This window comes from Lissotriton helveticus, chromosome 3_2 (genome assembly GCF_964261635.1).
Source record: "Lissotriton helveticus chromosome 3_2, aLisHel1.1, whole genome shotgun sequence".
NCBI lineage: Eukaryota > Metazoa > Chordata > Amphibia > Caudata > Salamandridae > Lissotriton > Lissotriton helveticus.
This window is the reverse complement of record NC_136062.1, coordinates 348,153,906-348,225,994: the sequence shown is the minus strand read 5'-3', so window position 1 is coordinate 348,225,994 and position 72,089 is coordinate 348,153,906.

Here is a 72,089-nt window from a genome sequence, read left to right as displayed (position 1 = left end):
TGTATGTTTTTTAATTTGTGATTGGAGAAAATGTAGTTGTGTGCACTGTGGGTGTTATGCAGAGAAACATAAACGTGCTAGCTTCGTGTTGCTCATTCTGAACCTGGCATTTCATTGCAACTGCCTATTAAGACAACATTTCACGCTTTGCTCTCAAATAATAACAGAATGATCATCGCAATTAATAAATCTGATACCAGTTTAGACTATTTTGTCTGGCTGACAACACAACTGAGACAGAACTAAAAGTCATATGAATATATTCCTCTTTTAATAACGAAAACATTTGATTGTTTTTAGAAATATAATAAACGTGTATTGAATTGAAAATACACACACCTCCACTTATATGATCATATACAGGATCACCTTTGTGACTGGGTTGAAGTCCCTTCTGGTACAACTGCATTTGCATAAATATCAGAAACTTTATCACCTAAAATAACTTTTGGATTAAACAGACATAACATACAATAAAGACTAATAAGATTTATTTTCAGCATGCTGTGTGGCTTCCTAAACTCGTTGGCAAGCCAATACAAATACACAGTGGCAAGTTTACAGCGGCGATGTGTGACAAGTTTACAGCAGTGAGGTGTGGTAGGTTTACAGCAGTGAGGTTCGGCAAGTTTACAGCAATGAGGTGTGGCAAGTTTACAGCAATGAGGTGTGGCAAGTTTACCGCAGTGATTTGTGACAAGTTTACAACGGTAAGGTGTGGCGAGTCACAAGTGCTATGAACACGAATGATTCTAAGATGAGTCCTCATGTAATGCAACTTGTGCAATGTAAAGCGCTCTGATACCCGACTCGGGTCAAGATTGCGCTATATAAAACTCTGTAAAAAAAAAAGAAAAAAGGATACACCTCAAAAAATAAGGACTGTTATAAGGCAGACCCGGGCACAGAGAGATGAAGATTATCCATAATAGGTCAGAAGGACATAATCTAACATTTTCTCTGTAGAGTGCTGCTTTCCCACAGCTCCGTCCCTGATACCGTATTTGTCAGTGGCTATGCTCATACCTTCAGAAGGCAGCTATGCTCTCGAGGCATCTATTGCACTATGCAGGTAACTAGAAGCTCCTAAAGAAGGAGATATGAAACTTCTCTGAAATCTTTCTGTATTGATATTCAAATATCAGCAGCTCTACAGTGAACTAATATTTCGTACGGTATAGAAATGTCAATAACACGAAGCTACTCAGCACCTGTAAATACCCCTGCCCAATGGCGTTCCCTGGGTGTCATGGACCTAGTCCAAGGCAGGAAGTGCCCCCCGGGCCGTTGTTAAATTGTGAAATACAGCAATAATCATGGTTCTTATCTCGTAAATAATTATGTCATTCTGGGGGCAAGTCAGCTCTTTCTGAGAAGTCTCTGCTGTAACAATAAGTTAGAATGTGTTTGTATTATGTTCTATGAAATGCACGCTAATAACCACATATATAGTAATAAACCAAATAACTATTAATCAAATATATATGTTGCCTTATATTTGCCTGAAACTTCCTGTGACATTAAATTGTCCGCAAGACCTTCACAGCCTTACTATGCCCAGAAATCCAAGTCTAGTACTTTGCACATTTTCTAAGACCATAACCTTGTTTTCATTCCTCACAAGGGAAGTGGGATTATGTGAGAATCTTGGTGGAAATACTGGAAACATGAACGATACAGCCTGCTTGAGGGGAAGGGAGTGACACCTGCACATGAAATGAGTAAGAGAGAGTAAACATTTTACTGTCACTTGATCATAGTATACTGACTTGTGTTGATATACATTGAGTTAAGTTTACATATATTTTAGCACTTAGCTCCAACTAACTGTTTTCTAGTGAAGGCCCTAGCTAGAGGAAATGACATTTGTCTTTGATCTTTTGCTCTACTCCCTGGAATTTTGCATTAATGGCTAGCTGGAATTTAGGCTTCCTGACGTGTTGTGCTTAATTTTTAACACCAGAAAGCCATGCTGTAATCTTTTGCAACAATAATTGTTTTGAACCTGATTGCACTACAAGTCTTTGATACTAAACTTATGGACACCTTTGTCTTAATTTCTCAAGTTGTTTTATACTTTTCTTTGCTGCATTACTGGGTGGCTGAGGCCAGACCTTCTGATCTACCAAGATGATTGCTGTTATGTCATGTACTTCCTTAGTCAAGTAAGTCTTTCTCCTCTGGAACCACAAATTCCTAGCACACTTCAGCAGTTGTAGCACCCCTCATCAAACCTTGAGTTGCAGCCACAACACACAATTAAAGCCAATAGGGTCACAGTAATTGCACTGTTGTAGAGCCAGTGATCTTGCATGGAACCATTAGGAGAGTATTAGAGCGGCCCTTGGTCATCTAGTGTTACTCTCCAGCAGACTCCTCCTCTGGTCACTCCGCAGCCACCAGGGATGTGCTGTACCTCAGTCCTTCCTAAAGTCCTTCCTACTGAAGGGTAGGCCGACTTCTTCGCTCTCATAGTAGGCAGGCTTCTAAATGCCTCAGAACAAGTGCAAAGCTTCTCCAGGAAAGAATCCAGACTTCAGATGATATCCGATCATCTATGGGAGTGGCTGTCAAACTGGCAAAAGTCCTAGTTTCACAGCAGCAATATGAGTACTCTGTGGAGAACTTGCTTCCTTTTCTAAAGAGGACTTTGAATTTAAGCAAGAAGTGGGATGGAGGTCCCACATTTAAGCACAACTGTAAGACAAGAGGTGTGCATCCACTGTCTGACACGGTAAACCAGTGTTAGAGCTGACATCCTTAGGGTGGTCTGATCGCAAATGTTTTGCCTGCTTACCTGCTATATTTGCTGATTCTTTGTGTTGTCCTTAGGACTTTGAGGACTTTACCCCTGCCAACCGATGATAACGTGCATGTGCTTTTACCCTCAAACATGGTTTGATTGATGGTTTGATTGACATATCCACACCTGGCACACCTAATTTACTTCTAGTGGCCCTGCAGCACTGATTGTGTCACCCACATAAGTAGTACTTTAAGCAAGTCTGAGGCCTGCCAATGCCTGTGGGTGTAGTCTACACTGCCAATTCTACTTGCCATTTAAAACCCCTTGCCAAGCCTTTAACTTCCCCTTTTATTACATATAAGTCACCCCTAACGTAGGCCCTAGGAATCTCGTTGCTGTGTAATCAAAAGGTAGGACATGTACTTTTAAGTTTTGCATGCCCTGGTAGTGAAAAACTGCCAAACTCGTATTTCACTACGGAGAGGCCTACCTACCACTCTCATAGGTAAACATTAGGGATTCCTTATTATATTTAATAAGCTGTAATTCCTAATTGAGAGACGGTAGAGTTGTCATGCTTAGTACCTCTGGCACGGTAATGAAAATTCCTCTATAATGGTAAAGTTTGAAAAGTTGGATTTGAAGTTACAATTCTGAGAATACCCCTTTTCAGTTGAATGGTTTCCTGCTCTTAGTCATTTGGTGCCTGCTGTCTGTCTCTGATTAGTCGTTGGGCTGAGTGACAGTTCATTTTGTATATTCCTTCTAGACAGTCACACACAAAGGAAGTCTGGGTGTAACTTAGCGCATTATCCTGCGAGAAATACAGGGAGGAGCTGGGGAGAGCTCACACTTACACCTGAATAGGCTGGAACCTGTTCACATACCACAAACTACTGCATACCAACCTGTAATGAGTCTGGAGCCAGGGAAGAAAAAATTACTTTTTTGAAGTCACCCCAACTTCACAGGCACAACTGGATATAAGTAATGAACCTCAGATCCTAACAACTTAGTACACTTCAGGACCCAAAACCAACTTGTCAAGACAAGGACTGCTGTGCTGTGGACTGCTACATTGCTGCCTGCTGCTCCCTCTGACGGACCCACATCACATGATTCAGAGTGACTCCAAGGGCTAGCTGATTAGCCTACTGTTCTTCAAAAACCCAGGTGCTTGATCAAGTGGAAATAATGTATCTTCAGCTGTGAAGAGCAGAACTGATGCATTTCTGCTGTTGGGGAACAGAACCTGCGCATCACACTTGGAACCAGAGTATCGCCACCAGAACCACACGATCAGAACTGGTGCACTGCCGCCACTATTGAAGGATGATCAAACCATCCTTTCTTCTGCCTGAAAAAGCCCAGCACATCAACTTTAGAAACAACGTATCGTCATCCTTGTGTGAAGAAAATCAACGCATCTAGCGTTGCAACTAAAATTAAGGTACTTTGTTCAGCGGTGCCTGTGTGGATCCTGTATCCGACTAGAGCTCCATTGCGCTCAGCAGGAACTCTTGACTTTGTCCAGGTATAGCGTGCACTATTGCCTCTTTAAGCACAATTTGCATCTAAGGGCTATTTTTCCATTTAATCTTTTAAAATGCATTTCTAAACTTCTACAGAGTGGAATTTTGTTGCCTTGGCCTTGTTTCATTTATAAAATCATAATCTATTTTTCTAAACTGGTGTGGGGTCTTTTTGTGGTGTTTTCACTGCGTTACTGTTTGAAGTGTTGCACAAATACTGTACACATTGCCTCTTAAGTTAAGCCTGACAGCTCTGTGCCAAGCTACCAGAGGATGAACACAGGTTCATTCATGGTGTGTATCTGACTTACCACTTTTACTACGATTGTGGTTTCTGCTTGGAGAGAGTGTATACCTCTGCCAACCAGAAACCCATTCTCTATCAAACAATTTTGGTTGGTTCTCCATTCAAGTGTCCTTACAGACTACATGAAGGAGCCCTGTCTCCTCTCCCTCACTTCCATGTATAGGCCTCCTCCATTAAGCTACAGGAATATGAGCAATACAGTTTCACTGTCTGGGAGTACAGTGCTTACATCCATTTTGTGGAAGACTGCTCAGGGGGCTCCAAAGTGGGTTATGCTGCTTCTGTTACCCTGACTCACTCACACACCCTATGATACTACCATGCAGGCTACACACATCAACGTGGTTAACACATGAGGGGCACTAGAAAATCCCACTGCAAGATGGCTGCACCCTAGTGCAGCTCAGCAGGCCATAAGCTTGCAAACATGGAAAAAGTGATAGCGGTAATTCAAGCTAAAAATGAGGAGCTAGAAGCAAGGTTGAGACGCAATAATATACGCATAGTAGGCCAGTGGCGTAATGAAATTTGAATGGGCCCCTCTGTAAGTTACAAAGAGGGGCCCCGCTTCATAATTATTCCAGAGCTATCAGGCCTGAGAACTGTGCTGAAGGGGCCCGCTGGAGCTCGGGGACCCCCCCACACCGCAGGGTCTGCGGGGGCCTGTGTTACGCACCTGTAGTACGCGTACCAGAATCAACCAACAATGGAAAGATGAAGGCTTCTGTTGCATGCTGGTTGAAAGACATCTTTGGAGCAGAAGCGCTATTGCCCATGTTGATCATGGAAGGAGCACATCGCTACTTGGCGACCAGACCATCACCTGGGGCACAGCCACGCCCTATTGTTGCAAGTCTCTTAAGTTATAGGGACAGAGTTGCAATGTTATGGCTGGCTAGAGAAAAAAGAGATATCAATCATCAGGGAAACACTTTGCTTTTCTTTCCAGATTGTAAACAATGGCAGTGCAGGAGGCTTGAAAGAGTATCTACTAGTCAAAAAGCATCTGCAAATAGCAGAAATATCCTACACAATGCTCTACCCTGCTCGATTAAAGATAATGCATAATGGCAAAGAAAAAGTTTTTGAAACACCAAAAGCAGCCATTGACTACGCAGGTACACTAATAGCTGGCAACAAGCAAAAAAGACAGCACACTGAAGAGGATTAAAAGAATGGTGCGGAATTGTTAAATCACAAGGAATGGAAAGTGCTGCATTGGAAGAGACGACACGCAGGGGATGGAAGACAAAATGGTGAAGCGCAACTGATGCTACTAACTGGACTAGACATAAGTTCAACAGAAACATGATGGCTGATAACACGGAACGGCCCGCCCCTCCCCAAGTAAGGGCGTGAGATGGGACTCTGGCATGCCCCCACAGTTGGTAAGCCCCAAACTGTTGTATACCAGATGATACGAAACTTTAAAGATGCAGTACCGTTTGATATATGGATAAGTGATGTTTTGTTCTGTGGGAACTTCTCCAGCATGATTGTGATGCAGGAATGGGAAGGGGGGACTGTTTATTCTGTTAGAAACCTATCTCCACATTTCTGAATTACACGGCAGAAAAGCACCCATTTAGACTGGGTTATACGCATGCATAAGCATGTACACTGAAATGGAATGTGAGAGGCATGAACGACCCAAAAAAAAAAAGGCAGCTATTAGCATACCTGGACAGGCACCAGGTAGAGATAGCTATGTTACAGGAAACCCATTTAACCAAGCAAACTGAAAAAGGAGTAGGGACACAGTGGGCGGGAGTAGCAATAGCCTCTTCCTACTCCTCTTACTCTAGAGGTGTCATGATTCTTTTTAATAAGGGAGTGCAATTCGGAGTAGAGCATGTGATTACGGATGATCAAGGCAGGTACATAATTCTTATTGGAATACAGCGTGGTACTAGGATAGGGATGATAAACACATATGGGCCTTTTACAGATGACTCGGGGTTCTACATGAATATATGGGACGAACTGCAAGCAACTAAGGCGATACTTAATGGTATGGAAGAATTCAACATAGTAGACAGATGGCGGCTGCTAAACCCACAAAAAAAGGAAGGCACATATACCTCAACAGTACACGCAAGTTGGTCCAGGATTGATTACTGGCTAGCATCGAGGGCAGCAATTGGATGACTGCTATTCAGCATCTCCCTAAGACACTCTCGGATCACAAACCAGTGCTGCTGGCCTTAGATGTGCCGACATACACACCACCAAAGTACATATGGAAATTCAATGCTGCATCACTGTTAGACCCAGTATACAATAAAGCTATTAAGTATGCAGCAGAAGAAAACTTTTAGTTAAATGTAGGCTTAGTGACTAATGTGAGTATGTTATGGAAGGCCTTTAAAGCCATCATTCGAAGGGGCCGGGATTGGCACAAGTGCAGGAATACTGTAGGACATATGCACACAACTGCAGAAATTGAAAAAATCACTCAAAAACTAGAAGAGGATTATGACCGAACGCACCGTGCAAATATACTAGGAACTATGAGGGAGAAGTTCAGACCTTACAATGAATTTGTAGAAAAAAATCAAATACATGGTAAAACGCCAGATGGCGAGGGGATATGGTGTGGGGGGCAGGCCTAGTCACACACTGGCGAAAACATGTGGACCGAAAGCGTGATACAGACAATCATAAAAATAACAGAGACGTATGGTAAATTGTGTGCATCCTGTAAGGAGTGACTGAGATCGCAGAATACCTTGAGGATACTGAAATAGCATGGCTATCAAATGGCCAAAGAGAATACCTAGCACAACCAATTACAGTACAAGACGTAAGTGCGGGATGTACGTTGTTACAATGCATGCTTTTAGGACGCATGCTGTAACAACGCGGTTTTTATAACGCATTCTTTTACAATGCATAACAGAAAGGGGTGTTGGATAGTGAATATTTTACTTTACTATTCCAACACCAGTCCCCGTTGACATTAGGGAAGGTGTTGGATAGTAAATCAAAAGTATTCCCTATCCTTGAGCGCCCCCAGAGTCATGCGTTGTAATAGAATGCGATTTAAAAACCGCGTTGTAATAGCACTGCGTGCTAAAAGTTGCGTCGTAAATGACGTTCCCCGTAAGTGAGGCCAGTAAGGAAGTGCCAAATGGCAAAGTACCCGGGCCAGACGGGTTAACTAGCAAATTCTACAAAGAGTATGTCGACTTACTAAGCCTGCATTTAGTGAGTAGGATGCACACAAAAAGACATTACCATTCATCCTCGGAGAAGCCATGATAGCAGTGCTACTAAAACCTGACAAAGCACCAGACAGCGGCGATTCATATCGCCCAATGTCACTTATTAATACTGATGCTAAAATACTAGCTAAAATCATAGCTGCGATACTTCAACCATTAATGCATAACCATATATTACTGGACCAATCTAGGTTCATACCAGCGCGGTCTACATCACATCACATATGATCTATATTTACGATTCAGCACCAACTGAACACAGAGCTGAGGGTGGCGGCTGTATTACTAGATGCAGCCAAATGCTTCAACTCAATAGAGTGGACCTATTTATTCACAATCCTGCATGCCAGAATTGTTGACGCAATGAATAAAGCTTCTATAAACCGAACTGTTAGTGTGTGTCTAGGTAAATGGAGAGGCATTGGAACAAATACAAATACAGTATGGAACAAGATTAGGATGTACACTTTCCCCACTGCTGTTTACAATTGCGCTTGAACCCCTTGCATTCAAATTGAGACAGCAATATGCAGATACAGCGCTAAAATTCCGCCTTCACCCAATAGGAATATCCCTATATGCGAATGACATGGTGCACTATGTTCGCGATCCTAAAAACAATTTATCATCCCTATTGAGGGAATATAGTAAATTTGAGGGATAATCCGGACTAAGCATAAATTTGAGCAAGTCCACTGTAATCTCATTAACGGAAGACACTGACCCATGTACACTGGAATTCCCCTATTATGGCAGAATAGTCTGGTTAAATATCTGGGTATATGGATCCACAGGGATCCAACAAAAGTGATTGGAGCAAGTCATTAGAGCAAACTATGGGACAGTGATAGAACAGCTGGACGCACAAGTCAGCAGATGGATTCAAATGCCACTATCTTTAGCTGACAAAATTATCCATTGCAAAGATGTTGTACTGCCCAAATATTTATATTTGTTTAATAATATTCCAATAACTCTACCAAACCAAATCTTTAAAATGTTGAAGGCATACATGGTCAAGCTGGTCTGGGCTGGAAAGCAACCGAGAATCGATTGGAAAACATTAACACTGCCATACGGGCAAGGGGGTGAAGTGCCCGACCTGTTGCTTTATTATTTATGCAAGCACAGTACGCACATTATTGGTACCAGCCAGTGCAATATATGCCACATTTGGCGGTGGAGGCAGGGGACGTGCACCCCACCCAGTAGCATTTTGACACACAACCGTGCAGAAGTGACCTGATAAATAAATAAACACAATACAAGCGACAGCCAAAGCATGGCATGGCACCGAATGGAGGTTATGGCGCATAAATTGCCATTATCTGCGCCAGAATTGCCACTAGAGAAAGACCTATCCGTATCTGTGACACAAGAGAAAGGAAGTATGGAAATGCTGCCCCAAGTGTTGCTGAGAACCATGGGAGACTTTTATAAAGATGGTACATTTGTAGAAACTGCTGATTTGTACTATGTAAATAATCAAACGCTATTATCCAATTCACATATCACAGGCTATGGGCGTCAATTAAAGTACTGTATCCAACTTTTCCAAAGGAGCCGCCCATACTGACACCGCTTCAAATGATAATAAGTGACACCATAAATACACATATGGGCACAGAGTTGTATAGAACAATGCAGGTGTAAATAGCGCAGGACACCAACAAAGCACAAGAGCGATGGAACCATACCCTATATACAGCCCTGAACAAGGACGAATGAAAATTCTGCTGTAAGTTTCGGACACCCCGGCGCATACTCACGGGCGCCATCTTGGGTGGAGGCTGAGGTTGGCGGGCTAGTGCTGCGCTCGACCCGGGCCTGGCACTATAAGTTTGACACAGGTTGCAAGTGCTCTCCTTAGAGTTAGAGACTCCTGAGGCGGAAGCCGGGAGTCAGGGTATCCTCACTGTTAACAATATTACATTTATTGCTCTGTGTATTGCTCTGTGCTTTTTAAATTCACGCACTGTTCGTGCTATTTTCTGTTCATTTTAAAATTTACTTTTCCTCCCCACTCACCTCACTTGATCCCTCAGGGGTTCTTCCCGCTTCCAGGGGCCGATTTTGGGCTCTCTCTGGTCGCGGGTTCAGACCCCCCGGCGCATATTCACGGGCGCCATCTTGGGTGGATGCTGAGGTTGGCGGGCTAGTGCTGCGCTCGTGATTGGACCTCTACAATAAAATGAAAAATGCCTCTCATCCGCGCAGCGGGTGGGCACAGCGGGCGCGCCTGAGGTGCGCCAGAGGCAAGCCCGTCTGCGCCCGTCCGCGCCAGCACGGGCCCAGGGCCAGAAACGCTGCCCATTTTCCCCACCCGCCCTATTACCTATTCCTGCGATGCCCTCCTTCTATTGAGACTAAAGAAAAACCCCGCATGCCACTTCTTGCACAGGCCGGACAGCCCCTACGTCCATTGCAGTTGCTGCCCTCCTCTCATTCCGGAAAAAAAGATTTGTTGAACAAGCCTCGATTCATCTACGCATGGCCTTACTGAATTGCAGGTCACTGCCTAAACATTCCATTGAGATTAATTTACTGATCCAGGAGCATAAACTCAACATACTGTTCCTAACGGAGACATGGTTGTTTCCAAATTCGGAATCAGACATTGTCAGTGAGCTCCCCCACGGCTATCTCATTCAATCACAGAATAGGCCTAAGGGAAAAGGGGGCGGGCTAGCCATAGTCTTTAGAAATCATCTCACCTGTAGGATGGCAGACAGCGGCATTGCCGACTGTGAGAGATCCCAATTTTTCATACAAATCTCACCCATCAAATCCATATCAGGTCTCCTGGTATACCGTCCCCCGGGCAGCCCAGGTCAATTTGGCAGTGCGTTACTGGAAACAATTATTGCCTCAGCATCCACCGCATCTAATTTCATCCTATTAGGGGATTTAAATTTCCACTTTAACGACCCTCGTGATAAAGTGGCAGCGGAACTACAGCTGGATCTAAAATCTCATGAGCTGGAACTTAAAAACATAGACGCCATGCATAATAAAGTTCACCTTTTGGACCCCATATTTTCTAACATTTTACACCTGGAATCCGACACCCCTCTTCGCCTTCCCTGGTCTGATCATTTTCTGATCCCGTTTACATGGCGAATTTCCTTTGACACATTCCGTGCTCCGGTCGTCTGCACGCTAGAGAGAGCATGGTCCAAGTTCTCTTTCGAGAACCTGACTCACAGAATGGAGCAGACGGCTCCCCGCCACGATCCAGATCCCTTGGTGGCTGACAAAAACTTTGCGAACTGGCTTGTAAGCTCTCTTGATTTCGTCCTTCCCAGGAAAAGAGTCGAAAAAAAGAGTAGCGTCTTTAAATCCCCGTGGTATACGCTAGAACTTAGAGATCAAAGGAAAGGATGTAAAAAATTAGAACGCGTATGGCGGAAAGATCAGTCCAGCCACAACAAAGCTGCATATAGATCAGCCATTAGATCTTACAAATCATCGCTTAAAATTGCCCAGGCTGCTTTTTTCGAAGAGAAAATTAGAACCTCTTCTAACTCTTCTAGAGAAACCTTCCGAATAGTGAGCGAACTCCTGAAGGTCCCTAATCCTCCGCCCGTTCTGGATATTTCAGAGGCCAAATGTAATCAGCTTGCAGGTTTTTTTGATAGTAATATTCAAAATATCTTTAAAACTCTTCCGCTAAGCGACTGTCTTCTCGATCTCAATAATCTCAGGGCCTCTACATCCGTCCCCATTTGGATTCCTTTGCCCTAGTCTCCAGGGAAGAATTTCAGAGAGTGCTGGCATCCATGAAAAGTGGTTCCCCCAGCGACCCCGCACCTATCCACATTTTAAAACACATTGCATCCACCATCTCCCCCTTGGCCACTGACTTAATAAATGCCTCCTTCTCTCAAGGCATTGTCCCTCCCACCTGGAAGGAAGCCATCGTAAAAGCTCTAATAAAAAAGCCACAGCTGGACCCGGTCGAATTGGCCAACTTCCGGCCTATCTTGCTGTTACCGGGTCTCAGCAAGATTGCGGAGAAAATGGTCAACCAGCAATTGTCATCTTTCCTGGAAACCAATGAGCTATTGCGTAACTCTCAAACTGGCTTCCGCCCAGGCCAGGGCACAGACACCGCCCTTATAGCGGTGGTCGAAGAGGCAAGGTGCGTCTTGGATTCAGGAAGATCAGCTGTCGTGATCCTTCTGGATCTAACTTCAGCTTTTGATATGGTGGACCACCGTATCCTAATTCAGCGCCTCATGAATATGGGAATTTCGGGCTCAGCCCTGTCTTGGCTGACATCTTTTTTTAAGCAACCGAACGTTCCAGGTTTGGGAAGGCAACGCTCGGTCCAATTCTATCCCTCTCCAGTGTGGTGTGCCGCAGGGCTCCTCGTTGAGCCCTACCTTGTTCAACGTATATATGTCCCCACTGGAAGATGCGGTTATTCCTTTTGGGATCAAAGTAGTCACCTATGCGGATGACACCCAACTAGTCGTCTCGCTCACCCAAGTGGATCAGTGTCCCAAAAATCTCCACGCTTGTCTTTCCGAAATACATGCCTGGATGAGTAAATCTCTACTTAAATTGAACGGAGCCAAGACTGAGCTTATGCTCTTAGGACATAAGGGGCCATCTCTAGCCGATTCCATCTGGCCTGCCTGTCTGGGGGCTCTTCCCTCCCAAAAAATGAAATTAAAATTGTAGGGGTCTGGCTCGAACAGGACCTCTCATTCAGAGATCAAGCCAAAAAAACGGCCGGCATATGCTTTTGCCTACTTCGCTCAGCTCGAAAAATTCTCCCCCTACTACCGCCCCACTCGAGAAAGCTTCTCATCCAACGGTTGACTACAGTAACGCCCTTCTCTTGGGCGCTCCAGAAGCTACCATTAACATTCTCCAATGCGTCCAAAACTCTGCAGCCAGGCTGCTCACTGGCTCGTCTGCCAGGTCTTCAGCCAGACCTGCTCTGAGATCCCTCTACTGGTTGCCAATACGTGAGAGGATAAAGTTCAAATGCTTGTGCATTGCCCACAAGTCCTTACAGGGCAACGGACCCCCCATCCTGAGGAGTCTAGTTCATCCCTACAAAGCCAATAGGGCCCTCCGCTCCGATCACGGTCACCTAGCCAATGTTCCCAGAGTAAAGAGGGCTCGAACAGGAGGACGTCGATTCTCTGTTAATACGGCAATTCTGTGGAATGCACTTCTTTTCACGATTCGAACCGAACCCAGCTACCTGAGGTTTCGTACGCTTCTCAAAACCCTCCTATTTCCCCGGGATTCCTAAATTTGTATTCCTCTCTCAGGAAGCTCTGCTCTATAGCGCTAGGACGCTCTAGGGTATCCATGCGCTTTATAAATCTGTTTTCATTTCATTTCATTTAATAAGTTAACAGGAATGTTGACCCCGAATTGAAATCTGCACATTATACACTATAAATACTTACATCAGATGCATCAAACACCTGTAAGGCTATGTAGGTATGTATAGCAGGCAGAGGCAATTTGTCGTAGGTGTGGGGTGCCAGATGCCAACTTTATGCACTTACAAGGGAATTGTAAGAGGGTTGGTGAGTACTGAGAACAAGTCAGTACGATGTTAAGATGTATTACAAATTGTGATTTAGAATGTCCAGTAGGAAAATTTTTGCTGGGTCTATTAAATCAAATACCACCGGAAAAGCGGGAATGAATGGGGATCGCACTGCTACTAAGAAAACGAGGGTGTCAATACACTGGGACAGCAAGGTAAGCCCTACCTGCCAGAAATGGATAAAGGACATGATATACTGTAGGGACACACTAAAACCATATAAAGAAAAACTTCCCAAAATGTCACGACCCAAAGACTTTTGGAAACCACTTGCAGTATGTGTGATTGGACACCCAAATGCTCCGGACGTGGTTGGTGTACAGACGCAAATGGCTGAGACGGAAATGAATGTGCAGACACTTAAGAATGAAACATTAAAGAGAACATTATATTTGTGATTTTTATTATAATTGAGAAATATGGTATAACTTTGTTATGTAGTTAAATGTTACCAATGAAAAATCTATAAAAACAAAATTAAGAAAACTGTGGTTAACAAATACTCTGGATGTTAGCACCAAGGAATGGGTAAGAACAAGAACTCTAAGTGAGGGGGCAGTGGGCCTTCACTCCATGTACTCAGAAAAAAAAATGGTTTCATTATTATTTCTCGAAAAGTTGCATCCTGCCGCCACAGCTCTATGGGGCATATTAGCAAGAAGTTGCGATATTTATCGCAAAACGCGCTTAGCGGGTCTATTGTTATCGCTGCCTATCGCTGGATATTTTAGCGTAGAAAACATGCTATTAGCAACGTTTATCTACACTGTGATAAAATATTCAGCGATTGCAGCGAAATGCCTGAATATCGCTGGAAATCCAGTGATATTCACGCATTAATGCTATGGTGGACTTGCCTGAGAATCCACCTCCCATTGAGGAATACAGGCCAGTCAGGTTTCCAGTAGGTGTTAAATACTCACAATAATCGCACTAAGCGTGACTTTCTTTATCGCTACGCCTGCCTTGGTAATAGGGGGAAGTAGTGTTAGCGACTGTTTGCAGTCGCTTCTAGTTGGGAACGCCCACCTTGCATTTCATTAGCTATGAACTGGCATGCAAGGCGATAGGAAAACCGGCCGCTATCGCAAGAAAGTTGTCGCTAATGCCTGTTAGTGGCAGCTTGCTGATAGGGCGATAAAAAATTGCCACTTCAGCGGCAAAAAGTGCCGCTAAAGCGGCGATAAAGCCTATGCTAATATGCCCCTATGTTCTAAACCCTTAACAGGAACAGTCCACTGTCAGCAAATGCCCATTCACGTCACAAGACAATTCTAGGATTTTCTCATATCAGAAACACTTCTATGCTGCTGTGTACAAGTTAGATTAATGTAACACCAGGGCTAAAAATGCGTTGTCAGAATACTAGCTGCACACATTCACTCAGTCAGGGAATTAGAATATGTCCTTATACCATGCAGTATGAATTCCCATCCCAACAGCCCTGTAAAATGAAAGATTGCTATCCTATACAAACACTATTTTACACACCTTTTAATACATTGTTTCTTTTAAATTTTCAGCACAGAAAACAGAGTTTTTGCAAACCTATTAAAACATGAATTTGTGGAATTTAGACAGAGCATGTAAAGTGCTGTAATCTATACCATGAACATAACTCTAAGACTGTCTACTTAGACACAGCGTGTCAACATAATTTGTCAGGCAATGTTGCAGCACTGAAATCCGATAAACGACGTTGATTGTTGTTTGTAAAAATGTTGCACAGAATGTTTATGATGTGCTTTCTCTCCATCGTTATAGAGACGGTTACTAGCAGAACTATGACTGCTAAATCAGACTGGAATCAATCATTACTGGAAAGTCACCTTCAAGTGGAAGACCTTCTATGAAGCTTTCACACGTCCTTTTAGCACATAGGAAAAACACTCTAGGGTGGAATTAGAAATTCAAAGCGAATGTGTGGTTCAAATTCACCTCTGAAGGTCTTAAAGCCCAAATCGTTTTCCTCTTGGTGATTTGATGATTTGCCTGGCCTAATTGCGTGGCAAGGCTTTCTGCAACCTCTCCGAGCTTGAACTTCGCGTGAAGAAGTCATTTCCTAGTTTACCTCCAGGAGGCCAGAGCTCTTTGATTCATTTCTAAGCAGTCAAACGGTGTTGAAACCATTGAAATGCAGCGTTTCTATAGATAACCAGGGATCTTATGAAACACAGTGGGTCATTATGTTTTATTCTCTGTTAACAAGGGGACTAGCTGGTCTCTTCAAATTCTCCATGAAACAGCCCTGATAATTCTTGCAGATTATTCAAATTAGCTTCAATCCATCAAGAAAGGCAATCAATTACTGCCCACTGACATCGTTTAAATAATCAAAAGACAATGAAGCAGAAACAGTATTTTTCCACTTTAAGCCTGCAAAGGGCTGCTTGCATAGTATTAGCCTCACTCAATCCCATTCACACTGCACACCAAACTCTGCTGATTTCTCCTCTAGGTACTTGGGTGTAGCCACAGTCATAAGAGTTAGGCATACAGAAATTGGTTTTTCAATGGAGCGGGAATAGCAAATGCATGGAACTTAGTATGTACATATTTTTCCAATACGTTTTTTACCCAATACATTTCCCACATTAAATGCACTTTGGACTAACGCATGGATGAAGGGGGTGTATTTACCTGAAAACAGATTTTCTATGTCAAGAAAAAAAATACTTTGCAAATTGTCCTTAATCCTGAATCTGTTCAGCTAAGTAGACAGTCTGCAGGAGTGAGATAAGGGAAAATAGAGAATGACTTGTAATTCTGAAAAAGTCACCAATACATGTTCCTTCTCTGTCTATGCATGCAACATTTATGCATATATGATACAAATTCACTGTCATACTCTTTTTCTGAGAGACCACCTAGCACCCCTTGGACGCTAGATACATGCTGATAGATGGAAAGGTTGGACTTTAACGCAGTCTCAACTTCTGGGGGTAAATTGACTATGAGGTCAAAACCTGTGTCATGGGAGTTAGTGTGAAGTTTGAGAGTAGTAACAGAATAACATAGTTATTTGACCTGTCAGCCGTAGAGTGGTCTTCCCTTAATCATTTTGCCTTGATTGGCATATTTAATTTACTGATAAGTCCCTTGTAGAATAATATACCATACTCCCAGGTCATGTACATTAAATGCTACCAGTGGGCCCGCAGCACCTATTATGCCACCCTCTTATGTAGCCCCTTGCAACTTGTCCCATGCCTACCTTTGCAGCCTGAATGTAGTTTTAAACTGCAATGCGAATTAGCAATATAACCCCCTGGGCAAGCCTTAAACCTCCCTTATATTGAATATAGGTCAACCCTTAGGTAAGCGATAGGTAGGCCCTGGGGCAGGGCGCATTGTAATTAAATGTAGTACATTTATATATATTTTTAGATGGACAGGCAGGGAAAACGTTCTAATTTCATTTCTAACTACTGGGATGCCTACATGTCCCAACACTCAACACTGGGTGTCCTATTATATTTAATAAGTGCTAATGTTTGATTGAGAACAGGTAGCATTTCATGTTTGATGTCTGAAAAAGTTGCAATTAGCATACTCTTTAATGGTAATGTCGGATGTGCATTTTCCTGCCCTAAACTATTGGGTGCACGCAGCCTCTCCTGGATCACATGAATGGGTGTAGTTGGCAGTTGGACTCTGTTTATTCCTCCCAGCCAGCCACACAATTGACTGATTAGGTGTGCTTGATGGGCCATCAACTATAAGGATTGGGAGTGGAGCTGGGCACAGCCCCACTTGCAACAAAATAGGCAGTGTTCTGCCATCACACAAAGGACTTGTCACTCCTGCAATGTTCATGCAGCCACTGGAAGCAGGGCATTAGAGTCAGGAAACCTCATGCACTTCAAAGAGAATTTCATATCAAGACCCGTGGCTAGCATTATGCATGTCTTTTATTGCCACTCAACTACAGTACTTCAATGTAAAACTTTAACCATTCTTAAAATTTCACACCCAGAATGACACCAAAATCTATATAAATCTCAACCCAGCAGCCATCTTTCTCTTTTATATGCTGCTCCTAGACAGCTAAGCATCTTGTGTGAATGGATTTACATGTTTAGTCATAGAGCTGTATTTAAGAGTGTTAGTCTGTAGCATTTATAAGTAAGTGTTTACTATCGTATTTTGTGTTCATTTCTTCTCATATATGTTTATTTTATCCTTTTAAGTGAAATTGTGTTAGAGCGTAATTTTAGTTTTCTATTGCTTTGATCCCAATTTACGGGATTCATTAACAAAATGCGGGCAAAATGTATAGGTGAGTCTTCATGTTTTAAAAACTTTAGGGCACATCTTACTGATTTAATTGGGATGACGGGGGCACGGCAGTAATGGATTCAGCATGGGGCATTTGTTATCCGCGCTCGCGTTGAGGAGGCAAGCATGCAGAGGCTTCATATGGAGCTTCTGGTTGTGGAGTGTTTGGTTGCTGCAGGCCTTTGTAGAAACCAATTGTGACATTATCACACTTATTTCGTGTCTAATGTGGGTCTACTGTCCTATTGATTTACAGCAACATGAAGCCAATTTCGGTAATTTCTAAACAGTTTTAACTCGGTTCACACAATGAACGATAAAAATGGCTAACAGTTCGTCCTTCACAGCGCTCATAGTGCCCACACCATCAGGCTTACTTCGCCCTGCATGCATAACTTACATGCCAAGAAAACCATGAGACATATTTGTGGGAAAGCAGTGGTGCAGGTTTATTTCGTACAACACAGGTACTGGTAGGTGGGTCATCTTACAGGCGATCCAAAGCGGCAGCCTCTCGCTGACCCGCATGCCCAAGGAGCCATCTTGCACGGCGAGTCGATGCTCAGACGGTGCAGTACATTCACTTTATTTTGTTAGACTCCCGCCCCCCCTGTCAGGGCGGAAGATGAGGCACACCCCCGGTCGGTTCAGGCCCCCCGACCGCCCGAAGGACTAACGGGGCGCCGACGCTGCTGGAACCCCCTCGGCTCCAGGTTCTTGGCTCGGGCACCCTACTGTGCCGGGCAGAGGTATTTAGACTGTATCCTTCTGTCGCAGAGGTACCCCTACTGTCCATCTGCTTCCAGATCGCCCTGTGACTCCGCCTGCAACATAAAACATGATCATTAAAATATCCAACAGTGCCAACCGCTCTGCAGCTGGGTCAGGGTTCAGGGTGGGTACAGCGCAGAGCAGCCACGCGGGAGAGAAGGCCGAGCCACGCTGCTGGCCAGGATATACTTGCGAAACGCCCTCCCCCGTCCACAATGAGCCCTCCCTATTGGCTGTTGTCCGGGGGGGGCGGAAACGAGGGCGCGCTGCTGGCTGCGCTCGCCAGCTGGGTGGTACTAGGGCGCTGTCCCCCCATACTCCCCTTCGTGTCGTGGTGCCAGCGGCATAGTGCCCACACCATCAGGCTTACTTCGCCCTGCATGCATAACTTACATGCCAAGAAAACCATGAGACATATTTGTGGGAAAGCAGTGGTGCAGGTTTATTTCGTACAACACAGGTACTGGTAGGTGGGTCATCTTACAGGCGATCCAAAGCGGCAGCCTCTCGCTGACCCGCATGCCCAAGGAGCCATCTTGCACGGCGAGTCGATGCTCAGACGGTGCAGTACATTCACTTTATTTTGTTAGACTCCCGCCCCCCCTGTCAGGGCGGAAGATGAGGCACACCCCCGGTCGGTTCAGGCCCCCCGACCGCCCGAAGGACTAACGGGGCGCCGACGCTGCTGGAACCCCCTCGGCTCCAGGTTCTTGGCTCGGGCACCCTACTGTGCCGGGCAGAGGTATTTAGACTGTATCCTTCTGCCGCAGAGGTACCCCTACTGTCCATCTGCTTCCAGATCGCCCTGTAATCCGCCACAGCTCTGAAAGAGGCCCCCGTCGATGACAGAGCCCCCCCACCTACCCAGCTACCGACACCCTGCAGCCGACAGTTCTTCAAGTAGGGACATGCTTGCAGTTGGCAATTCCTTTCATGCCAATGTTTCAGCATGTAGCTAATAGGGGCATCAACTGCTGGGTCTTGCTGTAGGTACTTTTAATATCGACATTTGTGTTGACGGCATATGTGCGTGAAATTACAACCGGATACCAGCCATGGTCTTCGGCAAATATCTCGTATCTATTCTGTAACTAAACACAATCGCAACAGCAGATTGTTGAAGGACAACACAGGATAAGGTGCTTGTATCAGTTCAATAAGTGCTATTTTGTATTCCCCTAGGTCTTAAATATGGGGATTCCTTAGATACCGTTCTTAGGCCACGCCCTTAGTTACATACCCCGCACCTCTAATGAGGACTGCGTAGACACGCCCTTAGCCACACAACCCGCGCCTCTAATGGGTCGTTGCGTAGATACTGTTCTTCGGCCAGGTCTCACTCTCGCAGGACTGGTTACCACTACATTGGTCTTGCCACCTTGGGACCTGAATAACCCATAATTCACTGCTCGGGGCGCCCTGCCCTCTTACTAGTGTACCTGGCCCCGGGCCCTCCACCTCTTGTGAATCCTGTTGTCTTTTCATTAGGCTGTTTACCTGCCAATATCTACAAGAGGAGCCGCACATCCTTGCTTAGCCCCGCTTCTCTGTTGCATTCTGCATGTTATTTGCAATGTTTCATGGATGCTACTGGAAGACCGGTGATATTGGTCCCTGGAACCAAAGGGATGGGTATGGCAGGTATAACGTTAATGCCTGCAGTGAAAAGCCCTCATCATCATGTAGAAAACTGATCAGTAATTGTTGTAGCTTTTTACTTGCAGCTCATAACTAGAATCCTTCTAACGCCCCACCGTGGACTGTGAAGGATATGGGACTCCTGTACCTTGTGACCCTCTCCATCCCCTGAAACACCATGTCTACCGCTGTCATACCCACTTATGCGGCACACCAAACTGGAATCCTTTCTAATATCGCACTGTGGACTCAGAAGGATGTGGGACTCTTGTACCTGTAACCCTCGCTGTCTCATGTGATACATATCATCTGTTTCCTTCACCACTCCACAATGTATTGTCCCTGTATGACGCGCATGTTACCCAACCGTGCTCTGCCATCCTGCATACGGATGCGTGTTGCTGTTAAGCATAAAATAGTGCTATTTAAATTGTTATTTGGGTAAGTACCGGGACAGGTAAAGACGACTGGCATTCTTATGGTGCCTGCACTTATTTAAATTGTTATTCGGGTAGTACCGGACAGACAAAGACTGGCAGAGCCACCATCGCCTATCTTACGTTTGTTCTAGGCCTGTGTGTCTAGCACATATTGCAGTATTTCACCACCCATTGCATCCTGACGCTCTTGTAATCTGCGCACTTATCACTTGTCCCTTCTGTATGCACTGTTTGCTACCTCATGTATTTTGTTTGCCTCACCATCGCTTTACCTCATATAACTTAACGTCTGCTTTTGTACAATATCACCGGTCATTTCTTGTACTTATCGTGAAGAGCCCGCGCCTTCGGGTACTTTCGTGCTAATAAATGCATCCTAACATAAATGACAAAAGTTGACCTTGCATTGCATACTCCATTTTTATAGTTGGAGCCAGGCAAGGGGCTGTGCCGCCTGCTAGAGCACTCGGGTTCAGACTCTTTACTGTCAGCTCGAATATATGTTGATAAAACAAATTCTTTCTCTGTGAGGGGCTGCTGCTAGCTAGACAGCCAGAAGGTGGCGGCAGTGACTGTATAGTTGTACACCCGAAGCCTGTCGGGCATGTATCGCTTTCTTGATGGAAACAAGTTCGGGGCTGTTTCCGTTGGGGCCCTTAACGACATTTTTAATCTGGCCCAATTCAAACTTTGTCTGAGCCTGTCTGTGCACTGCTAGTACAACCAGATATATTAACTAATCCCCTGTTACAAAGCGTATACAGTCACCGTGCACTTCCGTCCTTCTCCGCACACTCTGCCAGTATGTACCACCCGGGCACACCCTCCAAGTGGATGCATTCTCACGTAAACATTAACTCGCTCCAACATAACGATGGAACTGTTAATTTGAACTACAGCAGATAGTAAAAACCTTAGCAATTGTGTTACTGACATTAGTATGGATCATACTAACTTAACTTTAAACTGCCATTAAAACATGATACACTTTTCATCATAATGGTTACCTGGTGGATGTTGTGATGCTTTCAGTGGCAGACTAAATGTAATATCACTTAGTTATTTCTTTTACGCACTGTAATCCTTCTAATGTCGCCTGTGGCCTAGAATGGTAGGGAACTCTAGTACCTTGGGACCTGCTATCCCATGCCACTCGTTTCGGTAATTTGCGCTATGTGCTCACTTTCATAGAGTGTTGTATAGCTTCAGCGAACATATGGTTGTGCCAGTTTGTAAAAGCACATTAGAAGGAATATCGTTCTAGTCACACACGGCGTTCTGGTGTGTAGCATGTTCTGTTATGTGAACCCCCAGAGCATTTATAGTGGCGCGTGTCCGGTAGCAATTTCCCCGTTATTCTTGACGCAATATGTCAACCCACACTGCCCGAGTTACATCCCTGTGACTTGTGCTCTGCCGGACCAATCAAGGTTTGTGGAAGGGACCAAACAAGCTTTGTGGGAGTGAAGCTCCGGTTACTAATGGCGTCGGCTCACAAGGCTGGCCTTGTGCGTCCGCTGTGTACGCTTGTCTTATCTGCATCGTTAGAACCGCTTCATTGTTACTGGGTGCTTAGGAATGCTGCGTGGCGAGTCGAGACTTGAGCAGGCGTCTGTAACACGTTACCGCATGCACAAACAATGCCCGGCAGGAACACCGTTCTAATGGATATCTGCCAGAGACAGGCAGACAGGTACTGCAGGCCCCGACTGGAACAATAAAAGACCGCAGCAGTGCAGAGCAAGACACAGCGCCTCTAACTGCTCTTTTCATATCCCGTGTCTAACCTGCTCCATGTTTAGGCAACTCCCCGCTTATCCTGTTCTAGCAGTGCCCAAAACCAGAAATCAATAAGTACTACTTATGGCATATTGCCTCATGCTACAATGACTGATAAATGTACTCATCCTTGTAATAAGTATAAGTCTGAGCTGTGTTCTCAGGGCCGTTAACAACTGTTATGCCATTGACTGTGGCAGTGCTCTATCATCCCTAATTATGAAATACGTTGCACCACTGACGTAGCTAGGGAGACGTGGGTCCCAGTGCAAGCAATAAACAAGAGGCCCTCATTATTGGCCGGGAGTAAATAGAGCAGCAATCGGAGTGCAATGGGCCCCTCAAGCCGATGGCCCTGGTGCTACTGCACCTGTCAAACAACTGGTAGCTACGACCCTGTGTTTTACTCAACTACTGTTGGTTGTTTTGCCCCGCCGCCCTCAGGGAGTAAATAGAGCAGCAATCGGAGTGCAATGGGCCCCTCAAGCCGATGGCCCTGGTGCTACTGCACCTGTCGAACAACTGGTAGCTACGACCCTGTGTTTTACTCAACTAACTGTTGGTTGTTTTGCCCCGCCGCCCTCAGCAGCTGCCTGCCGCAGGAGTGAATGCACAGCCAGACCTGCTCTGGTACCTGTGAGTTTTCACAGTGGCGAGGGGAATTTTCCGCCTCTCGTCCTGGACGTTTATTTCATTAGCTAAAAGTGTACTTTTTGTCACCTGTAAAATATTGATCGTAAGACTTGCTCGAAGCTCAGCTAAGGGTTAGTATTTCAGTGAGGCTCTGGAGACACCCTTATTCACCCCTAGTCTCGGTGATAGCGTGAGGGAAAAAGACAACGAAGAAAGCATTTCAGCATGGACAAAAAAGCCTCCTGCTTACAATCAGAAGAGACATAATATCGTAAATCCCCTCACAGATGTGTCCTATGTACTGTACCATGTCATAATGTGCTCACAGAGATATTACAGCGCAGAGCAGCCACGCGGGAGAGAAGGCCGAGCCACGCTGCTGGCCAGGAGATACTTGCGAAACGCCCTCCCCCGTCAACAATGAGCCCTCCCTATTGGCTGTTGTCCGGGGGGGGCGGAAACGAGGGCGCGCTGCTGGCTGCGCTCGCCAGCTGGGTGGTACTAGGGCGCTGTCCCCCCATACTCCCCTTCGTGTCGTGGTGCCAGCGGCATTGTGACAGTTGAACGATAGACAACTTTGTGAGTATCTATAAATACGTTGGCATTAAAAAATACAATTAGAAACAGAATAAGTTACGGTTTAGTGGAATTAGGTTGTGAATGAGGTTATTAAGGAGAAAGACTTGGATAATGTTGGTAGTGCAAAGGATAAATAGAAGGAGAGAAATCTGGATGAAGTGATAAAACTTCTCTAAAAAAAGATGGTGCAGGAAGAGGTATGGGTGTCTGAAAAAGAGGTGTTTGAAACAGTTTTATAAGGAAAATCCTGTAGATGTTTCAGGAGATGAGTACTGATCTTTGGATGAGGAGAAAGGAAGTAAAGATGGAAGATCTGGGAAAAGGAAAAAGAAAAAGAACAATATTTAGTTGGATGACAGATTTCTATCTCGGGAAGGAGTTGGGTCTAGTGTCACAGAGAAAGATTGTGTCCAGCGCGGTTCAAAAGAAGGTGTCCATGGTGGTAAAAAAGAGACTTAGGCTAGACCTGATGATGTTTATGCCCTAGACCAGGGGCATAATGGATATGATGAATTTATCTCATATGATTATGACAATGATTGTTCGTACATGGACAAGAATAAATAAGAGAAAAAGCTAAAGTTAATATTAAGAATCCGCAGGGGGTAGACATGTTCAATCCTGACATGGTTAGACAACCCCGAAGCGCTGGTTAGTAGACCATGCTGCATGTGGCTGATTACAAATTTGTAGCAAGGAACTGGCCAAATGAAACCTGGGACCTGCCCTCTCCCTCTGGATGTCAAGTGCTTTGGACCTGGGCATTGCAAATGTAATTCCGATAAATGGTGAAACATGGGGTAATATGAATACCAGCTTGTAGAAAGTTTGCCGCGAATAGTTATGGACTGCAAGTACCAAAAGCCAGCATGTGAAAGGTGTACCGGTGTTTCACAATATACTATCTTTTCTGCATAGTGCCTTTTAGTTTGCCAGTTCCTTGTTAAAAATATTTAAATAATGACACTTGTCAAGACATTGGAACATTATTACAGAGTACGAGAGCATGAGTATTACGAAATGGTTTTAATTAAACTCACGTGCGCATATATAAATGAATTACAGCGCTCTCTTCAGTTGATAAAGGCCTATGGTAAAAGCTAAAATGCGTCCTTAATACCACTGCTTGTTCATAACAAGTAAATGGAGTATCCCCATGTTGGAGTGCAGACTTTCCATCTTATTTCAGAGGACAGTGTGTTCATGTAAAAGTGTTAGTGGTGATGCCATTGTCTGCACCACCAGCGATTTGGAGCAAACAGGCGAAATCATAACTGATGTTGCGTTTTTTATATATATGTATATATATATATATATATATATATATATATATATATATATATATATATATATATATATAAATATATATATATATATATCTATATTCACTGAAAAAGCCATAGGTTTCAGGCACGTTATAGTTAGAAATAGGCATTTAAAAAAATCTTAGAAATTCACGGAAAAAAAACATAGAATTCAGGAACATTATAGTTAGTTGGACATTTCTCTCGTACAAAACCATAGAAATCCCCCTGTTATAGTAAGTTAAGTTAACTATAACTCTCGCACCCGCAACATCAGTGATGTCATTTGAGATGTCATCAGTGATATCACTGACCATGTCATGATTGATGTAATATGTGATGTCATCAGCAGTTATAGTTAGCGGAACTCAGGGTGCGTTTGCACACTTGTCACATCAGGCCACACCCCGTCCCTGCACCACTGTGTAAACTAGTGTGATGTCAATTGAGGAATTAAGTTCCCTTGAGTCCTGAGGGTCCATGGGTGCCAACTAGACCACCAGCTACCTCCAGTAAGCACCACAAAGCTGCATTGCAGAGTGGTGTAAAAAGGAGCGTGGCCTTGGACCATCTCTTCCCAACGCAGCTCCCTGGTGCTTACTGGAGGTACCTGGTGGGCGAGTTGGCCCTCAGAAACCCTCAGTATTCAAGGGGAGTTAATTCCCCAACTTACAACGTGCCAGTGGGTGAGTTTGCTGAGTGCTGAAAGGAGGGGGTGGAGCCTAACCACGATGCCTGCTTTTTAAAAAAAAATTACAAGAGGGGCTGTGTGCCCCCCCCTTGTTTTACATTATTTGTGGCCCTGTGGACCCCATCCCCCAGAGCCTGCTCTTTCTTTTTCTTTATAAAAAAAAATGGGAAGGAGCCATGCGGCCCCCCTCCCGAGGCCAATTACCACCCGGGCCCCATCCCCTGGACATGGCCAGTATTTCTTTCTTTTTTCGTATATTTGGAGGGGGGCCGTGTGGCCCCCTCCTTTGGTCACTTCTGGCCCCGGGGCCGGCCTTATCCGTTGGGGACCTTGGAGGGACCTCAATTCCCCCATGGTCCTGCCGGCTCCCCGCCTCCAGCGGGAGCCGGCATTGCTTTTCTACATGGGGAGCTGCTGACATGAGTATCCCCTGGTGGAACAATTGTGCTTTGCTTTATTGAAGTGAGAGCAGGTTTTCCTGCTCTCGCTTCTATGAAGCAAAGCATAGTTTGCAATGACAGGACGGGAGCTCTGCGGCTACCGCCTTGTCATTGCAAACAGCAGTGTCCCTGGGTTGGCTTCCCGGGACACAGCAGGAGCAGGCCCTGGGGGTTGGCGGTCCCCAGGGCCATGGGGGCTCTAGGACGGGGGGGCTGGGCGGCCCCCCTCCTATTCTTTCAAAGCCCCATGGAGGTGGTGGTCCCCGGGGCCACAGATCCGCTTCAGACCTCCGCATTTACATTTTTAGTGCCCGGGGGGGGCTTGAGCCCCCGACACAGGTTTATTTTATTGTTTTAAAACCCCCGGGAGTGGCGTCCCTTGGGCAGCAGGGGGGCCGTGTGCCCCCCATGAATAATTTATAAAAGCCCCCAGGGTCACACATATTTAAAAAAAAGCGCCGGGGTTGGTGGTGGTCCCCTGGGCTGCAGGGGTCCCCGCGGGCCCCCGCATATATTTCTTAGCAATGCCCCCAGAACCAGGCCCACCCGGGGGCTTCATTCAAATGAAGCAGGGGAGCCTGTGCTTCATTTTTTTTTTACATTTCGTCCGGATTCGCGCACCCAGTGTGAATTCAGCAGATTCTTCTTTTTTTTTTTTTTAAAAGCGTTTTTTGGACCTGGGGGTCCTTGTGGGACCCCCTGAGCAGACCTAGGGAGTCAGGGTGTTTCTACCCTGTCTTGTTTTTTGTATTATATCTTTGTTTCACTGTTTTCTTGTGACTCGTTTCAGAAGGCTGTAGCCTGTCTCAATTTTTCCTATGGAAATGAACATGGGGAAAATGCGTTTTGGGACCCCCTTTTTTCTCAACCCCGCTTGATTAATCACCCTCAAACTTTCAGGATAGGAGCTGACCTAAATATACTTTTTTGGGGAGAATTTTGCGAGGATTTGTCAAACGACGCTAAATGCTTTTCCTATGGAAACTAGGTTCTAAATATAACTACCTAGTAGTGACAGCCAGTAGGTAATATATACATAGAAATCTATATCTATCTATCTATACATAAATATAAATAGACATATATATAGCTATATATATAAAGATCTATATATAGATATATATGTCTTCAGGAAATGTAGAGAGAGGAAGGACTTGATATGATATTACTCCCACAATTTTCCTCTCATACAGAATTAAATACATATTGCTTGCACCTTCTTGGTCTTGATATGTCTTGTGGTAACTTCTCATAATTGTGCTTACTTCAGCGTGCAAATTCATTGCGTCTTTGCAACTCCAAACAACTGTGCTTTTTTTTTTGCACGTGATGCTTCATTAATAATTATATAGTTCCCCAGGATTTCACTCGCCTCAGTGCTAGTTAAGTAACATCAATGATATTTTGATCTGAGTTCATTTGTATCGAATGAGACTGAATTGTTCACAACAATTGTTTTAGATAAATAATAACACCTTTTAGTTTCCTGGAGCTACAGAACAAACAAGTCTTAATTTTCTTGAACGAGTTAATTGTTATTTGGAAGTCTTATCAACCAATAGAAACTAAAAGCAATTAACAGAGTACAGTGAAGAACATGACAAATACACATTCTTCTAATCTTATTTTGTTGTAGAAGAGTTAATCTTGAAAGAAAAAGTATTTTCATTTTTAGAAACTGAAAGCAGAAAACAAGCGAATGTATTTTCTTCCGGTTTCTTGAGAACACTGATTCTGATGGCAGAAGATTTAAATGCACTTACAAAGTCGTTTAACTTTTAAAATTTAAATGCAGTTAACTAGCATTCATAGCAGAGAGAGGCAAATGCATTCCTGCCTTGCTTAAACAGAAAATTAAAATAGATATTTCTGAGATGAAACTTTGATTTTCTAAAAATGAACGTACTTCCCCAGCACTGCTAACTGCACCTCATAAAGGTGAAACAGAGGCAGCGGTGGTTGGTGATATTTGAAAATGGTGGAGGATAATAGTTTTTTTTGTTTTATAAACATTTTATTGATTCAACTGAGGCAATCCACAGCGTCAAAGACCATGTACATATCAAGAACAGAAATACAATAAACTACGTAGCAAGCATTGCATGGAAATACTGCAGTGTACAGAGTTGGATTGCGTATTTGGACATTGAGTGTGATACAGGGGACAATTTTTAACAAGGCAACTAGAGTCACAAACAAATAATAGACTTTACAAAAGTGAAAGCAAAAGACAAAAGAACTAAAATCACATCTACTAGATTGCAAGACTGGTACAGTAAATCAGATCTTGATGTGTGAACCACCACTTCGGACAGCAACCCCGGCCAGATTTATAAGACGGGACCGTGTACCTCACTATACGGGTACGGGTGACTCGATGTAGCTCACCTGGCCGAGTGTCAGCCATCATGGCCGGTGGACAGTACAAGCCTAAGGTATTATCCCCAGATACAACTGGCGAGAGCCATTATGGACAGCAAAGAACCAGGGGTCATCAGTCGGCGCGCAACTTGTCTCTGGAGTCGAGGGGCAAATGTGAGCCGCACTGGCATCCATGTTTAGCCAGGAGCAGCGAAGGATACACGTGAGCACTAACCCACCCCAGTTGGTGTGTTAGGATGGAGTGATTGGGATGGTGTGTCGTGAGTCAGTTTAGCAATGTAATGGCGATATGGAACCCATATGTCCGTCGGGCGGGAAGAAGTTGGGAGTTGTTCCGAATACTCTACACTATTCACATTGCAGTATGCCACACTCCGAAGCCACGAGGCGCTCGTCAGGCCACGTCTGGCGCACCAGAGAAGCGCCACCTCTCTCTTGGCCAGGAGGAAGCATATGGACGCTAATTTACGAATCTTGCGGGGAAAATTCGCAACATAGCCCAGCAGCGCAATTTCCGGTGTGACAGTCAGCGGCAAACCCAGCATTTCACCCAAAATCCTGTGGACCTCAACCCAATATGTGTGTAGTCTCGGGCATGTCCAAGATAGGTGTGCGAAGTCAGCCTGAGGGGCGTTGCACTTGGGGCAAGCATGGGGTCTATTGGCGTCGATTCTGTGAGCTAGCGCCGGTGTGTGATACATCCTAAGCAGGAATTTAAAGTGAATGAGCTTGTGTCTACTATTCATTGAAACCTCCCTGGTCACAGCACAACACGCCTCCCACTGGTCGTCCGAAATCTGTGTGCCCAGATCCCGCTCCCAGGCAGCGCGCACTACCCCGTCTGACGATGGAAGAGATGCCAAGCACAGCTTATATAATTTGGACACCACGTGTGCTCCCGAAGTATTCTGTATAAGGAATGTAAGTGCAGGGTTGTCGTCAGGTGGGAGAGGAAATGTGGGGAATACAGCGCGCAACATCGCACGGAGTCTTGTGAGTGTGAATGCATCCATGAATGTACGGTCAGTGAAGCGGTGGTCTTCGGTCAGCGAGAAAGCGTGACCATCGGGGAACAAGTCACCGATCGTGCGTAGCTGGAACTTGGACAGCGAACGGCAGACCACCGACTTGCCCGTGATGGGAAGCCAGTGCAAATTGGGCAGAGGAAGGGCAGAGGAGTACAGTGTGTCAATATGCAGTAAACGCCTAAGCTTGTCCCAGGCCCAAGCAGTCGTGGTTAGCGGGTATATGTCGTGCGGGTCCCGAGGGAGACCTTTGGGTAGGATTGCGTGAGTGACAGCGGGAGCGCCGCATCTGCCTCCGGCCGCAAGTGTGGTATCCTGGCATCTGGGTGATACCAAGAATGTGCGTAAGCACCCTGGGCAACTAAGTAGTAGAGGTAAAAATCCGGGACCCCAAAGCCGCCCCTCTCATACGGCAGCGTCAGAGTGCGCCAGGCCAATCGGGGGGTTTTCTGCCCCATACCAACCGTAACAGGGCAGTGCGTAGTTGTCGGAAAAAAAACGTAGTAAGGGGTATCGGGATATTGTTGAAAAGATACAAAAAACGGGTGAGGACTACGATCTTGACGATAGCAATCCGGCCACCCATAGACAAGGGGAGACGGAGCCATCTGTCTGTATTATCCTCCAAAAAATCTAGGGCTTGTCCATAGTTCAGGCGAATAATGGACACTGTGTCAAGGTGGATATGAATCCCGAGATACTTGATAGAGTCCTCGCACCAATCCAGTGGTAGGGCGCAGGGCCATCGCGTGGTGGCAGGGGTAAGTGGGAACAGGAGTGACTTGTGCCAGTTGATCTTGAGGCCCGAGTAATCGCCGAATCGTGCTATCTCCGACAGTAGGGGTTGTAGGTTAGCCTCCGGGGTACGGACATAGAGGACCATATCGTCCGCGTAAAGTGACACCAAAAGCGGGCCCGTGCGGAATTGGAGCCCCCTGTGGAGATGCCTCTCTTGGAAGTGGCGCACCAGGGGATCCATTGCAAGTATGAAAAGGAGGGGGGAGAGGGGGCATCCCTGCCGGGTTCCTCTGGAAAGCGTGAACTGCTCAGTAATGGTACCGTTTAGGCGAATCCGAGCAGTGGGGGCTGTGTACAGCAGTTCCACCGCCGCCACGAAGATTGGGGGCATGCCCATCCTCCGCATCACTTCCAGAAAAAAGGGCCACTCCAGAGTGTCGAACGCCTTCTCGGCAGCTGCCGGAGTAGCGGGGTCGATTCTGTGAAGGACCGAGAAGAGCGTATGGAGATTCAGGGAGGTAGACCTGTGAGGGACAAAACCAGACTGTGCCGGTGACACAATGGTGTCCACCAGTAGTGCTAGACGTATCGCCAGGACTTTTGCCAAAATATTGTAGTCGAGGTTGAGGAGCGACAGCGGACGATAGGAGCCGCACATCGTGGGGTCACGACCTGGCTTGGGCAGCAGAACAATGACCGCTTCTCTGAGTGTGGGGGGGAGGACACCAGCCTCCAGAGCCTCAGCATACACTTCCACAAGCCTGGGAACCAATTCCTCTTTATACTCTTTGTAAAAATCGGCCGTGAAGCCGTCAAGCCCAGGTGCTGAGGAACCCCTCAGGGAGTCTATGGCTTCAACGATCGAGTCGGGTGTGATGGGATGGGCCAGAAAATCCTGCCTGTATTTCTCCAAAAACACCATGGCAATTTCATCAATATACAACCCCGGGTCCCGGCAATCCTCAGGGAGGGCAGATGTGTAAAGGTGGCGGTAGTAGGCCAAAAAGGTGTCACAAATGGCGGGGGTGGCATAATGGTGCCTGCCGTGTGTGTCTAGTATGTCAGTGATGTATGAAGCCTGCCGTGGCGGGCGGAGCAGCTGAGCCAATAGTCTGCCCGGCCGATCCCCCTCACCGTAGCGACGTGCTGTGTGGTATTTTCCCTGGAATCGCAGCTCCCTGTCCGCTGTTTCCCTGAATTCTAAAAGTAGCGCCGAGCCTCTCGGCTCGGCTAAGGGTCAGCAAGGATCTCAGCTTCCACTGCCAATGGCTCGGTCTCTAGCCGGCCCAGTGTGGCACGGACTTCCCGCAACGCTCCTACATGCTTGGTGATACAAACCCCTCTAATGGTAGCCTTAAACCCCTCCCACAGCGTGGCCCAGGAGGAGCCAGTGTTGATGTCAAAATATTCCTCTATGGCCGAACGGATCTCCTCAGTAAAGACCGGGTCCGCTAGGGCTCTACCCGGGAAACGCCATTGCCGTTCATACCCGCCCAGTCTAGGGACTGCAAGAGTCAGCACCACAGGGGAGTGATCAGAAAGCGTACGTGGAAGTGTGCAGAGATCAGTCACCCATCCCGCCAGTCCCGGAGAGAGTAGCCAATAGTCGAGTCTGGTGCTTGTGTTGTGGTAGCTGGAGTGGTGAGTGTAAGCAGGGGCACTTGCATGTAGTTTGTCCTCAATATCTATCAGTGAGAAATGGGAACAAATAGCCGCCACCGCCTCTCGGGCAAGCGGTTTGCGGTCCGGGGAGGAAGATGTGCTATCCCTACAAGGGTCCATCAATAAATTGAAGTCGCCCCCCAACGCCAGAAGGTCTACGTTTGAGTGGAGCAACGCTAGATACAGGTCATGGAAACAAGCTGGGGAGTCAGTGTTCGGACCATAGATCCCCACTAAGGCAACCCTGTAACCATACAGCACACCAGAAAGTATCGCGTACCTGCCGTCTCCATCCACCTTACAGTCTGTGACGACAATGGGTATCCGTTTATGGACCAAAATAGCAACCCCCCGGGCATACCTACTATAGGTGGAAAATACTTTTTGGGCACCCCAGCCCCGGGCCAAGGAAGCAGTGTCTGCCTGTACCATGTGAGTTTCCTGCATATTGCAAAACCTGTTTACGTTTACGGGTGGTGTTCAGACCCCGAACTTGGAGGATAATAGTTAGGGTTGAGATATAAGTAGTTAGAAGCCACTGCATTTTCGTTTACTTTCTCCTAGTCATAATTTTTATGTGGCAACTCTTTTGATGGTTCGTGGCCATGCTCCTAGAGCAAAGCCCAACCCCTAGTTTGGCACTCCAAAATCATTTACCAGCTTACACTCGTTTTAAAGGAGAACATTTTTTTGCCATATTAATAATTATTTATTCTTCACTAAAAATATGACACCTCACTTAACTTAGAGTTCAAGGAATCCATCTAGGTTACCCGTGTGTCTGTACCTATCTGTAAGATGAGTTACAAGTTAAGTTTGGCAGATGCCATACAGTGGGAAGAGCTGTTGTGAATCCTGGTTGTATGACTATTGCATTCATAAATTATGGCTGGGTTACTGCCGGAGTTCTCCAGCACCCGGAGCAAGAGATCTGTTGGAAGCGAGGCTGCCAAAGACCCTCTCTGGAGTTTAAAACACAGAACATTAAAAATAAGATTGTGCTGGGGATTCTCTGCCCGACGTTATTTCCTGACAGTAGCGAAATGTTCTGGCTGACTGTCCTGAGCAGAGTCCGGTGCCATGTGTGCCTAGAGAATATCTTTAGGAGGAAGCATGCAAGAGGCCACATAAAACTGGTGGGCTGCCTACGATGCAGTGGAGGCTGGTATTAACGGGCGTTCGGGGCGTTGCCCTGCCAGTTTCAGAGCAGAGAAAGGAGAAATTCAATTATGGCATGCTCACTCGACCACTTCTACCCAAAGAAAGCAACATGTTGTCATTTTTTAATATTGTTGTTTTCTTTTATGAGGTCGAACCCTCGGACGAGAATCCCCTCCTACGCATGTGCTGAAACTGGGCGAGGAATCTTCCTTGCACTTGAGGCACAAGCGAGGCGAGTGGTTCAGCCACTCCCATCAGGCTGATGTCAAGCAGCAGTGAATAGGCTGCAGATGGGGCGCTTCTGACGTGGCCCTGGGCACGGTCAGCAGAGCCTCATTGACTTTAAGGCGAAGGGGTACGACTGGCCGAAAGCAACAAGGTGCTGGGGGCGTGGTGATTGACTACAGTTCTTCTTCCGGTATTTAACTAACTGACAGTTAGTGTTTATGGCGCGCAACAAAATGGACGGACACCATCAAGCTGCTGAAGTCGATCTTAAGTGATCTACAGGGCTACAGGCACCAGTTGCAGTTGGAAAAAGAAAGGCAGCCACGGAGCGCACAGCACGTTAGAAAGCTACTTAAGGTAAGTTATTTAACCACAGGTCTGCAGGTCATGCATAATGCTTTGTCCCTTATACCTGTCCTCTGTAGTTCGGATTTAAACAGATGTATTTGTAGTATATAATACAGCGCCTAAAGACGGTTTTATCAGTAGAGTGCGCTCTATAAATGATACCATCACATCATACAATCCAGGCCGCCACTGTAGCGTTTCTAATTGCTGTTGCGCATGCTGTTAGACGCTCGCGCTAAGGATCACAGGAGCCGGTAATTTAAGTGCACACGCGGCTCCGACTGCCGCGACGAGGCCATGCCTCTTTATTTATATTAGCCAGCGTCTGACGTCACGCGTCAGCGCTAGCGCATTCCGGCAGCGTGGGTAGGCTAGAACGCCTCCTCGCGCGCCGGACATTACACTCCTTCCAACCTTTATCAAAAACAGCAAAACATTGAGGGTTACACCAGATAATCGGCCAGCTGGGAAGAGGGTGCTGGATTCTTTCTGAGGCCATATCGGGACTGTCCACCTCTGGATAGGGCCGCCTCAGGGGTCCTGCGCGTGGGGGTGTTATGCTCATCCCGGGGTGGGGAAGAGCTGGGTAGGCTACCCCTGGGTGAGGCGGGCAGCGATTGGGTGTCACGGTCTATTGGGTCTCCATCATCATTTGGATATTGGTCTACCTCCTGGTCTTCGTTCAGTTGACTCGGGCTCAGTCTGTCCGGCTCCAGCGTGGGACCTTGAGGTGTTCCGGGAAGGACTCTCTTGAAGAAAGATACATCTCTCATGACGGTTTCAGCTCCTCTCTGGGCGGTCACCATCCTGCCCGTCCTGCGGGTTACAGTCCATGGTTGGGGTTCAAACGGAAGTCGAAACTTGCTTCCTGGGTATCGGTCCTTGACATAGACTTGATCTTGCAGTTGAATGCTTGATTCTTTGGCTCCTCTCTGCCGGCTGGCTTGATCGTTCGACCGAGTCCGGTTGGCTAGGGTTTTCTCCTCGTTGGCCTGTGCCGGGACCCAGGTGGTGTGGTAGGGAAGCGTGTCACTCACTATTCGGCCCATGGTGGCCGTTCCTGGTGCTGCCTCTGTCGTGATGTGAGGTGTCATCCTGTATTCTCTCAGAAATCTGTAGATCGCCCTTTCAGGGGGAATCTATCCGCCAGGGCAATGTGTATTGTCTTATTAAGAGTGCGCATGAACATTTCCACTTCCCCATTGGCTTGGGGCCAGCGAGGGGTCACTTTGAGATGATAAATCCCCCAACTTTTGAGGTACTCGGCGAACTCTTGCCCCTGAAAGGGGGGTCCGTTGTCCGTTTTGACTACTTCAAAGATGCCATGAGTGGCGATGGTTTTTTCAAACTTTGCAATCACTTCAGTGGCTATCTGGCTCCCCACTATTTCGACCTCTGGGTATTTGGTAAAATCATTGATGATGACTAAGGCGTAGCGTCCGTCTGGGAGGTGCCCGAAGTCGGCGCTCACACATTCCCACGGTCTCTGGGGCTTGTCTTCTGTCACCACTGGGTGAGGGCGATCTGCCTGTCCCTCCGCTTGACACCACTGGCAGGTTCTCACTGTTTGCTCCACCAGGACGTCCATACCAGGGAACCACACTTTAGCTCTCAGTCTGCCTTTGGTCTTGACCATCCCCTGGTGTCCTCTGTGCGCTAGGTCTACTGCCTGTTGGGTGAGGCTGGTCGACATAACCAGTCTAGGGCCTCGTAGAAGACATCCTTGGCTGTCGATGGACAGTTCTCCCTTTACCCTCAGGATAGATTCCAGTGTTATTCTGGCGTGGGGTATCCTCCTGCTCGAGGACTCTTGGATGGCCTTCAAATCTCCTGACTTGACTGCGTCCGCCGCTATTTGAATGCATTTGTCCCCTTTTAAGGCTTCGATGATGGCGGCCAAGCTCATAGGGAGGGGTTGTGATCTTTCTGTCACCAACCGGACATATTCTTCCGTGTCCTCTGCCTCTGCTATCTCCTCCTTGGTGGCTTGCCACGGGTGCGTCAACAGGTAATCCGCCAGATTGGTGGACCCCGGTTTGTACTCCACACGGTAGTCGTAGCCTTGTAGCTGGAGTATCAATTTTTCAATTCTGGGTGGGGGTTTTGATGCAGACCCTTGGAAGAGGGGTATGAGCGGCTTGTGGTCAGTTGCTACCGTGAAATGGTGTCCATACACGTAGACGTGAAAATGTCGGCAGGCCCAATGAATGGCAATGGCCTCTCGCTCAATTTGTGAGTATCTTTGCTCTGTTTCAGTTAGGGACCGGCTGGCGTAGGCGATGGGTGCCCACTCTCCATTGTTCCTAAGTTGAGCCAACACCGTTCCCAGGCCATAGGGGCTAGCGTCAACGGCCACGTTGGTGGGCTTCGCAGGGTCAAAGTACGACAAAGTAGTGTCTGCCGATAGGGCTGCTTTTGTTGCTTGGAAAGCTTGCTCTTGTTCAGGGCCCCACTGCCATGTGGTCGTAGACTTTGTCAGTTCTCTGAGAGGCTTGGTAAGGTTAGAGAGGTCAGGGATGAAGCGCCCACAGAAGTTTACCATGCCCAAAAAGCTTCTCGCTTCTGAGATGTTTGTCAGGGCGAGGGCCTCTTGGACGTCTTTTACTTTGTCCGGATGCGGGGCCACTCCCTGATCAGAGAATGTGTACCCAAAGAAACTAATTTTGTTCTGCAGGAACTGGCATTTTTCGCGGTGTAGAGTAAGGCCCGACTCTTGGATTCTCTTGAGGACTCCTCTCAGTCTCTGGTGGTGCTCTTCAATTGTTGACGCGTAGATCAGCAGATCATTGCTCACATTTAGTATTCCGGGAAGGCCACTGAGGACCTCTCTAATGGTATTCTGGAATACCTCTGCTGCACTAGAGATACCGAAATTTAGGCGCCATACCGTCTAAGGCCTATATGGGTAGAGAAAGTGGTTATGTACCTCGAGTCTGGATGGAGTGAAAGCTGGTGATAGCCTGATCGGAGGTCCATCTTGGAGAACCACTTTGCCCCATTCAACTCCCCCAAGATATCATCGATGGTGGGCGTTAGGTGTCGTTCTCTTTTTACGGCAGCGTTGGGGAGGCGCATATCCACACAGATGCGGACCTGTCCTGGCTGTTTTGGCTTCCTGGCAATGACGATTGGGGATACCCATGGGGTTGGTCCGCTGACTCGTTCTATGATGCCTTGTTTTTCTAGAGCTTCCAGCTCCTCTTCGACTTTCCGCCTCAGATGGAATGCGATTCGCCTGTGCCTCAGCGCCACCGGTTGAACAGATGGATCGATGTGCAAGGACACCTCTTTCCCTTTTAAACACCCGATTCCTTTGAACACTTCGCTAAACTCCTCCATTATGGTGTCTAACTCATCATCCAGTAATGCCATAGCAAACGATATCAGTTTCAGCGCTTCGGCTGATTGTCCGCTCAACAGCATGCCGCTACCTTCTTCAGTGACGTAGATGGTGGTGCCTATCTTCGTTTCTCCGTGCTGTAGTTCTGTCTTGAAACACCCGGCCAGTGGGATGGGCGTCTTTTGTCCGTACGCAAATACTCGGATCTTTGCCTCTCGTAGCGGAGGCTTGGTGCGTAGTTGGTGGTATACGTTGGCGGCCATTAGCTCAATTGATGCCCCCGTATCGATGGTCGCTTTTACCTCCTGTTGGTGGATCCTGATGCGACATTTCGGAAGGCGGCGCTTCTGTCATTGTGGCTGGTTAATTGCGAATACATAATGGACTGGGTACTCTTCGGTGTCATCATCCATGTCCTCGCTATCCGGCTCTTCTCGCACTACATGTGCTACATTTCTTCCCTTTTGCTGGGCAATCCTGCATGCGGTGGGGTTGGCCTCCGCAATATCCGCATTCTTTCTTCTTGGTGTTCGGTGGTCTTTTCCCTCCCATTTGTCTCACTTTGGGCCTCACCACATTCCCCTTCTCAACCACGTGGACTTGTTCTGTCTTGATGGGGCGGTGTAGGGCTGCTTCAGCTCCTTCAAGCGGCCTAGTGTGAGGATATCCGCCAGGGGCTTGCCGTCTTCCTGGAGGATGGTTACTCGGAACTTGGATGAGTAACACCCTTGGATGATCTGACCTCGGATCTCCTCCTGTTCATCACGGAACCCACACGTGCTCGCTAGTTCTTTTAATCTGCCATGGAACGCATCTAAAGACTCTTCGGCCTCCTGCTTGGCTTGGGGAAAAATAAATCTTTCATAGTCTCTGTTTGCCATGGGCTCAAAGTGGGCATTTAGAGTGGTCAGTAGCGTGAGGTACGTCTTCGGCGTTGCCTCCACGATGGTTTTATATATGCGGTGGATATCATTGCCTCCTCGGTGGAGTAGTAGGGCTCTGCGCCTTTCCCTGGATATGCCTGCCTCCGCAAAGTAGATTTGAAGGCGATCGGTCCAATCCCTCCAGCGCGGGGCAAGGGATGATGGGGCACCGTCGACGATGAATGGCTCAAGGGCGGGGATCGACGCCATCTTGGCACGTGCTTAGCGGGCTGCGTAGGCCGTGTTCTCCCTTATCTCCTTGGCAGCCTGGTCTAGTGGGTGGCTCCCCGTGCCTGCTCCTTCGGGAATTTTCCTTCCTCACCTTGCTTAGGGTGTTTATCCAGAGTGTCCCTGCCCAGAGGGATAGGCCTTGGCACTACGATCAGGCATGGGCCTGCCACCTGGCACTGGGCGTCCAAAAGGGCAACGCGCCCAAAAGGGCAACGCGCGTCTCTCCTGTTCTTGGGCTGGTGTAGGACGATGTCTCTCGGGCCCCAGGGGGAGGATTCAGGATTCATACCACGTACCTCAGGCACAGCATCAGTGACCTCTGTTGGGCCTTCATGAGTGTTCCTGCGCACTCTGGCTGCACTGTATGGCCTCAATCACTCAGTTCAGCAATGGGCAATAAAGAGCCCTGGTGGGTTCAAAAACCACTCCCTCGTTGCCAGTGTAGCGTTTCTAATTGCTGCTGCGCATGCTGTTAGCGCGCTCGCGCTAAGGATCACAGGAGCCGGTAATTTGAGTGCACAAGCGGCTCCGACTGCCGCGCCGAGGCCACGCCTCTTTATTTATATTAGCCAGCGTCTGACGTCACTCGTCAGCGCTAGCGCATTCCGGCAGCGCGGGTAGGCTAGAACGCCTCCTCGCGCGCCGGACATTACAGCCACCACAGATCATACTCCCAGCGGATGTTGAATTATTTGCCATTCGGCGTGTGCTGGCTTCGGTCAGCTGTTGTTCTGCTGTGGATGGCGAAATGTGTGTGTACGTCACTGGTCCCTCTGGAATTTTAAGTGAAGTTGCTTTCCGGCCTACTGGCTGCTTAGGAAACGCTTACAAAGTGAAACATTTTGTTTTAGTGGTCTCACTCTCTTCCAGTCTATACTGAGTCCCGAACATTGTGGGCACTCTCCCCTTGAACTGCGCCTGCTGTCTAACGAGCGCTCATTTCTTTAGGCCTTGAAAACTTGACTATTTCCTAATTAGATTTTGCTGGCGGGCTGGCAACAATGATGACTGTTCTAGCGCTGAGAGGCCTTCGGAGAGCTAGCCACTTTGAAGCCACACAGAACACAATAGAATAGCATTGTATTTCACAGTCCCAGTGTCTGTTTCCCAGTCCCATTGGTTGAACCCCTCAGTCACCTTGTCTGTGTTACAGTGAATTATAGTTTGTGTCTCTTGGTCCCGCTTATTTGGATTTACAAATATCCAGTAATAAATTGCTGTGTGCAGATGTCTTACTTTAATAGTATAAACTGACCCCAGTCTTTTAATGCACTGAAGCACTCAGATGCCGATCAACCACTCATTCATAACTTTTACGCCCCCCCCCCACTTTCAAATGTCACCAGCCGCCCCTGCTACGATGTGGAAGCAAAGAAAGTGCCTGATTAAGCTTGTTTGTAATAAAACTTAAAATATACATATATTTATGAAGCAGTAGTGGCTGGAACAGATCTGGGCAGTGGGGAGAGCGGGTAAATAAAAAAAATACACTTACCTCTTTGCCGCAAGTAGGAAAGTAGGATCTGGTTCTATGGTTTTCCCCACTTTTTACTTTATGTGATGCTGTTTATGACTAGTCTCACAGGGATCCTGACAATCAGGACCCCAGTCTATCTGCTTTCTCCCTAAATTGTTGTGTTGAGTACTTAGGTACATTCTAGATTGGATACTGAGGTACCAAGTATATGGTACTAAGGTACCCAGGGCACAGTTATCCCAGAGGTCTCTCATGGGCTGAAGCATGCATTATGCCACCCATGACAGACCATGCAAAATGGAACTACAGGCCTGCCATTGCAGCCTGTGTTAGTTGGTGCTTGCACCACTTACTTAAGATATAGGTTTCCTATATCTAAGGGTCACTGCACTAAAAACCTATAAGTCACCCCTATGGCAGTGCTTTGCAATCCTGAAGGCAGGGTGCTTGGTACTAAGTGAGAGGGTGCCCGTGCATGAGTAGGACACCCCTGTAGCCAACGTAGTCCATTCTCCTGCATTGTCAGTGGAGCAGTCATGGTCTATATAGAGGGTCACCCCGTAATTAAGTGATGACCATCTTGAAAACGGCTGCAACGCATCCTATCATGTTTGGTATCAAACATGTTGGAATCCGTATGATTCCAAGCACTGGAAGGGCCCTCCACTATGCTCTCAGTGTTCCCAGTGCCAACCTTCTAGACCCAGACAGCAAAAAATGGTTGCTGCCGACCAGAGACACATTTCTGCCCTCCTGCTGCTGAGCCAAGCTCAAGCAGAGGAAGGGGAAAAATAGGCATACTGTTACATGGAGGTGTGAGCACCTCTCAGACAGGATGTGGTGCATTGGGACAGGGTGGGTGTGCATGCCAGCACCAGAAACTCTGCACGAGGGGCACACTTGGTGTCCCCATGCATAGTCCAGTTCAAACCAGTTCTGGGAGCCGTTGGCTCCCACTCTGGCGCAAAACTGGACAAAGGATATGGGAGTAAACTCCCCCTGTCCAGACCCTCCCCTGCGAGGGTCCTCTGAATCTTCCCAACCTTTTCCCTAGGTTACTTAAAGGCTTACCTGGATGTAGGTCCCTAGACTCGTCGTGGGATAAGATTAAGACCAGACACCACTGTACTTTTACCGTCTGGGCACTCTGGACTTCGCTGGACTTCGTTTGTGCCTGACTTTGTCTCCCTTCCAGTCTGCTGCATCGTCTGTGCCTGTGCATCATGCAGGAACCTTCCAAGGCCTGTGAAGCATCAAAGACACCTGAAGAAATCTCCCTTGGAGTGAAGGAGTCACTCCCCTGCATTTGCAGGCATTGCAACTAAGTCGATTGGTCTGCATATCCTGGGGTCTTCCAGTTTCCGTGGGCTCTGCAACACAGGTGGTGGTTTTCCACAGCTCCTGAGACCTGCCCTGTCCTCTCACACAACATTTGAGGCATGTTTCCCAAGTGGGGGTTGCAATAAGAAAACCTGTGTGCACTGTGTCAAATTTGCAGTTGCAAAGGCTTGTTGGCTTCTTTAGAAGAAGATATTTGTGCTCCAAGTAGCCCCAATCTCGTGCACCTCCAGTGGTCAGAATCTTCGGCCACACAGCATTGTGTGCATCGGGCCTGCATCTTTTGGTGAGCTGCTTGAGGTCCTCTCCCACCTCCAGCACCTCCGGCCTGTGTGGGACCACTTGAGGGTCACACTTGTTTTTTTGGGCTCCCCAAATTACTTGGGGCCTGCCCTGACTCCCCTGCTTTTGTTGAGTCACCTGAGCCGTGCTGTTCCTGACGTTGCTCCTTCTTTCATTCCGGAGTGTCTTTCTTTGGTGTCCCGACAGACACCGACCCCCCAGCACTCAACATTTTTTGTGGGACAGTTTGTGCATTGCTCCTGGTCCTCCTCAGTGTCACCTGGTCCTCACAGTTGTAGAGTCAAGGTCATCGTCATCCATCCTGCCACACCCAGCATCGGAGGGCATTCGTCTTCTAGGTCTCCTGGTCACCACTGAGTGACATAGACTCTGTCCCCTCTGCTTGCAGGTACCTCTCATCAAGAATCAAAATTGATAAACAGGTTCCCCCTAATTTAACTTAAGGTCCAAGAGGAGGAGGAGAGAGAAGGCCAAATACTATGAAAGACCTCTGAAAGACCTATATTTCTTTTAAGCATAGCCTGCAGCTTTTAAACGCCCCACAAAAAAACAGCTAATTTTTACTACAGAAGAATCATTTAGAAATGACAATTTGTATTAAAAAATATTATTTTTTAGTTTTTAGTTTTCATAGTGAGAGTTCATTTATAAAATTAATACATTCGCAAATCACAAAAATACATTATGAAAATAATTCAACAGAAAATAACATAAATACATACATTTGAAATCTAAATCATGTCATTTCTTTATCACACCATACCCCAGCAGACTCATAAAAGAAGTGCAGCAAACACACTTCCTATCATACCAATAATTCAATCTCACATACAAAAATGTGCATTAAAAGTAGAATTTTACGACACAAATAGGATTTGACAGTGTATGAGATCAATAGATCATTTCACTTGTGATGTAGAAACATTTAATCAGTTTTAGCAGTGTATCATTTCATTGTTATATGAGAACACCTATATCTGTCTCTTTTCTCTATATTTATCTCACTGGCCGGATTCACATAGGTCAGTGATTCTTCTGTAGAAAAAATAAGCAGTTTTCTTGTGGGGCGTTTATAAGCTACAGGCTATGCTTAATAGAAATATAGGTCTGCCAGAGGTCTTTCACAGTGTTTGACCTCTCATCAAGAATCCATCCATGGGTTCCACCAGATCCTTTCTCCTTCGCCAGCAGCACTTTCCTGAAGTCCTCCATTGGAATCAACGGCGGTTTCCGACACCACTTCACATGTATGCACCCTGCCTCCCTGGTATAGGTAATGTGGGTAGAAGGGTATCCATGGTTTGCTCTGCAACCTTCTGTCTTTCACAGGGTTTCAACAGGGTCCACTGGGAAGGGTTCTTACACTTTAAAAATCCAACCGCGACTTGCACATATAGATATACGGAGCAGGCAGTCATGTTTCCACACTGCATAGGCTCTCCGTGGGGTCCCTATCTACTCATGTTAGGTTGTTCCTTGGGGCCCCAGCACTTCTAACTCCCCTTGACACTGTTTTGACTCGAGGTGTGGTCCTTATACCACTTTCTTAGGATATCATTTGGTTCCCGCCTTGAGGCCAATGTGTATTTCGTGCTATTTACCAGGTTTCTTCGCTAACGTATTGTGTGCATTGTGTTTATCTCCGTGTTGGAGATATTGGAATGTACTCGAGAGTATTATATAATAAATACATATTTTTATAAATACTTGCTATGGTTCTTTTTCACTTAATCTATACTATAAGATTGCATTCTGGTAAAACAAGCTGCTTTACACTCCTACTGGACTAAGTGTGAAGGCTGTTCTCCACAGCTACCACTTAGAGAGCTTTCTAAGGTTGTCTAAGACCTCTTAAATCACCATAAGAGTTGTCGGGACTGGTGCAAGGCGCTCACTTACAAAAGTGGACATCATATACCAGGCCAGCTTCTCACACTGCGTCTCTCCTCCATATCTCCTCCATTGTCTCTACGCAGGCCGGAACACCCAGGCTCCCCTTAGGTCCCCTTAGCAATTCAGCATTGTGATTGGTCTGAGTACCTTGGCTAAGCACTCTGGCAGGGAATGGGAGGCTTGGCCTGTTCTCCACTTAGGCTGTAATGCAGCCTGGTTGGAGAACATGCTAAGTGCTCATGACTGTCTGGCCGGCCCCAGGCAGTCGGCCAAACATTCATGCCGACTTAGGGAGTGCAAACCACTCCTTACCCTGAGTTGAGCGCAGAGGAACCCCATCCTACCCTTGCAAAGCTGCAGTAACAGGGAAATAAAATGATAATAACATTGAGTTATTATCATTTTATTTTTCCTTACACTCCCGAAAAGCAGTGGGGCTTCCACCTAAGCAGAGGAGCCGCTACTTTACAGAGGCCACATTCACTCGGCAGATTTACAAGCCATTAGGCTCCACAAGGATTCTGAATGATTGAGAGCTAGTTTGAAAATTACAAGGAGATCACTCTTCCTCTGCGTCCATGCAAGGAGTTTTGGAAAAGCAAGTGTTGGTCACTGGATGTTGCTACCTTATATGCAGAAGATACCCAGACAGGTCGGGGTAAAGGATCATGGTACTCGTAGTCCTGTAAAATCAAGGTTTGCTATTTCCTTGTTATTTTCACTTGTTCATGGGGATATACATGAAACGGTCATCGCATTCCCGATCATGACAGTACCCTTCTCTCAAGACTGTTTCATCGCACCGGATTTTTTGCTGATGTTGAGAATGGTAACGTCGCACGAGTCAAGAAGTGAGAACATTTGTTGCAGGTTCCATGCCAGCAAGTGCCACAATTTGTTATGATGATAATGAAAATTCAGAATACTCTGTATCTCATACTCTACTTAATCATTGACCAAATGCGGTGGAGATGTCGTCTGTGTCTTGGGAATTCCATGTTTCAGTAATGAAATGTGAAATACAATAAGGATTGTGGATTTGGGAGGTAATTTCCGTTTGAATGTGGCAGGACTGATTTGGTGAAGAATCTAATATGGACCAACAAATCAAGGCTAACATTTGAATTTATATGAGAATTGAAGATTGCGAGTAGAGAATCACACTTGATCCTCGGTTTTATATTCAGGTACTTTTATGTCTTTTATTATCAGTTTGATTTTTGTATCTGGTTTTTGCCTATATCCTACTCTTGATGGCAAGTTTCCAGTGTTTGAATTCTCAGGATTTAGTTCAATACTGCGAGGTATTTGAATCTTTGACTTATTTTGAAAAGAAGAAAAAAGGAACGTCTGGCATAGTTACTGTAGAACTTGGAGGAACCCATGGATGAATGTTTAGCATTATTGTATGCAATTTTGACCAACCAAAGCAAATCAACCCAAGAGCCTGGAGAATCTGCAAAATAGTGTCTGAGATATTGCTTCTTAGTTCAGTTCATTCATTCAGTTTTGCCATCATTTTGAGGATGAAATCTAGTGGACATGTTGGTATTTATTTCAAGCACTGAATATCAGGCCTGACATAGTTGAATGGTGACTCTCGTTCAAAAATGATTATTTGGGGATGTCAATGAAGATGCACTCTTTGAACCATTAGTATATGTGCTAGTAATTAAGGTAGAAATCTGTTTGCAAGGAATGAAATGAGTCATTTATGCAAGACTGCTTGGTACTACCTGAAAAGTGTATTTTCTTTGGTCTTTTAGTAAAGCAGTGATGAACTCAAGACAAATATGTTCCCAGGGTTCATTAGGAGTTGGAAGAGGAGGCAGAAATCCTCAAGAATTTGTACAATCCACTTTGGTTTCAACACATGCATCACAATATTGGATGGGCTTTTTAATGTCTTTTCATAATGTAGGCCACCAATAACTTCTCTGAACATGATCCATGTTTTTTGCTATATTTGGATGACCTGCTAGTGGAATCATGTGACATCAGGTAAATACCATTTGTCTATGTGTTTTAGTAGGAAGAAGCTTTTTTTGTTCTCGAAATAGTAAATTACCTATGATTTTTTTATTGCATTGTTTTTTACTCATGTCTGTAGTTTGTCCAGTGGGAACTTGTAACAACCTTCATCCAGAAAGGTAATTTAACCGGAAACACCAAATATCTGTTGAGGTTTTAGGAGAGATAATTGTTCCCCTTTCAATTAAGTATCTCCAGTTTATTGTCTTGTAAATGAGTCTGCTTTTTTATATTGCATTCTTAGGTGAAAATTTACTATATAATCAAACTCTGAGAAGAAAAGCATACATTGTAATTAACAAGGCGTAAGAAGTCTGACAGATCGCAGAAATTGAAATTTACGTTGATCGGAAAAAGACAGTGATGGTGTGTTTTGCTCCCAATAAGTGATTTCTCCATTCTCTGAAAGCTTCTTTAATAGTACCATTTCTGCAATTGTGTAGTTCTTTTCTGCTGGGAGCAGTTTTCTTGACATAAAGGCAATAGGGTGTAATTGACCAGTCCTTTCATGTATTTGAGACAATAATGCAGCAAGGGCTACGTTGGAGGCAACAGCCTTGACAATGAATGGTTGTTTAGTATTGGGATGGTGTAACATTGCCGTAGTGGTAAAGGCTTTTTTCAATGTTTGAAATGCTGGCTCAGTGTACAGAGACCACTGAAATAGTGTTCCTTTTCTCAGTAAATGTGTAATTGGTAAAATTCAACCTGTGAAAAGTGATGAATGAATATTCAATATAAGTTGTAGGATTCCAACAGTCTCTGAACATCTCATATATTCTTTGGGGTTGGTCAATCTCTGACTACTTGGACATTGCGTTTTGCCCTCCTCATGCCAGAAGGAGATAGAATGACCTCAATAAACTAGATTTCTTTTACCTGGAACTCACATTAAGGGGGTCATTAGGATCGCAGATTTCCCGCATCCTCCGGGCCGGCGGAAGCCACCGCCGGCCCGGAGGATGCGGGAAAACCGCCGCGGATGCTTGCAAGACCCACTGCCAAATTAGGATGGCTGGTGGGTCTTTGAATCTGTCCGCCGCTTTTCCGTAGCGGTCGCCTTCCGACCGCGGCGGAAAAGCATTAACATGGCTGGCGGTGTCTATCAGACACCGCCAGCCATATTATGATGTAGTAGAAAGTATGCTTTTCCACGGCGGCTTTTCCGCCGTGGAAAAGCATACGGACCTTCACTTCGGGGGCCCGTTGCGGGCCCCCTGGGTGAAGGGGGGGTGGGGGGTGCACATGGGGGGTACCTATGGTACGCCCCTGCATTTGCGTGAACAAAGCGGCAGGCACCGCGCGGTGCCTGCCGCTTTGTGCACGCAAAGGCCGTGCATGCATTTTGAACATTGCGGTGGGTGCAGCTTGAAGCTGCACCCGCCGCAATGTTAAAAATAGAGGCTGTGACCGCCACCCTGGCGGTCACATCCTAATCTGCATGGAGGGACCGCCGCTGCCCCTGCGGACGGTCCCTCCTACTCTATGGTGGCGGACGGACTCAGGTCCGTCCGCCATCATAATCGGCCCCTTAGTTAGCTTACAATATAACTTATGCTTTCTCAACGAACTCGGACAGCTGCTATAGGTTGAACATGTGTGCTGTCATCTGGATAATATATCAGATGTCATTAATGTAAACTAGAAAAAAAGTAATCTAAGAATTGCCTGAGAACATTGTTGATAGAATATTGGAATGACACTTGCAGGTTATATAACCCAAATGGCATTACAAGGTATTCCAGTAAACCAAATTGGGTTTTAAAATTGGTCTTCCTTTCATCTCCTTTGTAGACCAGTACCAAATGATAAGCCCTTATCAAATCTAGTATTGTGTATATATGGTCTCTTTTTACTTGGTCTTGTAAAACTGGGATAAATGGCAGAGGAAAATTTATTTTGACAGTGATCTTATTCAAAGCACAGTAGTCAATTCAAATTCATAACTCGCCATTAGTCGGGTATGAAGAAAAGTGGGGAGGCTGTCGGAGATCTATATAGTCGAATGAACCAATTGGCTAGATATTTGTGAAGATATTCTCTGAGATGGTGGGTTTCTTTCTCAGTAAGAATATTTATCTATTTATAGGAACATCACTTCCTGGCACTGTCTATTTGACATTTATATGGTCGATGTTGTGGTAAGTGCTCTGCTTGTTTCTCATCAATGACATTGTTAGCCTTTATATACTTGCCAGAAAGTATAAGTTTCACTCTTCATGTGGCGGCAACATGAGAAGCTACAATAAAATGTACCGGAGAAGCAGAATTAATCTCCTTATATTACTCAATGTTTGTAGACTCTTGTCACAACAATATACAGAGGAGCAACAACCATGGCATTCCATAGAGGAATCCATTTGTGACACATTGACAACATTCAATGTAATGAGTTCCTTATGTATATCATTGGCCCCTACATATCTTAACTGTACCTTTTATGTGTGGTCTATGATGTAGCCAGATATCTAAGTCATTCTGCCTACAGCACACACAGTATGTTATTATTTATATGTAGTTTAATCTGAAGATCTCGGGCCATATTGGAATCAAATACGTTTTCAATGGCGGGAGAGTCAATCGGATCACTTACACAATATCGACGCTCATAATATCAACCTACAAAATTGCAGACACACAAATACCGATAACATAAATATCGATATGCTTTACTTAGTTTAAAAAATACACAAATATTGACACAAAAATATCGTCAAACATTAATATCGAAATTAATAATATCACTATAACTAATACTATTAACATTAAATAAACATAAAAAATAACACAAATAACAAAAATGAAAATGTAGACCACACGATTATCCTCTAAAATAAAATATCGACACCTTAAAAATATTTCAAAAACCACAATACATAACAAATAAAATATAAACAATATAACAAACACACAGAACATATTAAATACAAAATAAGTAAATAAATTATAAATATAAAAAATAACTTTAACATAAGTAAATCCACGACTGAATTACTCGTTACAAACACAATATAAAAAATAAATAGATATATTTATACCTTCAAAACAAACAATAAAAATTACAAATTATATACTAGTATACTTTTATATAAATCAAGAATAAAAAAGGTTAACTGAACATTAATTAGCATTTTCCAAATAAGGAAACAACTGCCAAAATAATTCACAATCATTAGTAACAGCCAATGAAAAATATCTATAACTTAAATAACCGAATATAGTTTAAAGAACAATAAAACAAACACTATAAAAACTATTGACTAACTATTAATGTAAGAATTATAAATCCCAACCCAAAGCGCCCACTAGCCACACAAACCCCAAATTACATGCTGTTAAACAAATGTATTAACATTATAATTTTTTTCTGCTGAATTAAAGGAAACACTAAAGCCAAGCACCAACAGAAACATCTCATTGTCAAAAAAGTTCAACATATCAAAACACGTAATTATAATTTTTTATATGAAAATCTGTATAACAATAAAAAAATATATAATATATGTCAGATTTCTCATAGCATTTAAACATCAGAATGACTGGAGGTGCAAATTTCATTACTTCCCCGAAAGGAAAACTTTTATTATGCTATATGGGATATGTGTATAGCAAAGAAAAATAGACAGGCAACAAAATTACCTGGAAATGATGCAAATATTATGCAAATGCATTTTATGAGAGGGCTACAACAAAAGAAACTACTGTATTAAATATTAAGTGATAAATCCACCCCCCTGACATAGCTGAAATAGAAGTGAGAGACGCTTTAGAGACACTGAAAGAAGCTAGCACTAGCTCTCAAAAACCTACTACATAAATACTAAAATATATACTCCAGCGAGATCCAGAATATGTAACTGGCCATTTACCCTCCATCTTAACAATAAAAAGACTAATATCTAGAACAAAAGAATCAACTATGACCACCCACCCTACCCCCAAAACTTTCAGTGAAATTCAAATAGCACCTGAACTCACTGTAACTCATCATGAAGAGCAATATTTTCTATATGACAATAAACCTAACGAAAAAAAGGATTATAATATTTGTAATTCCCGCAAACTTACTTGAACTACAGAATTGTGAGACATGGATTATGGATGAACCATTTAAAATATATCACACACCATTTTACGAATTATACTCAATCCATGGACAGTATCACAATGGCAACATCTCCTTTATATATGTACTGTTACCAAACAAACAAACCACTACCTATGTAGTACTCATAACAAAAGTAAGCCAAGAAACTAATAATTAGTATCCTCAAAAAATGATCATGGACTTTGTACAGTCAATGATACAAGCCATCCTGAAAAACTGCCCTTACACAGCAACACAAGGTTGCTATTACCACTTTAATCAATGCATATCGATACACCTTCAAAAATCTATGCTAAGTGTAGAATATGAAACTAATAGCAATTTTGCATATGCAATTGGAGAGCTAATTGCACTAGCATACATCCCAATAACTGTTGTAGCAGAACACTACAATTTATTGGGTGTATGACGGCACGACGCGGGCTATTACCAAGCGTACGGTTACAACGCGTGTTTTACAACGCAAGTCGTTACCACGACTTGCGCTGTAGGGTGCGGACTTAGGAATAGTTTAATTTACTATTCCAACACCAGTCCTCGTGGATAGTAGGGAAGGTGTTGGATTAGTAAATTAACTATTCCGTTTTCTTAAGCGCCCTCCAGCGCAAGTCGTGGTTACGACTTGCGTTGTAAGAGACGCGTCATAATGGCAGCGCGGGGTAACATCCGCGTCGTAAAGGATGTTCCCCTACCTGGACACAAAAGACAGCCCAAATTCCACATTCCGTGGAATGTATATAACAGGACCCTAAACAAAGAAGCTAAAACTAATAACACTGTGGAAGGATGGCATAATGCTTTCCAAGCCACAACACGCAGGACCCAACCAACCCTACATACATTTTTAGAAACAATCCAAAAAGCACAAAGCTACAAACAACTAAGACTAGAACAGTCTGTAACACAGCTAGGTGCAAAACTAAACAAACTAAAACAATGCTTGAGTACGTATAATACAAACTAAGGGGGCTTATTATGATGACGGACGGAAAATCATCCGCGCTGTTGGCAGTGGTGGAAAACGTTTATTTTTCGCTGCAGGTGCGGTCATTGCAACCACCAAATTACAATGGTCCAACAGAGTCCATTTTTCTTCCGCCGCGATCTTTCAGGCTCCACAAGCTTTTGTGCATACGCAAGAGTTATGGAGGGAACCAACAGAGCAAGACCGACACGTTCCATCCGCCAACCTGATTATGATGTTGCAAACAGCTCTCCCCGCCGCTGCGTAAAACCCCCCACGTCGCGGATGGTGGAAACACAACAATGGAGAGGAAAAATTGATACAGTACCCATCTAAACCACCGGAGTGGCCATGGATCCTGTGCTACACGCCTTCCAGCAGCTCTAACTGATGAACCTCTGGCAGACAAGATGCCGCTGTGTTCAACAGCAGAGGTACCTACCAATCATCGCCAAGCATGCAACCCCTGAACAACTACAACTCCCAGCAAGCATGGTGTGACAATGATGAATGTGGCAACCTGCCAAATGCAAAGTGTGAGCCCCACCCAATCCCCATGAGTGACCCTCGGTGCCCCTGAAGGCAAATGGGGCTATGCCGAGCCCGCAGTTGCAAAGAGCGCACAACGCAATATCAAAAAATGTATGCAGCCGAAGGCTCACATTGTCTGATGGCTCATTCGCATAGTGTGTGCCATATTGTGGCCGCCTGGTAGCTGCAACCGCAATCACGCATCATACAATTGGGGCCAATGTGTGTCATCGCTGCGGATGCCAGCTAACGCGCATGCAAACACATTCTGCATTTGCATTGTTGCCATGCGAATTGCAGCACATATCACAACTCATTAGCCTAAGGTGATTTTTGCACCCCATGTGTAATGTTAACCGGCACAAGACCCCCATGCATATAAAGTAACCACACAGACACCGTACTTGTATGGGAGAACTGGCACAGGGCATGCACGTCCGTCCCCTTTGTGGGCAGGGTCACATGTCCAGCGACGCCTGTGCTGGGTGACAGTGGGGTGGGGGGGTAAGCCAGATCTCTGGGAGTGGCTGGTACATCAGAACAACTAGAACAGTGACCAGCTGGTCACTACATAGTGAAATTATGGTAGAGTGTGACCTATGAATTAAGTCTTTATACACATGGTATGCCCAAGAAAAGGAGAGTGAAATTACATACATAGTAATGCCTCGTGGTCAGCATGGACTGAAATGAGGGAAGGAGTCAAAAAGGAGAAAGGTTTCTCTCACTTTACTAATGTTGTGTAATGAAACATCCAACCTGTTAACATCGCTTGAATATCCATTGACAACTGAGTGGGATCTCTTGGCCAGGGACATCTTGTGAAGGGCCTGTGTAACATATGCTGGCAATCAGAGGTGTCCATTGTCTGCAAATCAGACATACCTGTAATCCCTAGCACCACCAACACACTTACTGGTGTCGTGTGCAGTGTGCCTAGCTGCCATTGCCTTTAAATTTTCCCACACACGTCATAGGAGTGCTCATGTGGAACAAACAAACATAGCTCTGACCAACATTATCAGTCATTGTCAGCCATGTGGGCATGTATACACAATCCATGTGTATTTGTGCCTCGTTCAGGTGAACATTGCAATGTCTGTTACGCGAATTCCACACACATTCACACAGGTTTGACCCTATAATGTCCACATGTGTCTGTCCACCGTGCTGTATATCCATGTTGCATTGTCCAGTTGACACTCACTGCCCTTATCCCGTAATGTTGTTTTGTATTGTGGGACTAAAGCTTGCGGTCGTGCAGCAGTGATATGCAACTCAGCACTGATGCTGGGAATACAAGTGCTGTGCGATCTAACCACAGGGTAGTTCATCCTTGATGTAGCAGTGTACTATATGCCCTACACATCGACTACTTTGGATGTCGTAGTGTCAGCATGTTGAGTAAGTGAAGAAAAACAACGTCTGAATGCAGGTCACTTATGCATTTCACATGACCATGAGATGAGTCCTGTCAAATGTTGTGGTTGTGTGAGTCTCTGGGTAAGCTGTTTACCACATCTCATCTATAACTCAGCCCATGCGTGTGTACCCTGACATACATAGGAGGAGACCACCCATCTTTTGACCTGTCCCCGACCTGACGATGAAGGATGACATCCTAATCATCCAGTATTCCATTTGGATCATGCACACTACAAAACCTGTGTGCCTAGTTGGAGCCCCATCTGAAGCCCAAAAGAATATGTTCGGCTACATTGTCTGCTACAGTGAAGGTTATGGCTGCAATGCATGTCTTTGCTACTGGGTCTTCCCAGTACACTGTGGCCAGGGCCAGTGCAATGTCACAACCCATGTTCAGCATGGAGTTGTGTGACATCTTTTCAGCATTGATGCTTTACAAGTACAGACATGCCCACTTCCCGAAGAGGGATGAATTGGCAGCTGTGAAAGGGGAGTTCCATGACCTAGGAGGAATTTCAAATGTAGTGGGAGCCATTGATGGTACCCACATTGCCTTTGTTCCGCCACAGGCCAGTGAACACATCTATAAGGACTGCAAACACTACCACTCCATCGACGTGCAAGTGGTATACCAGGCGGATCAGACTATCTCATGTGTGTTTGTGTGCAAAGTATCCTGGGTCGGCACATGACTCCGACATACTTGCGGAACAGCACCATACCCCAATTGATGGCCAATCTGCACCAGAGCGGGCCTGGCATGTTGGTGAGTGGGCTGTATCAATGAATGTGATGTATGTGTGGCATGCTGCCCTCCCCACATATTCAGATCACACTGTTTGCCTGTTTGTCTCACAGCTAGGTGACTCTGTGTATCCCAATTGTCCATGGTTGCTGTCCCCACTGCAGAATCCAATAACACCGGGGGAAGTCCAATACAATGATGCACATGGGAGGACACGTTGTGTGGTTAAGTGCACTTTTGGACTGCTGAAGTCAAGATTTAGGTGCCTGGACAAGACTGGTAGTGCACTTATGTACTCACCACAGAAGGCATGCCAGATGCTAGTCGCCTGCTGCATGCTACACAAACTGGCCTTGCACAGAAGGTTCCCCCTGATTCTGGATGACAATGAACAGCAGCAGCCACCCGCTCCCAACCCACACATGCCAAGTGATGATGACAATGGTGAGGAAGAAGGCCTTGACCAGAGTCAATTGCTCATCGTCAACTACTTCCGTTGAGTGTAAGTGAACAATAAGAGACTATGACTGTGTCTATATGCCTTGCTGTGGTATTACAAATTTTAGAATTGTTGCTGGCATTTTGTACACATACAGGACTATGCACAGGATTATAGAACTTGGGCAGACAGGGACTGAGCACCCAGAAGCACAGGACTCAATTGTTTTGGTGCCCTAGCTCCCCTACTCACTCAGAGGTATTTAGGCGCCTGTACACAAGTAGATAAGTTGAAGACAAAAAACGCGGTGAAATGTGTCTTTTTTACTACAGTGTCAAAACATGCAACAAACGTGCCACAACAAGTTGGGAATGCATGAGTACAAATCAATACCCATAGTGACACATCCATAAGACATGAAGCAAGATATCACATCAATAATCCCTCTGGACAAAGACCCACAAGCATATCCCCCCACTCCTTGCAGGAAGGAGTTTAATGGGATGTCCCTGGTCTCTGGGCTTTGTCAGCATACCCCATTCCTCAGCCTAAACATGGTGAAATGTACATCACATGTGCTGTGTCGCTCTCATCCCTGGATGGATCACTCTCCAAGTGTGGGGCATCTAGCCTGCCTTCCCATGACATCTAAAAGGCATCCGTGTCCTCTAGCAATGAGACTTTGTTGAGTTGGGTGCTAGGGCCAGACCGGAACAGAATGACAAGGGACAATGATCTCTGACCACTAACAGAATTTTCAGACAGTACTCCTGGACCATGCAAAGAACAAGCTCTGCGGACACTTCTTATGTGGCAGACATACAGTAAGGTACTTGCAAAACAACTACGCCATGTAATATTCATGCGCTACAGCTGCATAATGTAAGCCGGGCTCATGCCAGGCGTCAATGTCCACGACAGTTAGATGACAGCATCCCCTTGATCAGGTCTGTCGTAGCAAGCGAAATAGACCGCAGAGGTCAGCATAGTCAAAGCCAATGCAGACAGGGCTAAAGTCAGAGAGCTGAATGACAATCCACGTCATAGGAGGTGTGAAAAAGGCAAAATAAAATTGAATTAGTCACTAACCTGCTGCTGTTAAGTAGTTATGAATCCAAGAAGGCACAGGCAGCTTCTTAGGCAATCAGTTCCAAACGACGATCCAAATCATCTTCAGCAAAAAGGACCGACATTCAATCCAGCAGTATGAAGAAACAGATGTGCTCCACACACCAAGAGGTTGAAAGGAGCATTCCATGGCAACCTGGGAGAGGTTCAATGTAGGCAGGACACAGGGGCCATTGCACAAATGCACAGGCACAGCTGTCAGCCTGTCTGACACATTGAAAGGCACCCCATAAATGTGTATCACCGAAGCAGTCCTGCTTGTGGACCTACAACGGACTCACCCACAGCTCATGATCCAGAACAGCAAGGGATGTGTTGGTAAGGCAGACATCCATGGCCCAGTGAAAGGGGCATTTACGGCAGGAGAACACAGGTTGCACGTAGTTGAAATAGGCATACCGGAAGGTTAGCCTATAACTGATGCGCAGTACAGCCAATGGGACACATCCAAAGAGAAGCTGTATGCGGTCAAAGTACAGTTGCAACTGACTGGGGTTGCCCTGGACCACTGCGCGGTAAGACATGGTGTGAGAATAATCTCAGAACCAGCGCTCAGCTGTACAGCCAAAGTAATGATCTGAAACCGCTACATGCAGTATGAAAATTGGAGGAATAACACCCGGTAGGACTCCAGAAATAGCATGAAACGAAGGAACAAGGTCAGAGCCTACAAGTTTGAAAAAAGTGTGCAACTGCCTTCAGTGTCAGACGCTATCAATTATTTGGCTCAAGACTGATTTGCATATGGCTGGGTCCAAACTGGGGTGGCGGAGTGGGCAAAAGAACGATGGATTTAACCGAGATCTTTGGACTAGGGGAGAATGTTTGAATTGGCAGCATTCAGTCCATCATTTGTTTGCTGTAACACTTTTGCCCTAAGTGGGATTTGTATGAGGGTCCCTTGCTCACTGTGCCAGTGGATTCAAGCTAGCCTGGCTGAAGAAGGGTGACATACCCTGAAACTTGTCCCAGGGTGCTTGTTTCCAGTCCGGGGAGGACCTGGCCTGGCGGTATGTCCTGGACTGTTCCCAGGGGGCACAGGGTCCAGACTGATTTGCATATGGCTGGGTCCAAACTGGGGTGGCTTAGTGGGCAAAAGAAAGATGGATTTAACCCAGATCTTTGGACTGGGGGAGAATGTTTGCATTGTCAGCATTCCGTCCATTTTTTGTTTGCTGCAACACAATAATTTGTTTGTCAGTTCCCAGAGAAAAAAGTGGGAGTGCCGTGTTCAGCAGTGACTGAATCACGAGGGCTGGTCAAGGCACCTGGAATTCGAAGGTCTCCTAGCTGATGTGGGAGCAACTACTAGTCCAAACAGAAACCCATTGTACCAGCATCCTAATTAAAGTATGTTTTCGCTGTGGGAATGTGAGGCCAAAAATTAATATCCACAATCACATATGTGGAAGTGAGGAGTGCATTGCTTCAGCAAGGAACACGTTGTGCAATAGTTCCTCTATATGTGATGCATGCCCTGTGACTGCAGCAGTTGTGTTCATTCAGGAGGGACTGGTGTTCATGTGGTTAAACATGCATAAATTGCACGTCACATGAAAAAACCTGTGCAACTGTACTTGAGTGTGTGATTGGCACAATCTCACCGTTGTCCACATTATAAGATGTGTTGTGATGCTGGCTCTTGTGTGCACACTGCTAAGGATTTCATTGGCCTGCACTATGTAATCTGTGACAACTTCCGTCATGTCCATGTTGATGTTGTTAGGGGGATGGGAGCACACTGCTTCACCTTTCAGCACAGTTCACCCCTTGGCATTCTGGTAAATTCAGTTCAGTCATAATGCTTACGTGTCATGGGACTGAAGTTTTTCCCCTAGGTTGGGCAGGGAGGGGTACAGAGACCCGAGTGGATTGTGGTCGCTCCCTCAGCAGACACCGATCACAATTTATCTAACCTCTATTGATATAGGATGATAATGCAACACACATGTGTCTAGGGATTGACAGCACTGATCTGCATCCAGCCATAGTTACTCACTTCCACGAAAAAGCAAGTAAGCATTTCAACTGCAGTGCATTTACCAGGATGCTGAGGGGTAAACTGTGATGGGAGGTGAAGTTGTGTGCTACCATCCCTCTTCTGTCCATGTTGATGGTGTTGGCCTGTGTTATCTGGTATGCATCTTGTACAGTGTTGCCTAGTGCAGTACTTTTTCTGTATTGTCATCATATCTTAAATCACTATCTTTTTCTTGTGTCATTCCAGGTTCCTCTACTCTGTCAATGGATTGTTGCATTCACGTCTCATGATACATTACAATGTGAGTTAACATGCTACTTACTATGTTAAATATTTCATCTTAACACAAAGGCATACGGGTGTGATTTGTGTTTATTTGTCAATGAGTGACAGGTGAGGGGTGAAGTTGAAAGTGATGGTATATGGATAGTTTGGGTGGAACACACAGTTCATCCCTGTGGCAATGTGGGATCGGATTTACAACAAAGTCAATGCTCGGTGTGACACTGGTGGCCTCAACGTTGGCTCCAATAACTGGTACTTTGCCACATGATCCTCCCTGGGACTTTTTCGGACACCACCTATGCCATTTGGCCCAGGGGGAACCTGCTGCTTGATCGGAGGTGTCTGAGGATTTGCAGTGATGTGACTCACCCCTCCCTGTGGCCGCTGCTGAGTTGTTGTGACTATCATACGGCTGGCCACAGGGAGGGTGGCCAGCTGTTTGTGCTGCATGCATGTCTCTCAGGAAACCCACAAGCTGGCCTATGTAAGCGACAATTTGCCAAAAATGAGTGTCTATGAACCTCTGCAGCAGGCGGAGTGGACCGTCCAGTCGGCAGAGGTGGGGGTCTGGGCATTCTATATAGAGACCGTGCATAGTGAAACATCTTCTATCTGGGGGGGCTGTGAGGCCCTGGATTTCAGAGTACAAATATCGGCACACTTTACACTGGGGGGGTCATTATTATATCGACCACTGGGGCTAGCTGGCGCATTTATGTAATCCTGCGGGGATGCTTTTGCAGACTGATCACTGCGCTTTTCTAACTATCTGCTCCTGGGGGATCTTAATATCCATCTTGACCTTATAGAGTCGGCGGATTCAGCAGCTTTTCTGGATACTCTTCAACTGGCCAGCTCTCTCAATGGGTGAAAGATCCGACCCACCAAGCGGGACATACTCTTGATCCTATTTGTGCCAACTTCCCTATATCAGTGGTGAAGCCACTTCCTGTTGCTTGGTCGGACCACTTTCCCATATTTTTCTCCTGGGTTGTTCAGCGTCCGACTCGACCAAATAGCTGCCATCGTTCCCCCACCGCCAGGAAATTGGATGCAGGGCAATTTAGTTGTCATTTGGCGGCATCGCGTCCTCTCCTTTCAGATGACCTGGAGGATAATATGGGCAAGTTTGCTGACTGGATCACTGATTCTGTCAGTGCTCTCTCCGCCTCTGGTCACTGTAAGCTTGGGAGAGAGTCTCCTACTAAGCCATGGTTCACTTCGGAGCTGAATACGTTGAACCATGCCTGTAAGGTTTTGGAGAGAGGGTGGCGTTCTAGTGGCTACTGCCCTATTGCTAAACAGGCCCTCAGAGTCAAACAGAAACTCTATTATTCAGCTATTGAGATAGCCAAGGGCCGGCATTTTGCTAATCGCATTGATCGGGCTAATAATAAATCCAAAGAAATATTTGCTATTGTGCAGTCCCTTGATCCGCGGCTCCCTGTTAATTACGGTAGAGAGACAAAATATCGAAAATAAAATATCGATATACAATATTTTCGATGTTTTAATTTCGATGGTATAGAATATCGATGTGCAAAATATCGATAGACAGAATATCGTTTTTATGGTATGTATGTTACTAATATCGAAATTTACTAATATCGAAATTTTGTTTAGTATTATGTATTTTATTATGTTTTTTATATGTTCGTTAAATATGTTTTTTAATGTATGTTTTGAAATTAGTAATTTTGTTTACATTTTGCGTTTTAGTATCAGAGCGGGTTGTGGGTTTATAGGGGAATAGGGTGGGAAGTTTTTTTATAATAATTAATTAATTAATATATATTTTAATATTTATAATTAATAATTAATTGGTAATTAATTATTATTAATTAGTTAATTGAATTAATTAGAGTTAATGTAGTAGTATTTACTATTTTTTGTCATTGTTATTTAATAATTCATTGGTAATTAATTATTATTAATTAGTTAATTAAATTAATTAGAGTTAATGTGCTAATATATTTAATTTTTAGTTATTGTTAATTATTAATTAATTGGTAATTAATTATTATTAAGTGATTAAATGATGTGATTTATTTATGTGTAGTGGAATGTGTGTTTATAGGGGAATAGGGTGTGTTATAATTAAATTTAATTAATTAAAGAGATTGTATTTATTTATTGGTATTTATTGTTAATTAATTGGTAATTATTATGTGTTAATTAGTTTATTTATAATGACATCAATTTAATAATATTAATTTTTATTAATTGATTAATTGATATTTATATTAATTGTGTTTTTTTGTATGTGTAGTGTGTTGTGTGTTAAAGGGGGAGTAGTGTGGGAAGTAGTTTTTACCTCCATGCTATCCAACGCTTTCCCTACTGTTGCACCCTCTGGAGTGGGAATAGTAATTTTTACCCCTACGCTATCCAACGCTTTCCCTACTGTTGCACCCTCTGGAGTGGGAATAGTAATTTTTACCCCTACGCTATCCAATGCTTTCCCTACTGTTGCACCCTCTGGAGTGGGAATAGTAATTTTTACCCCTACGGTATCCAATGCTTTCCCTACTGTTGCACCCTCTGGAGTGGGAATAGTAATTGTTACCCCTACGCTATCCAACGCTTTCCCTACTGTTGCACCCTCTGGAGTGGGAATAGTAATTTTTACCCCTACGATATCCAATGCTTTCCCTACTGTTGCACTCTCTGGAGTGGGAATAGTACTTTTTACCCCTACGCTATCCAACGCTTTCCCTACTGTTGCACCCTTTGGAGTGGGAATAGTAATTGTTACCCCTACCCTATCCAACGCTTTCCCTACTGTTGCACCCTCTGGAGTGGGAATAGTAATGTGTACCCCTACGCTATCCAACGCTTTCCCTACTGTTGCACTCTCTGGAGTGGGAATAGTAATTTTTACCCCTACGCTATCCAACGTTTTCCCTACCGTTGCACCCTCTGGAGTGGGAATAGTAATTTTTACCCCTACGCTATCCAATGCTTTCCCTACTGTTTCACTCTCTGGAGTGGGAATAGTAAATTTTACCCCTGTGCTATCCAACGCTTTCCCTACTGTTGCACCCTCTGGAGTGGGAATAGTAATTTGTACCCCTACGCTATCCTACGCTTTCCCTACTGTTGCACTCTCTGGAGTGGGAATAGTAATTTTTACCCCTACGCTATCCAACGTTTTCCCTACTGTTGCACCCTCTGGAGAGGGAATAGTAATTTTTACCCCTACGCTATCCAACGCTTTCCCTACTGTTGCACCCTCTGGAGTGGGAATAGTAATTTTTACCCCTACGCTATCCAACGTTTTCCCTACTGTTGCACCCTCTGGAGTGGGATTAGTAATTTTTACCCCTATGATATCCAATGCTTTTCCTACTGTTGCAATATGTGGAGTAAGTATATATATTAATTTATATGTAGAGTTTTAAATTTATTTTAAATGTATATGTATCAGTTAATATTTTTTAAATATGTTTTAATGTTTATATTTAATATTTGTAAAATTATATGTATTTTTAAATTATTTGTACATTATTATTAATACATTTAAAAAAACGATATTTTTTATTTTGATATTTTTGTACTACGATATTTTTTTTCGATATGGGGCTAAGGTGATGGCCTACGCGGATGATACGCAGCTTCTGTTTTCTTGGAGGAAGGGTGATGACTCGGTCAATGTGGTGCAGCACTGTCTATCTTCTGTGTTCCATTGGTTGGCGAACGCACAGCTGAAGTGCAACGAAGAAAAATCGGAAGTACTCCTGTTCGGTTCGGTTCCAGGGGATTTCAGAGATAGGCTGTGGCCTCCTGACTTTCCCGCCCCATGGCGTGAAAGGGTTCTGCCCAAAATCTGGGGGTTTGGTTTGATGAAATCTGAACTTTTCTACACAGATGAAGAAGCTGACAGGAACCTGCTTCGGCATTCTGAAAATCCTGAGAAAGTTTCTCCCCCTTTTGCCAGTCAGCGCCAAAGAGACGGTAGTCCGGGCTATGATTGTATCCCGATTAGACTATGCAAATACTATTTTGGTGGGTAGTCCTGGATATCTGACGAGGAGATTGCAGGTAGTACAAAATGCGGCTGCTAGACTACTTCTGGGACTCTCATCTAGACATAGTGTACGGACTCATCTACGCAACCTGCATTGGCTCCCAGTTGAGTCCCAACTCAAATTTAAAATACTGTCCATTGTTCATTGGGCCCTCTATGGGCTAGGCACGATCTACCTGCAGAATAAATTTGTCTTCTACAAACCTACTCGACAACTGCGATCATCTGACCAGCTTCTAATACAGAACCCTCGCTTTTACCACCATAGGCTTGGTGGGAGCTCTTTTACTCGCAAAGCAGGTTTGGCTTGGAATATGCTACCGCTGGCGCTTCGGAGTGTGCATGACCCTTTGATCTTTAAGAAAAGACTAAAAATGCTGCTTTTTTGAGCTCTTCAATCTGAGTTTGGAATACCTTTCTGGAGTTAGTGCCGGGATACTCTGAGTAGCTGTGCGCTGTATAAATAGAATATAACATAACATAACAGTTCATGTAGGCCATCAAGTACCTGGCCCATCTGTCCCTGGTGCTGCTGGTATGCACCAAGGACAGTTTTCACAGTGGCCTGGGCCTCTGTCTCATTGTCCTCCTGTGACTGTCCCCAGTTGTCCTGCCATATGCCCTGCTGCCACAGACCTGTGGCGCCGCATGGTGCTGCCAACACACACTGTCTCCAGCATCGCGAAGCTGCCTGGTGGTGTTGACTACAACTGACAAAGGGACAGTGTTGGAGGCAACGGTGGTGATAGTGGAGGAGGTTGGTTCTGCAGGGGTAAGCGTTGTTGTAGCAGCTGTTGTGGGAGTCGTGATTGTGGTGTTGGTGGGGACAGTGTGGGCCAGAGACTATGCTTGCCTGGGCATGCCGGAGGGGCAAGGTTGGTCCTCCTTATCTGTAAAAAACAGGAAGTCTACTTTTGAGAGTTCAGCTTCTTGGGTGGGAGACTGGCTGGCCTAGTCCATGGCATGGGCGCCTGCTGTTGCTGGCGAGTCACCTGTTGAACAAAGGTTTGATTGCCAGCATGTTCAGTACACGGCACAACTTTGATGTTCATATTTGGCACATTTCTATTGTGACAACAAGACTTTTCATTTGGCATTACTTGTCATTCATGACAGTTCGTCACTGGTGGGACATAATATGTATGTAAATAATTTGCTCATCAGCGGTGTGATATGGATGTAGCAACAATTTCATATGTACAGCTATTGTATTTCCAAGTACATTTCCTCTGGTACCAACTTGTTGATCATCCACTTCTGTTCATTCTAGGATATTTGTGACTTTGCTATGATGGTTTGTCTACTATGCCACGACTTCCTGATTTCTGTTGTGCTTTTCGTGCTGTCCCGGTGTGGTGTGTGATGTTTGACTAAGTCTACATGCATGTGTTGTATTGATGTGAGCATCTATGCTTTAGGATAATGGTACTTGCACATTGGGTTTTGGCCACTGCGTTCTTGGGTTTTGCTTTGCGGTTACATATGACTACATCAATGACACTATGATTCATGTGAACTCTCAATGGTATTTTCTGTGTTCACTGATGGCTATGTATGTTAAGTGAAGCAGAGGAAGGAAATGCTAGCCTTATGAGACATTCATGTTGACAGCATGCATTGTACAAGACTTTGATTTTGTATGGCAATTGAGGCTCACTTGTTGTGCACAACTGTACATTACATCGGGATGTGACAATTTTGTTTGTACTTACCAGCCTCCACTCCCACCTCGATTCCTGTAAGACTCTTGGTATGCAGTATGGTAAGCACCTTCTCCTCCCATTCAGTGAAGGTTACTGGTGGTATGGGAGGTCCGACACCAGTTCTATGGGCCGCCTCGTGTTGCTGTGGGCCCGATGCTTGACCCGGGCCTTGAGGTCTACCCACCGCCTTTTGATGTCACAAAGTGTGTGTGGGGTGGTCCCTACAGCATTGACTTTGTTGTAGGTCATATCTGGGGTTTACGCAAAAGTGGAGTGTGTTGGACCAGGCTTCCATGCAAATGTGGTTCTACCCTTATTATCTCATCTACCATTACTTACAACTCAGTGTCGGTGAATTAGGGCATTTTCCTTTTGGCCATGGTGCAAAGGTGAGAAAGGTGCAGGTTGCAGGGGGTGGTGGAATAATGTGAAGTGTTTCAGGTGTGTGGGTGGGAAGTGGTGTTGTTTGGAAATGGGTGTATGTGGTGTTGTGCTGTGTGCGTACAAGGTGTCCTGTCTCTCTGTGTAAGGTTTTGGTGTGCAAAGCATGCTGTCCAGGAAGGGGTTGGCTTTATGCTGTTGTATGTGGGTGTGTCCAGATATTTCTTCATTGCTGAGCATGGCTTACATTGCCGATGGACATTTGGAGTGTATCATTGTGGTGTGTGTGATGTGATTGTGGGCAGCATTGAGTGCAGGCACACATTGTGCATCTCTGTTCAGTTAGTTACTACCACCATTCATTTGGTCTATGCATGAGAAAGGAAATCGGTACGCAAAGCTTCATCCTGCAGCTCCGCGGTTTCATCATAATTGGCCATGCGGGCATTCCTCAACAGGAGTTGCCTTTTTAGTCTCTTGAAATGCTTTCCCCATCCGCCGCGGTTGGATTTGCAACTTTTCCGAGCATGGCAGGCGGTCATTTGTCAGTTCTGTCCGCTGTTGTAGTATTTTTTAAGCTTTGCATCATGATTTGACCAACGGAGATTCCAAGGGTCATGCGGGTGGATTTTCACCGCAAGCACGGCGGACGGAAGCCTTTTCCGTCCGGCATCGTAATGGGCCCCTAAGACTCTACTCAAACAGTAAACAGCTAGATTATTTAGAAACAATAGCAAAAATACCTACTTTAAAACATTGATACATAAACATTGAATATCGTAATTGTAAACTGAGTTCTTAACAAAACATTTCTTTTCAAATGTCTAAAATATAAATATTATATCAATTCATTTTAAAAAATCAAAAAATGATTTGATATAATAAATATATTTAATTTCTTAAAAAATATCAATAACAATTATACACATTACATTATCCTCCCACTGTAAATAATGAAAAAAAAAACATTTTTGTAGCTGAAGAATGTAATCCAGGCAGCCCAAAACAATCAAAATGTAGAGGTATTCCAATATTTAGTTAATGGTCCCTAAAAAAAATAGAAAAAAACAACTGTATAAAATAAAATCCGCCAGGAATATATCTATAGTGTTGAATCCATAAAAAACCCGAAATATATAGTTAAAAAAAGAAAAGCTCCAGGTACAACCAAAAAAGAAAATGTAAAAAAATGATTTGTTTATTGGAAACTAATAAACATTCCCCCCCCCCCAAAAAAAAGAGTGCCCTTCTCACAACGGCAATTTCGAAATGTCAAATACCTCTGGAAAAATAACACAATCCCTCTCACACAACTATACCGTAAAATAATTAAAAACACACATAAACATACTGATAACACTGTACACTAAACATAATTGTACATATATACCAAACCCTAACGCCAACCTATCAAGTCACTTAGCGCATTTCGCACATGCTAAACTACAAACTAAACCTCGCAACAAACATAAAATCCAAGCATTACATACACTATGAACACCCTAACTACCTGCACCCTAACTACCTAGCATTTAAATTAAATTTACCTTAACAGATGCGACACAGCTTCTAACCGTAATAGCCTAGAAAATAGAACTTGGTTTAAATAATGGCGGCCTAATTAAAATAAGAAAAACACTTTTATACATTAAACTCAATGTAAATTAGAAATCTTTTAGAATTCTTTTTTCAAAAATACTTATTAATATTACTAATGTAATTTTTTTTCTTTGCTGTTTAAAATTGTGAAATAATATCAGTAAATATTAGAACACAAATTATATGTATTATTATACATTAACAGATAATATGTTTACTCATCATTTTATAAAAACAAATTGTACTGCTTGCCTAAAATGTGAAAAAATGTATTAATGTTAAAAAAATGTTTTACAAAATGCTTTCTTATCCTTATAATATTGATTATAGATACTATTTTTATAATATGATACACATTTAATATTATTTACTATGAATGATGCAAATAAAATAAAAAGTAATACAATGAAAAAATTGTTACAAAATATATGTTATGAATAGTATACACTATATATAATTATGAAATGCATGCTTACAAAATAAATAAATATTGTATAACTGTTACCCAAAAAAGATGTCTTAAACTGCCTCTTTTATTTTTAAAAGATTTACATATTTACCAACTTTTCCACTATATAAAACATAAAAAATGCCTCATACTGACTATACTTAGAAATTATATATTTATTTATGTTAGAATATATACTAAACTAGCAGCCCATCCCGACGTTGTCCGGGTATGAATTGCTGTCGGCCAGTAGTATATTGTTTTGTAGGATTTCGTTTTGATAGCATTTCTTATCTGTGACAGGCCTATGAAATGCTCCAATTCACAGTGCACTGCTGATGCACTTAAGAGTGCGCGTTCAGTAGTGTGTGAACTCGAGTTGCCCTACTTTATTTTTCCTTGCAATATTATATAGCGCGAGCTTGACAACATGGCGCGAGCACAATTTACATTACAGAAGAACACATTCATTTGTGGTAGGCACGGGGAGACAAAGCGATTTGCCTGGAATCACAGGATGTTGATCTGATGCCGAAATTCGAACATATCTCCCCTGCTCTAAAGTTTGCAATTCTAGAACTTGTGACTGGAGATGTGGGCCGCCGTGCCACCAATGCACTTACCGGGGGAGGGTAAACACTCATTATTCCGCAACTTTCTTACCGCATACCATCACTCCGCATACTTTCATTACGAAAGTACCATGACTCTGCAATGCCATTATAATGCATGGAAATACATTTTATATGCTTTACCACGCATACATTTACAACGAAATTCATTGTAAATGCATGAATGGTAAAATCATGTTTTTTTTAAATGTTTGGATAAGGTAAGTATGGGTATAGGGGTATATGTTTTGGGGTACTGAGGTATATGTTTTGGGGTGTTTGGGTATTTTAAGGGTTCAGATATAGTTTTGGGTTATGGGGTACAGGGGTAGTTTTAGGGTTTAGGGATAGGTATGGGTTTTGGGGTACAGTAGTATTTTAAGGGTTCGGGGCTAGGTTTGGGTTTTGGGATATAGGGGTATTTTTAGGGTTCAGATGTAGGTTTGGGCTTTGGGGTACAGGGGTATTTTAAGGGTTCAGGGCTAGGTTTGGGTTTTGGGGTACATGGGCTAGGTTTGGGTTTTGGGTTCAGGTGGATTTTAGGGTTCAGGGGTAGGTTTGGGTTTTGGGGTACAGGGTTATTTTTATGGTTCAGGGCTAGGTTTGGGGTTTTTTCCCAATTTTTTTTATTGAGCATAGCTTTCAGAGAAAACATTCCATATTAACGTATTACAAGAATCCTGAATTAACATGTCCCATTTCACAGCTTATTAAACAAAATTCAAAAAGTTTTTTACAACCTTGATATAGAATCGAGAAACTAAACGGAATTTCCATTGTGCCTCCATTTAACATTCTACTAGATATTTCCAAGTCTGAGAAAATGTTGTAGTTGCCCCCGTTCGTTTAGCAAAAGCTTCTTCGAATTATTTTGTAAGTAGCATTTTATTTAACCATTTCTCAAACACAGGTACTTCCAGTGATCTCCAGTTTTGTAAAATTAAAGAACAAGCAACCAACATTGCAGTAGCAAGAAAAAGCCCCTCAGCTTTCGACAATAAAACCTCCCGACTAGTAGTTCCAAACAGGACTGCTTCTGCTGTTGGATCATTTTTTGAATCGTATGGCTAAAATACCCAAATATTTTCTCCCAAAACACTCCCACTTTAGGACATGAGAAAAATATATGCCTCCAACCCCCTTTAAATGGGGTGAAAGCACCTATTTTCCACCTCAGGGTACATTTTATTTAGACCATTCAGTTACTAAATAAAGGCGATCAAATAGGGTCACTAGATATCAATCGTGGGACCAGGCAAGGCTGCCGCCTTTCACTTTTCTATAGAACCATTAGCAGGTAAAATACGTGTTAATCTGGGTAATAAAGCTCCGATTGGCGGTATGTCAAAATTAAAACTCTTTGCTGATGATGCTATCCTGCATTTGGCTCCCGATAAACCAAACATAGAACTGATTTTGTTGGAATGTAAAAAATAAGAATCAATAGGGGGATACAAGATCAATCCCAGCAAAACCGAGATTATAATTTTAAATACGGGGCTGAGTTTTTGACTGAGAATCTGAAACAGCAGGCTTTAACAACTGATTCCATACGGTATTTGGGGATTTTTGTCACAGCACAACATGGTCAGCTGGTGAAACTGAATTATGAGGACATTAAAATGCAGAAATTTAACCCTGATAGGTCGAGTGGGGCTCATTAAGATGTCTATATTATCTTTATTGATATTTCTTTTTTCTAATATCCCAATAAAAATGAATCTTAGTCATTTTAAAGGAATCGATTCTATGATTAGATCTTTTATTTGGAACAAAAAGGCCACTAGAGTCAAATTCCCGGTTTTACAATTAAATACTCAATTGGGCGGCTTAGCACTGCCGAATATTCGTTTATATTATTAGTCTGCATTTTTTTGACTTCACAGGTTTTTTACTATCTATAACTAAATGGATAGACACTTTTTTTATAAACAAGATTATCCAAGAAGCTGGAACTCAAATCCCCACATTTCTTAAAACTGCTAATCTTCCAAAACAAAACAAGGTATAAAACGCTCTCGGATTTTTTGAATAGACTTCATTCTGCTTTTAAACAGAGTAGATTTGCTGGTTTTTTTGCTCCTTAAAACTAAATGAGTAACCAGTTAAAAACCTAGCATGTTTCGGGCTTGGGGTAGTCAATCAGTTTATTATTCGGGGAGGATGATTACCTGGGAAGAAGTACATGCCAGATGCTATGGCTGTAACAAGCCTGCATCCTTTGAATTTATTCATATAGTTCATTTCTTTAAGATACATCATTTTTTACTTAATAGTTCCCCCTCAAAGACAGCTATCGCTTTGTATGCCTCCAATATGAGTGGGGTAGGCAATTGGTATCGCTTAATGCGAACACAAGACAAATCCACTCTGGTTTTAAAGTTTTTGGAGAAAGTCGCTTCTGAAACCCAATGCGTTGTTTCCTACCAAGAATGGCAGAAAATATCTACCACAGCAAATAAGACTCTTGGAGCTGCCAATTTTAAAAAAAATGGCTTTTCTTTCACTCTTGATGGACTACTATACTCCTAAGGCTCTGAATAAAATGTACCCTGAGGTGGGAAATAGGTGCTATCGCTGTTGCACCTGTTATTAGCCTATGTTTACAATAAAATAATTGTCCTACATTTACTTTCTGTTATAAATCAATTTCTTTAATACACTTATATAACATACTATTACCATTTAAACATATATTATTTCACTAACCTTCCTCCAAAATAAAGAACTATTTTTTACTATTTTTACTCCACATTATATTAACCCAGGGAAAGTGCTAGACAATAAATATATAACATATACTATTCCCATTCCAAACTCGAAAATGTCAGGTAAGGTGCTGGACACCAAACATATATAATTTACTATTCCCACTCCAAACTATGGGGTCGATTATGATGGTGGACGGATTGCCTCCGCACGGCTGGCGGGGGCAATCCGTCCGCCATTCTCCCTGAAATGACCCCCCACCACATTACGATGGCTGGGGGTCCGCGGGGGACGGGAAGACCATTCGCCGCTTTTCATCCGGTCGCCTTCGCGACCGCCGGAAAAAGTGCTCACATATGGTGGCGGTGTTTGCGAGACACCGCCAACCATATTAAGATGCTGGCGGTCCAATGCCATGCCTCCGTGGAAAGGCATACGTTGTGGGCCCCCATGGTGAATGGGGGCTGGTGGGTGCACATGGACAGTTGCATGCACAATGCGGCAGGCACCGCGCGGTGCACAGAATGCATTTTTAACTTTGCGGCGGGTGCTGCTTAAAGCAGCACCAGCCGCAATGGTAAATATACGGGATGTGACCGCCAGGGTGGCGGTCACATCCTAATTCCAACAGAGGGAACGCCGCTGCCCCTGCGGATGGTCCCTCCACCTCGCGGACGGACGCAGGTCTGTCCGCCATCATAATCGACCCCTAGATTGGTTCATTGATAGAATATCAATTCCCAAAATATCCCCATACACACATATCGATTAAGTATGGGTGAATTATGCGAATTCGCAAAAAAATCCTCGAATTCGCGGATTTCCCCGCGAAATTGCATATTTTTTTGCAATTGCACTATACTCGACTGGAGTACTTTCTACTGGCTAATCAGTAAGTGCTACCTCGTTAGGTAAATGTATCGTGTTTTTCCTACACTACAGCTGCGTAAAGGCCCAGAAGAGTTGTCCAGGGACCCCGTGTGTCTGTAACTTTGCCACCGCGCCCATAGGCGCCGAGGTCCCTCGAGTGAGCTGTCCATCACTGTGGGGGAAAGGGCGGGAAGAGGTTGCATAGCCTAGTGTTTGTGGGGCAGGGCTTCTGCGCGAGTACACATGCCTCTTGTCTATAAAAGGTCAGAGACCGATCAGAGCAGCAGATGAGGAGAAAGCAGCCTCCTGGTCACTGGAAGTACAGGGACATTGCACTCGACAAACTCGTGGATGCCTAGACCTCCATCAAGGATTACAGCTATTTGTAGACGGTAGATTTGGGGAGAAAGCACACCTGCCTAGCATCGACCGTGCTCACTAGATTCTTGGGCTGATTATAATGCGTTACTGAATTTGAGCTTCAACTCGGGCACCTGCTTTATTTATATCTATAAGTGCTTCCTGCTGAGGTTTAATTTTTGTGACAGGAGCCTCGTTGCCTAATTGTAACTATTCCCTGACCCTGTTTCGAGGGTCAGAGAAGGGTCAGAGAATAGGTGCAAGTAGGCAACGAGGCGCCGCTCAGGAAGCACTTACAGGGTTACAGCAGGTGCCCAAGTTGAAGTTAATTTCTTTGTAACCCTTTTGTAAATGGTTACAAAGAAATTTACTTCAACTTGGGCAACTGCTGCTGTAACCCTGTAAGTGCTTCATGGAAAATTCGTCCAGCTTGCGAATTCGCATATTTTTCTGAGATTTCGCGAGATTGCAGAAAATCCGCAAATTCCACGAGCTGAACAAATTTTCAGCCCACACTTAATATCGATGCAAAATTATTGATGTAAAAAATATTGACATCCTATATTTAAAATTGTCAGTACAAAATATCGAAACAAAAATATTGATGTAAAAATTATAGATGTACAAAATAATAAATTAATATCAATTAATAACAACATATTCATTAAATTAAAATAATTTACTTCCCACCCTTTCCCACTATAAACCCCACAACTGACATCAAAAATTCATTACGCAATTGCCATATTTTATTTTTTATTAATTAGCATTGATTAACCAACAATTATTAACTCTAAATAAATTAATTCCCACCCTATTCTGTAAACCCCACTACCCACTCCTAAAAAAATGACACAATTAACATAATTGCCAATTAATTAATTATTAATACCTAACAGCCTATTAATTAATAATTAATAATACAATTACCACTATTAAATCTAAATTAAATAAATACTAATACATAAAAAGTTATAATTTATTTATTATAATTATATTACTTCGCACCCTCTGCCCCATAAACCCACAACCCGCTACTAAGAAAATGACACAATTAACATAATTGCCAACTAATTAACTAGAAATAATGAACAACGAATTGATAAATAATTAATAATAAATTAATTCCCGCAGTTAAAACTATAACATCTAAAATACATAAATACTGATATATAAAAAAAATCATCAATTTATTATAATTAAATTACTCCCAACCCTAGTTCCCTTTTAACCCAAAACCCGCTACAGAATTAAAAAATGCAAAATGTTATGAAGATAAACTTAAAAACTACTAAAAATGTAACACATATATTAAAAAACAAATCAAATTCTTATACAAAACATTAGAACACATACTTTTGAAATACAAACTAAAATGCATAACACTAATTAAAACATCGATTTTTTAAACAACTATATTTATGCAAATAATATTAACAACTTTGATATTTTGAAAAACAATATTTCTTACCTGCAAGTCAATATTCTTCCTGTCGATATTTGTGTATGTCGACATTTTAAATTCGATATTCTGTGTGTGCACCACTATATTAATTCAGGTGAGGTGCTGGACACTAAACATATATAATTTAATATTCCCACTCCAACCTATGTTAACTCAGGTAAAGTGCTGGCCACTAAACATATATAACATATATAATTTACTATTCCCACTCCAAAATTCAAAAAGTCAGGGAAGGCGCTGGACACTAAACCTATATAATTTATAATTCCCACTCCAAACTATATTAACTCAGAGAAGGTGCTGGAAATTAAACATATATAATTTACTATTTCCACTCCAACCTATATTAACTCAGGTAAAATGCTGGACACTAAGGGGCCTATTAGGATGTCGGGCGGATCACCACCGCAATGCGGGCGGTGGCGATCTGCCTGACATCCTTGCCCGCCCACCACCTATTTCCCCCTGCCATTTTACTATGGCAGGGGGGACTGCGACCGACGGAAATACCGTCCGCCGCTTTTCAGCCCCGGTCGCCTTGCGGCCGGGGTGGAAAAGGGTTTATATGGTGGCGGTGTCTATCAGACACCGCCAGCCATATTAGGATGGGCTTTGGGAGATGCCTTTCGGAAAGGCTGGCGGTCTTTACTTTGGGGGCCCCCTGTGGGCCCCCATGGTGAAGGCGAGGTGGGGGGTGCACATGGGGGTACCTATGGTACCCCCCTGCATTTTAATGTACAACATGACAGGCACGGCGCGGTGCCTGTCATGTTGTGCATTGAAAAGCACTACGTGCATTTTTAACATTGTGGCGGGCGGTGATGAGATCACCGCCTGCCACAATGTTAAAAATGCAGGATGCACCCGCTACTGTGGCGGGCGCATCCTAATTCCCCCCACGGGACCGCCGCCCCTATGGCGGGCGGTCCCGTTGTCTGATAGGGTGGGGGCAGACAAAGTCCGCCCGTCAGCCTAATGTACCTCTAAATATTTATAACATATACAATTTACTATTCCCCCTCCAGAGCACAAAATGTCAGGGAAGGCGCTGTACACTAAAATATATCATTTACTATTCCCACTCCAAAAGAAAAAAAATCAGGGAAGGTGCTGGACACTAAACATATATAATTTACTTTACCCACTCCAAACTATATTAACTCAGGTAAGGTGCTGGACACTACACATATATAATTTACTATTCCCTCTCCAAACTACAATAAAGTTGGGGAAGGTGCTGGACAATAACAATATATAATTTACTATTCCCACTCTAAGCTATATTAACACAGG